This window comes from Miniopterus natalensis, chromosome 7 (genome assembly GCF_054644295.1).
Source record: "Miniopterus natalensis isolate mMinNat1 chromosome 7, mMinNat1.hap1, whole genome shotgun sequence".
Taxonomy (NCBI): Eukaryota; Metazoa; Chordata; class Mammalia; order Chiroptera; family Miniopteridae; genus Miniopterus; species Miniopterus natalensis.
In genome coordinates, this window is record NC_142087.1 from 72,958,030 (window position 1) to 73,028,626 (window position 70,597).

Sequence of the window (70,597 nt, forward strand, 5' to 3'; positions counted from 1 at the left end):
CTTCCCCTCCAAGTTTTCTAGTCTTGCCTGGCTGGAAATAAAGTCACCCGTAGTAAAGCCTTAGACAGTTCCTGTTACTCCTCTTGGACTGTTTGCGCTCTTACAGAAAAGAATGGCTGCAGGAAGCAGGAGTTGAACTCCGCACACAGGCAGAGAAGAAGGGCGGGCGGTGGACTCGTGAGCTGGCGGGTGGCGCTCGGGTGAGTGGAGGCTGCGCTCTTCAGGCCGGGAGGGCTTCACTTACCCAGGACTCAGACTGGACCTGATGGTCCGTCCTGGTGAGAAGAGGGTCTCAGGTGGGTTCTGCCACTACGTTGCTTTGCTGCACATAGCAGTTCATCTCAACCACTGACATGGAGCATGAACTTCCTTTCTGTCACTTATCATCCCAGCTTGAGATCAAATCCCTTTTTGTTTGTGTGTTTCAGGCTGAACGAGCATGTTCGTTTCGTGGCACTATTGAATATGTGGCACCAGATACTGTCAGAGGGGACATTGGGGACATGACAGAGCGTGTTCTCTTTCTGACACTTCTTTATATACCTCTCTAAAATGTGTAATAACTTAGGTGTGATAACCAAAGTATAACAACTCAGGCACAGCCTTCAGCAGAGTCCCCTTTCTTGTTGTCCTTATGTTTCTCTCCTTTGCTTCGTATACATGAACACACTGTGATATCTAGTGTTTTGGTGGGAAAAGATAATAGGAAGGTGAGGACATTCTAGGTTTCCCTTTATTCAGGTTTTGTTGGTGAGGGTAACTTTTTGTTTTATAGAGTAACAGTCTTTGTTAAAGGAAACTTCAAAAGCAACTAATTCTTCAAGTCATAATTTTTATGTAATTGCCATGATAAGAGTCTATATCTTAAGCAAAGCACCAGCTGCAACTCTATGGAAAACAAAAATCATGCATTTTCTGTAGGATGGGCCCTGCTCTTTTAGGACACAGCCGAGCCAGAGTACAATACAGTACAGAGGTGTCACTGAGTGCATCATGCAGGATAATTTTAATCAGTGTGTATTGACATTACTGATTTTTGTTAGAAAAATACATGAGACGTATCGTTGGCTGTTTCACCTACAGTTGATATTTGCTTTCTAAGAGATCCTTGAAAAGGGAATCTTTCTTATTTTCTTCCTCCCAATTTCTGCTTTTAACTTTGAGATGCTGGAGGCTTTCTTGATTGTCTCTTCAACAGACATAAGCATCGTAACAATCCTCAGAGAAAAAGATAATCCAAGATAGTCTAAGTTTGTTTTCCTAAGCCCTCTAAAGAGGTCAGTTTTCCCTGCCCCCTTTCCTTTCTATGTGCAAAATTAAGGCCTTGAAGAGGCCTGATTCACATATATATGTACACACACACACAAATATATATACATATACATATATGTGTGTATATATATATTTAACTATCTCCTTGCTGATTTCAGAGAGAGAGAGAGAGGGAGAGAGAACTCATTGAACAGCTGTCTCCTGCATGCCCCCTACTGCCCTCTACTAGGGATCGAGCCCACAACCTGAGCACGTGCCCTGACAGAGAACCCAACTGAGATCTCTTGGATCATAGGTCATGGTTCCACACTGAGCCACACCGGCTGGGCTAGGTCACATACACTTATTTCCTGTATTAAAGATTGCAGGCCTGTCCAGTTCTTTCGTAACACTTTTGCTTTATTAATAACTTTCTCCAAATAAGGGATTCGGACTATTTTTTGCTTCCCCTCTCCCTCATCCCGTTTCCAAACCTCTCATGCACAGCACAGATATTTTAAGTGTGGAGAATGCTTCCTGATGGCTTATCATGTTTAAAGCCTGTCCTTCTACTTTTCATGACTAGGAATCAGATTGTAGAGCTGTGTCAATTGGTTTCCAGTCCAGCAACAGAACATTCTCAGGGTCTCACTCACATGGCAGGAAAAGTGCTCATAGAAAGAAAATAATTGAATTGTTGGTTTAGTTAGGTTGAAGGTATTCTTTGAAACTCTTGGGAAATTTGGTAAGAATTGGTAACTATTCAAATTGGAAAAATACCTTCTAAGACCTAATGGAACCAATTTTTTTCCTAATCCTAACCCAGGGCTATGCTCATTAAGTTTAGAAAGAAGGGAAGAGAGAGGGAAAGGGAGAGAAGGAATTTGGTTGCCTCCCAGACTTACCCCAACCTGTGGATTGAACCCAAAGCTAGATAGGTGCCCTGACTGGGAATTGAACCCACAACCTTTGGGTGTAGGCAATGATGTTCCAGCCAACTGAGCCACACAGGCCAAGGCATGGCACCCGTTTTTAGGAAAGAAAACCTTATATTACTCCTGGAATTTCTGCACCCTGAGGTCCAGAATACACCTAAGTTACGGGGAGCCCATGGAGCACCGCGATGGCTCTGAGCTGCTTCCGTGAGACACACAGTGTGCAGCGCGCTGGTCACCGCGCCTGCCTTGCACTCACTTCCTGTGGTTTCAGTCGGCCTGAGCCTGTTTTCTATGTCATTGATATGTTTTCTCTGTAAAATAGGTCTAGGCTCATGGGTTTTGCATCATTTCTCTGAAGCCTTGGCCCTGACATTTGGAAGCAGAGAGTTGAAGATGTTAGCATGGAGCCCGGCCGGCTGGCGTGGCTCAGCAGTGGAGCATTGACCTGTGACCCAGGAGCGGCAGGTTCGATTCCTGGTCAGGGCACATGCCTGGGTTGCAGGCTCGATCCCCAGCAGGGGCCGTGCAGGAGGCAGCTGATTAGAGACTCTGGTCATCGATGTTTCTCTCTCGCTCTCTCCCTTCCTCTCTCTCAAATCAACAAAGACATATTGAAAAATAGATAAATAAAGTTTTAGCATCCAGTTAATATCTCACTGGCATAAGCTCACATACTCAACCATTATTGAAATCTTGTTTTGCATAGTTATAAAAGAAGTATTTTTCAGTAGATCAGGATTCTTTTAATTATATGTAATTTGCTCAGTTCTCATTTCTGGTAACTACATTTATAAATTTGTTTCCCAGTTAGTTCCCATTTTATTTTCCTTTATTTTAAATGTCAGCATGCTTTCTGCAAATGAAGGCCATTCGATATATGAGATAGGCCCTATAAGAGGAACTGATTTAGGTTGGTATGAAAAAAGTAACACCTATAGGTGGGATTTTTTACATTTTCATTTGTGTTCTTTGACTTTAAGTAATTTTATAATATTTATCGGAGCTCAATAATTAATAAAAATGCTAATCGGTACTTTTTCCCTCCCTCTATCTTGAGTCCAAAGATTTCATTTACTTAAAAATTTTTTAATTTCTTTTATATGAAAAATATTTTTTTTTGTCTGACTAGAGTGGCTCAGAGGTTGATTCAGGAGATCGAGGTTCGATTTCCCATCAGGGCACATGTCCGGGTTGCAGGCTGGATCCCCAGCAGGAGGTGTGCAGGTTCACTGACTCTCTCTCATCATTGATGTTTCTGTCTCTCTGCTCTCTCCTTTCCTCTGTCTGAAATCAATTAAAAACGTTTTTAAAAATTCATTTTTAATTATCCAAAGGAGAGCCATTACTAGTTTACAAAATAATTACAACACTTTTAGCTCATTGATTGACAGACGAAATGTTTAAATTTTGTTCTGAGGATACCTGCATATTTGTTCTCTAAATGTTTTCTTGCATATGCTAATTTAATACTCCTTGTAGAGAAAGCTATGTACAAAATATTTTTGTTAAAATATCTTCTAAATATGCAGCTTTATTTTGCTCATTTTTCTTTCCTGTAAATTGCATGTTAGTTAATATTCTATAAAATTGTTTTGCAGGCAGTTGACTGGTGGAGTTTAGGTGTCCTGATGTATGAACGACTAACTGGAGCGTCCCCTTTCATAGTCGAAGGGGAGCAGCAAGCCCAAGCTGAGATACTAGGCAAGACTTAGCAAAATCAAATGAATATACTCTTGCCTTAAAGGAACTGATCACATTTCTGTAATTTGGCTGATAGAAAAAATAATTTTTAAAAATGGGGATGGACAAGATTAGGTTTAAATGGCTATTTTCCATTTATAATTCTATAATGTAGATATATAATTTTTCTATTTCTTTGTATTTTATGTGTGCATATAGATTTTAAGTTGCATGGGGAGAGCCCAATATTTTATGTACCCCACGGTGCTTAGCATGGGGCGTGAGCCCCCATGGCCCGGGCCGGGCAGCATTGAGTGCCAGGGCCAGTTGGAATGTGGGGGCAGAGGCTTATGGGATGCGGGCATGGGGACAGTGGCCATAGAAACAGTGGAAGGTGGGGCACAGAGCAGTTGGGCTCAGAGCCAGTAGGTGCAGAGCCAGTTGGTGCAGAGACGTCGGGCGCAGAGACTCTGGTACAGAGACCTTGGGCCCAACACAGTGGGCGAAGCCTGAGGATGGATGATGCGAGCAGGGAGCTCCTGGAGCTCTTTCTTCACGGCCCCCTCATCGCGTGGGTGAGTAGCCAGGCTCCCTACTACGTTGGTGCTCCGGCCCTTCTCCCGCCTGCCTGTGGTCCCTACAGACCCGACTATTGCCCCTTGGGACCCCGGGGAAGTCCCAGCACGCCGGGGTCTTAGCAGGTGTGGGGTCCAGACCAGGGCCTGGGGTCGGGAGGCGTTTCCAACTCGGGAGCATGTGCCCCCTGTAGCGTCCCGGCCCTCGGCTGGGAGTGGGTGGGCCTGTTCCCATCAGGGTGCTGGGCTGCCCTTCCAGGAGGAGACAAGGTCTGAGTGGTCACCCCAACCCCTGTGGCTTGGCCATTCAGGTAAAGGACTCCCCAGAAAATATCCTTGTGTAGTTTTTGAACTGAGTCCAGGTGGTGAATGGTGGTGACGGGCGGGCCTTGGGGCACGTCTGAGTGGGAATGTGTACAATCTGCGGTGGGCACAGTGATTTCTAATAGAACAGATGTGAGTAATTTGTTGAAAAGTTTCTTTTATTTTGTATTTCTTTCCTGTTCTGGGACACTGGGAAAAAGTGGGGAGAAAGTTTCCCTCCCGCTGTCTCGAATCTGTTGCCTGGAGTAGGGCAGGGAGAGGGGCCCTGAAGAAAGGTGGGCTTGGAGCCTACTGAAGCATGGGTGGGCCTTGGGTGACCCCTCAGCCCGCAGGCCGTGGTTGTCCTGAAGAGCTTCAGAATGTGTGTGGGGTGACTTTTCCTGCCTTTCTGCATCCTGCTCCTTCCAGGTCAAAACCTTGGGACCCTTTGAAGGCAGCAACGATGACAACCTGAGGGTTTACATGAGTCTGGTCGATGGCATCTTTCTTAACCAGATCATGGTGGAAATGTAAGTTGTCTTCAAGTTTGTTTTCAGGTTGTAAAAGGAGACCTGCAGTTGCTCTGGGAGGGTCCTTGCCCCTGGGCCAGTGATATCTCAGTATAAGGGCCTTTGCCGCCCTTCGTTGGGGTGGGAAGAACTGCAGGACAGTGTGTTAGCAGCTTGATTGATGAAGGACATTTAGAACTGTAGAGGGTGCAATTAACTTCAAAATCAGCTATTTCATGTGGTTTAAGCAATGAAATGAAAAAAAACAACAAATCACACTTTTTGGGGATCAAGGAACTATAAGGGACAGTGTCTGCTTACAAAATGTGTCAGGGGTTGGTCGGGAGCATCTGTGAGTGACTAAGGTTTCCCCCTCGGTAAGGACGCCTGTGTTTCTGAGCCACACCCCTTAGAGCCTCACACTAGCTTAGACTTGGAGAGGACTACATGCCACTGGAAGGAAGGTGTGGCCAATGTGGGGAGACGCCATTTCCATTGCCATGTTTCTTTCCCTAGCGATCCCAGGCCTGGATATCAACCCATCAACCAGCAGGTGAACAATGATATTAACCTCCGGACTGAGAACTTAAGCATCCTGGTCACAAATATCAAGACCTTCTACCAGGTGAGGGCAGCTCTTGGTGCCCCAGGCGTTCTGTGCCCCTGACACCGACTTCACTCAAACAGTTGCTCTTTGCCCCTAGCAATGCCTTCACTCAAACCTTTCCCCATGGGAATCCTGGAGGAAATGGTATTCACATTTAGGCATCTCCTTGCTGACACTTGGTGTGTTTTTGTCATTTTCATCTTTTTCTTTTTACCTTGTGAGAAGGTTCAGACATTCGATGTCTTTACTTTTCCAGCAAATGTTGTTTGAGCTGTGTGGTGTGCAAAGCACGGGTGTCTGGTGCTGTGAGAGCCCCAGAGATGAGCCTTGGGTCGCCAATGTGGCCTCCAGCACCAGTCACACTGGGAGTGGCTGGAATTCGTGAGGAACCTGGAGGATGTTCTTGGCCACAGCTCAGCGAGTCTTTGTACAGCAGCAATTCAAGGGGTTGAAGGAGATATGGGAGCACACGAGGGTTATGTTGGGCCAGGGCAGTCATCGACGAGCCTCTAGCTTGTTCACAGGAGTCAGCTGTAGGGTGTTCCATTGGCCCTGCTGTGTAATCATCCCCTTCTCCTTTATCAGTGCTTGCTGGCAGGATACTGAATGTAGACTTTCAGCGAGCTATGCAATAGAGAGACTCCTGAAAAAATTTGGAAACCTGTTTTTAAAAGGCTTAAGGTTGCTTTGTCAGTGAAGATTTCTATAACAAACAATTTCGTGAGGCCAGGAACGCTTATGGAACCTACCCCCTTCCTCGTCTTCCATAAAATTTAATTTGTATCTTCTGATTTGTAAGATCCAAGTCCCATCTGCTCAGGGAAGACGACCTGGCCTGAGGCCCTCGGGAACGCAGGGGTGGGTGCGGGTGTGAGCTGCCACACTGCCAGGAGGGCTTGTCAGAGACACCCCGGCAAGGGGCTTGGCTGATGGCTGGTGGCTGGGCCCGCTGTCAAAGGCCCTTGGTCCGAGGGCCAGAAGGCAGCTGGTCTCCCACACCAGCTCTCCGATGGGTGCAGATTAGCTGTGACTTATCCCTCTCCCAGGGAAGGGGCTGCTGTACAGGAGAGAAGCCTCCTGATTCACATCGTGTCCCGGAGACCTGCTGAGCGCCAGCGTCCTGCATGATCGGTTATAGACACCCAGCAGCACCTCTTTCATTTTCATTCTGTATTTTCAATTGCACAAGCAGACCGTAGCATATAAATAAAGACATCTTTTAAAAAGACACTCACAGCTGACCCTGCGGTCCTGGCATTAACACATCTTCTTTGACCCCAGGTCTCTGTCCATAAGCAGACATGATGCGTATTTGGCTGTGATCCAGGCAGAAGTGCAGTTAGCTTGGACTTTTCACATGGTTTCTATCCTAAGTTTTCCTTCCTCACACGTGGCTTGGTCACAGTGACCCTGTAGTGGCCGCACGCTCATCCTGTCATTTTCTTAATGCCTCTTTAGTTTTGTTTCCTGTTCTCAATGGTAACTTTTCCTCTTTGTTTCTGTAGGATGTTCTCGAGCAGCTCGTAGTCATGCGTTTGCCGAACGTCATGATGATCGGCAAAGATCCGCTATCTGGTGAGTGAAAGCTGTGCACAGAATTCTCGCTTGCCTTAAATAATACACAAACGCACAAGTAGAAAACAGATGGGCTGTGTGCACCCAGGTAGGAAGCACTGAGTAGACAAAGGATTTTTTTTTCTTACCTGATTTTACCCCCTACAACCAACCAGTGTCTCACCAGTGAGATTTTATAATCAGATGAGCCTAATTAAATATGTTGCTTTTTCAATGTAGGCCGAAGTATCGAGGAAGTCAGGAAACTGCTGGTGCTGATGCTGGGCTGCGCTGTGCAGGTAGGGCTTGGGCAAGAGGGGAGGAGGCCTGCCCTCAGCCATCTCATGTTGGGGTTTGTGGGGATTAGACTCCACCTTAGTGAGGCAGGAGGGAAGCTGCCTGAAGCGCAACGTGACACATCCCTGGCTTCCTGAGAAAAGGGAGCACTCATTAGGTGGTAGCCACTGCTTGTCCCAGGGCACCTTTGGCAAGAAGCAGGTGGGGTTTCCTCAGCCCAAGGTGCCATTAGCAGATGGTCCCTGGTGTGGGGACACCTAGAGCAAAGGTCAGAAACCACACACAGCCTGGGGGCTGAGTGTGACCCACCCCCTGTGTTTGAAATGAGCTTTTCATTGACCTATAGTCCATGAGATGGCTGTTTACTCCCAGTCAGGGCACATGCCCAGGTTGCAGGCTCAATCGCCAGTGGGGGGCATTCAGGAGGCAAGCATGAATGACTCTCTTCATTGATATATTTTTTTCTCTCTCTTCCACTCTCAGTATCAATAAGGTATTATTTTTTAAAATATTAAAAAGAAAATAGGCTTTCACAGGAACAGAGCCTCAGTTGTTTCTCTGTGTGTTACCTCTGGCTGCTCCCACACCAAAGTGGCACAGGTGAGAGCAAATGGCCGGCAGACTCTAAGATATTCTTACCATGCAGCCCTGTGAAGATATAGTTTGCCACACCCTGGCTTGAAGCAGGTGTTCTTCATTTTATTTTATTTCCTTTTTTGTGTTTTTTCCTTGATTTCAAAGAGAGGAAGGGAGAGGGAGACAGAGAGTAAAACATGGATGGGAGAGCAACACTGATTAGCAGACTCCTGCATGCCTCCTACTGGAATGGAGCCTGAAACCCAGGTGTGTGCCCTGACCAGGATTTGAACCCAAGACCTTGCGGTGCCTGGGACAACAGTCAGGCACTGAGCAACACCGTGTTGCTCAGGCACACTACGTGTTGTTGATCTTGTTTAAGATGCCCTGGAGAGCTTGTTTCAGGTGCAGATTTCTGTGTTTCACCTCCAGTGTCTTCTGCCTGATGGCTCCTCAGGTGATCCTGATGTAGGTGGTCAGAGCAAGTGCTAGAGAAACCCCCAGTATAAGGGACCGTAGGGAGGACAAGGGACAAAATGTTGGTTACAAAGGAGGAAGCCAGGGGCTGGGTGGGCAGTTCGTTTGGAAACTATTCCTGTGGGTGGGAAGGGCCCAGGCTGCCTCAGTGGCAAATGCTTCCATTAACACGTGTTCCCCTCTGCAGTGCGAGAGGAGAGTGGAGTATATAAACCGGATCCAAGAGCTGGACATGGCCACCCAGGCCGGGCTCGTGGCCCATATTATGGAGGTAGGTGTGTGGCTGGCTTTGTGGGGCTCAGCCGGAGATCCCCAATCCTATTGCAAGCAGGAGGCAGGCTGTCTCCACGAGGGAAAAGTTTAAAGCCTATGTCACCTGTTGGTGATTTTACTAATTTTAGGGTTCAGACACCACAGCAATATGGACCCTGTTTATAAAGGTAGTGTCTTGTAGGAGCTCCAACCCCAGATTGCCCCTCTGTTCTTTGCTAGTCTGAAAACAGCAGCCGGTAGAGCAGCGTGGAGAGATGTCGCCTTTATTACTTGCACTCGGCCAGGGTAGGCTAGGGCCTTACCTAGCAGAAGAGAGGGGACGGGAGGGACCCATGCTGGGAACGGCCTGCTTGCAGACCCAGGACAAGCAGAGCCTGGTGAGGCTTGTTAGCCTTCAAGGACATGGGAACCCTTGGGTATGTGGTGCCCTGGTCCTCATGGCAGCTGGCCAGGCGGACAGCTTTCCACTGCCTGGGAGGGGGATTGGGGTGTATCCTCACTTGCTTGACCCCACAGGTAGTCCTTAGCAAGCTAAAATGAAATGGGGCTAAAAATGAAAACAATTTCTTCACAACACCTTCATCAAGTCTGCCATTGCCTAGTCTTCTTGCCTAATGTGGACTCAGACTACTTTTAAGTGCTCTCAGATGACTCTGAAGTGCTTTGGGCTCAGAGTTTCCTTTACAGACTGTATTCTGGCACATGTCACCCCGCTTCAGATGGTTGATGTTCGAGAAAGATTCTTTGTTTCTGTTGGTGACATGGCAGAGAAACAAGCTGGCACCACTTAGGAAGTGAGAAAGCACCAGGTCCCTGAAGGGCTGTCACTGCAGACTCAGCCCCTGGGGTTGGGTCCGGAGGGCTCTGTACTGAGGACAGCCCCTCTGACATTGACCTTGGCAGAGGTGGTAACGTCAGGGAAGTGGTTTCCCTAGAAACCGGGCCTGTGAGGGCAATCCCCGACCTGAAAATTTATTTCCCTGACAGCCTCCCCCACCCTCCGTCCAGAAGAAGCCTTGTATGTTTTAAGTGTCTTAGGACATGTGGTTCGGCCTTTAGTCTGATGGGACAGATTAGATAAAGGCATGAGAAGGACGGGAGCCGGAGCACATAGGAGCAGGTGTGTGACTGGCAGGGTCAGGTGAACAGAGCTCCCCACGCCGATGCCGGGGACAGGCTGTGTGATGGTTCCCCGGCCTCCAGGCACCACGGGGCTGGGTTCGGAGTCAGCCCCGGAGCAGGAGCTGGCTGCGGCTTGTTGCAGTCGAGGGGAAACTCAGCATTGTCAGAAACACACTCAGCCATTCCTGTAAGTGCGTGGCCACCTCTTGGCCTGAGAATCATTCTGCCTTTTGATTTTCCTTATGTGTCCCCATGTTTTGAAAATGTATGTATCTGGGGACTAGGTCCTTGCCACTCGCTGTCTGTCCTGCTCAACCAGCAGGATATTTAAAATGAGAGGGGGTGGAATGCAGCCGAAAGACTCCTGAGCGATGGTCAGATTCAGTGCTGGCTGCGGGGACTTGAGAATTAGTTGCGTGCTTCTCAGGCAGTCAGGTGCCCGGGATCCACAAGAGACCCACTGAGTGAGAATTCGGGAGGAGCGACATGAGCCTTTAATTTGAGCTGCACGAATGAGTGATGTGCAGCTGGGGTTGTGTCCCGGGAGCCCCTTTTCAGACATGAAGGGCGTTTCCCAGACCCTGGTGTGGAGCAGGCCTAGAACCCAGCCCCTGAGTCCCAGATCCTGGCCTTTGGGGTGCCCCGTATTATTGGCTGAGATTTCTCCTAATTCCCTGAGGTCGTCTGACTCCCGTCTTTTCCTTTGTGAGGTGGAGAGAAGTAAGGAAGTGGGTGCCATTTGAGAAACCGGAAGGCCCCGTTTTCATGTGGGTTTTGTTGTTTAAGTTATTCTGTACCTCCATTTACTCCTCTCTAATAGTTAAGAACTTTTGGGTGCGTTTCCCTGAGTGTCTTCCCCTTTTGTGGCGTGAGTCCTCGAATAGTCATCTTCCCAAACTGAGATGACAAGGACATGAACGAGACCTTGTGCATCTGGCTGCTCTGGGGGGTCAGGTTGAGAAGGAGAGGCTGGCAATCGGTGGAGAGGCGGCCCGGCAAGGCCGTGGCCGTGGGCCTGCGCTCCGAGCCGGCTGAAGGGGAAAACCAGGTGGTGCGAGTGGCCAGTGGGACTGAGATACAGGCTTACCTGAAAATTATCTTAGATCGTGAAATATTTCCCCGAAAAATAACAGAAGATTGTTGTGTACCAACATTCTGACCTAAGTCTTTTAACATGGGGCCATGTTTGCCTTAGATTTTACGTACTAAGATAGTATTCCTCTTGGACTCTCCCACACCCAAGATTGACCTTCTTTGTGTGGTAAATGGATGGTGCTCCACTGAGAACACCTGAGGACTGTGGAGGGAACTACTGCATTGTAAGGAGCTTTCTGGTGTTAACATCAGTGTCCTCTCTGAGCTGGTGATGAAGGGAGAAGTGGTTTGTGAGGGTAGAGCCTGGGAAAGCACTTGTTCAGGAGCCCCCTGCCGGCCATAGGAAATTTGTGGCTGAGAGCTGTTAATGTCAGTGCCATGGGTCCGCTGTGGGAGAGTGCGCCTAGGCCCCGTGGCATGGCCATGGCGGGTGGGTGCTCTCAGGTTTCCCTGGAGCTGCTCCCTGTGCGGCCTCTGCAGCACCCTACCCGTGTGTGCCCTCAGGTGACCCACAGTCCGGAGAATGTGCTGGACTTGCAGAATTTCAGACTTCCAGACGTGATCCCAGAGGAGTTAGCGGCCTTCTCCAGGAACATGCTGCTTCTCCTGAAGAGGCTGCTACGTGAGCGAGACCAGTGCCAGGAGGTGTGTTTGCTGATGGCCAAGTGGCCTGTTGGGACAGGTTGAGGAGGGGCCTGGGCCTGGGGCCCGAGTGCTGGGCGGCTGCCGTCATCCTGACTCTCCCTCTGAATCCTGCAGACCACCCCGTCCTCCTCTCGGATGTGCCCCGGGTGTCAGGACATGGGATTTTCCCTGCACTGCACAGTCACCTCCAAGACACCTGTGTCAGGGTAGAAGTTCAGCTTGGGGACACTGCTCCATTCACACTCCCCTTTTTGTCTCACTAACTATATCCTTGGTTTTCACTAACATAGCACCATTCTCCTGGCTCCCTGCTGGTTTTACAGTCTTAGCTGACATCCTCTCTTTTACATTTTTCCATCTTTTGGTTCTTTTTCACCAAGTACTAGTGTGGGCACTGTGCTGGGCACAGGAGCCTGCTGATGAGACCCCCCTCTCTGCCCACCTGTCTCAGGAGCAGGAGCACCTCCAAGTGCAACAGCCGCCTAGTCCTTTCCAGGTCTCTAGCGCGGACTCAACATTCTGCCTGACCAGTAGCCTCTCCATGGAGGAGAAGCAGCACTTGGTCGAGGAGCTAGAGAACACCAAGGCCAGACTGTGCCTCGTGAGCCAAGAGCTGTGAGTCCTCCTGTGGCCCTTCTTTCTGTTCTTCGCCCACGTGTTACCAAGCCATTTCTAGCACATGTGGTTCATTGCCATGAGCTGCATCAGACGGGAGAGCTCTGATTTGCACCCTGGAGTCCCTGGGCTCTGCTCTGAGCTTGATCCCTGTTTGTTCCTGGACTAGTCCACTCCCAGCCTGGTCCACACGTGAGGGTTTCTTCTGGTGCTTTAGGGCTCCTATCAGTGCAGACACTATAGGCTTAGAGAGGCCTCCTGCTGTTTACCCTCAGGCGTAGTGTGAGGCTCAAGTGGTGACACACTGGGGTGGTTTTCTTGGCCAGAGGGAGGATGTGTCTCACCCCATCTGGTGAGCCTGTTCCCCTTTCCTGAAGCTGGTGATGTCACTTTGCCCATCATCTCGGCTGCTGCCCTTCTTGTCCTCCCCGCCAGGTGGCCTCACTGCCTACCTGACTCTGGAGTGGCACAGTGCCTCCTGGAGTCTCCTGACCTGTCCCACACAATCAGAGGAAAACTCAGTGTCTGGTGGGTGTAGTCTGAGAAGAGTCATTAAAAGTGGGGGATTCCAAGATGGCGATGGATTAAGTGGAAGCTACACTGACACTCTCCCAGGACATAACTGGAATTCCAAGTAAAATATGGAAAAAATTATCCTGAATAATCAACGGAAGACTAGCTAGAGAGCACCCTTATAACCAAGGACTTAAAGCAGAGAGCGCCTAGAGACTGGTAGAAAGTATGGAGGCTAGAAATGGTTTCTTGCGCACCCAGAGGCAATAGCTGGAGGTCTGGAGGGCTATCTCAGCTGTGGGGTGTTCCCAGTGTGAAGTCTGGATTCGAAACATGAAGCTGGGCTCCTCAGCCCAGAGCAGCACAAGTAAGAAAGGTGACCATATACGATGTAGCTGTGAAAAGCACCGAGATTTCTGTGTGCCAGGGAGTGATGGCTGGAAATGCTAGCAGCCTCTTCAAAGGCCAGTGCACAAAGTTTTGTGTCAGCTACTCATTTGGAGCTCTGGTGGAGGGAGGGCAGAGTAGACTAGAGCTGTGTTAGGAAACTCCTAGCTCTGGGGCTAGAGCTGGAGGGTGGCCATCTGAATTCCTGTGCTGAGTCATTCCCCCAGATGCAGAGGCTGTCTTTCTCAGGTAGACCTGTACTTCCCAGGCACCTTTTGCCTGGGGCGGGGGGGGGGGGGGGACAAATGCCCCACCCTTTGGCAATCCTCTCACCCCACCCTGTGGTCTACAGCCTGAACCTGACTAAGAGACTAAGAATAACAATCACCCTGCAGTTAGAGGTGGACTGTGGGTGATTCTGGTCTGCCTGATCTGCTTCTGGACCCAGGGTTTGGAACATCAAACCCTGGTGTGCATGTTGGTTTTTTCCCAGGGGCACCCAGCCCCAGCAGAGACAGCCAGCCGCCACAGGTTGTGGATCACGTGTAGCTCCAAACAGAGAGTACCCAAGGCCATTCACAAAGAGAGTTTGACATTGGCCTGCACCAGAGACCCTTCAAAAAGAATGGGACTCCTAGCACATCTACCTAATACATATACACAAAACCTAACAGGCGACCAAAATGGGGAGACGAACAAGCCCCCACAAGAAGAACTAAAGGAAATGGAGATACGCAATCTTATCAGATCCAGAGTTCAGAATAATGGTTGTAAGGATTGCCCTAACAGCAGAAGAAAAGATATGGAAACTATGCAGGCTATTAAGACTGACCTAGCAGAAATACAGACTACATTGGGCCCTAGCCGGTTTGACTCAGTGGTCAGAGAGTTGGCATGAGGACTGAAGGGCCTCAGGTTTGATTCTGGCCAAGGTCACATACCTCAGTGTTGGCCTGGATCCCCGGCCCCATTCTGAGCATGAGTGGGAGGCAACCAATCAGTGTGTCTCATATTGATGTCTGTCAGTCTGTCTGTCTCCCCCTCTCTCTCTTACTTCCTCTGAAAAGCAATGGAAATCATATCCTTGCAGGAGGATTTAAATCAAAAAAGAATACACTGGACGGGATAAACAGCAGAGTGTTGTAAGCTGAGGATGAGATCAGCCAATTAGAAGACAGGGTCGAAAAAATACTGAATCAGAGATCCAGAAAGAACAAAGAAGGGAATTGTTTAACAGAGCTGTGGCACAACATGAAGCATAACTGTATTCACATCCTTGGAGTCCCAGAAGGTGAAGAGAGTGAGCCAGGGATAGAGAACCTGTTTGAAGAAATAGTGGCGGAAAACTTGCCGAACCTGGTGAAGGAAAGTCACACAAATTTGGGAGGCACACAGAGTGCCAAGCACAAAAATTGCAAAGAGGCCCAGGCCTAGACACTTAATGAAAATGCCCAAAATTCAAGACAGAGAGAATGTTAAAGGCAGCAAGAGAAGAGCGTTGTGTTACCTACCTACAAAGGGGCTCCCATAAGGCTGTCTGTTGATTTCTCATCAGACACTCTACAGGCCAGAAGGGAATGGCATGAAGTATTCAAGGAAGTGAAAAGCAAGGATCTGCAACCAAGATGACTTTACCCAGCAAGGCTATCAATCAAAATAGATGGTGAAATAAAGGGTTTTCCAGACAAAAAAAAGGCTAAAAGTTTCTCACCACCAAATGTTGTTGCAAGAAATATTAAAGGGACTACTGTAATCAGAAGTAGAGTGTTTGGTAGAGTGGACTTCAGCTGTGTACGCTGTGGTGTCATTTTGAAGGGCTGGAATGACAGGGAATTGAAGGGACTGTGGAGACACATCGGATGGGGGAAGGTGGACTCGGCTCTGTGGCTGGAGGAGATCCCCCAGAGCTAGCCCCATGTCTGTGCCAACTGCCATTCTCCGATTTCTCAGCTGTCCAGCCCACTCCCTGCCCATCGCCCTCCCCTTCAGCTCTCCATAGAGCAGCCCCCCAGAGGAGGCTTTGCAGTGTTCAGGGGTGTCCCTTCCTAGCAGGTGTCTTCCCTCCCATAGGCAGGAAGACAAGATGGTGCACAGGGAGGCAGTGGAGCAGCTCGAAAAGCTCCTGAACACCCAGCGGGAGGCTCTCCAAGAACAGCAGAGGTCCAACGCCATCCTCACCAATGAGAACCAGAAGCTGAGGGAAGAGCTGGACAGGTAACCGCCACCACCCCAATGCAGCGGCATCTGCCAGGATGTCATTCAGACCAACGTACTCAGCACCCACTGAGTGAAACTCAAGGGAGTCCCCTGGCAATGATGCATTCTTACAAACCTTGTCATGTTAACTGCAGGATGGGAATAGGGTAAAAGGACCGCAGCTGGTAGCTGGGATGGAAGGACTAGGGACACCTGGGATGGTGCACGGTCTGGGTTTGGATAGCCTCACCTCCCGCACTGTCGATCGTGATGATGGCATGGGGTCCGGGCACCTTCATCCCCTAACACCAGTGGTGGAGGTAAGGTCAATTTTCATTCACGCATTCCTTGTTTGTGACTCATCTACTGGCTGAAATGTACTTGGAACCCCCATATGTGCACGTGTGGCCTGTTGTGGACTGTCCCTGAGTGCGGGATACTGATGTCATCTGATGTGCACTTTTGCATCTGCGGTCAATGAGGCGTTTGACTCCTGCCTTGTTCCAGCTCTCATGCTGTAAACGAGCACCCTTCCTGTGGCCCAGTTGGTGCCATGGTTTTCTAGTTTTGTGCTCTTTGGTGGTGATTTCTCTGTTTGAAATGGCCCCCACGTGCCGTGCTGTGTGCTCCCTAGTGTTCCCATGTGCAGGGCTGCGCTGGGCCTCACGGGGAGTATGCAAGTGGTAGATAAGGCGCCTTCTGGCAGGAGTCACGGTGCTGTTGCTCTGAGGATGTTACACAGGCATCTTTATGTCTTGATCAGTTGCCAAAAGTGTGGCCTGAGACTCACAAGAACGTTGGCATCAGGTTCAGCGTACACCGATTCCGTCTTCCCTGTGACCATAGAACATACTGCGGATCATGGGAATTGACTGACTTCTTTAACACATGAGGAATCAGGCTCAGAGAGATTTAGACCCTTGTTGAAGCTCAGTGCTCCTACTGAGTGGCATAGTCAGGATTTGAGGCCAGGGCTTGTCTCAACCTAGAGGCGTGACCATAGGAAGCCTTCCTCCCCACAGCCTTGTTTTAGCAGGTCCTGGGGGGCTGCAAAGTCAGGTGCCTGTGGTGGCCCGGCAGGCCCTGGACGTGGGGAAGGAGTGTCGGTAAAAGACCAGGCCCTGGTAAAGAACACACAGCATCTGAAGGTATGACCTGGGAGGTGGATCCAGGGGCGCCTGGTTATCTTTTGTTGCGGGTACTTTCTTCTCAGAAGCGAGACATCTGAATGTTGATGTGAAACCTAAGCATTTTGAAATGATGACATACTCATTAATTTTAGAAACAGAACTGTGTTGGCCAAGCTAGACCTATTTGTGTTCTCATTGAGTCCATGAGCCTCTGGCAATTGGAGCTTTCTGGCATAAATATTTCTTAGGAAACCCAATCAGGTAATTCTGGTGAGGACGATCATTTCAGTGGATTGACAAGAACCCCAGAATCTCATGTTATATTTCCTTCCAGAGTTGAAATTAGAAAGGGGCTTGGAATTGAGGAGGAGAGCTGGGCAGAGGCATAGAATTTTAGAGCAAAATGTTGTGATTCAATGATTTCTGAAAGTATTTTACTAGAAGAAGCCTTTTTTCCAAGGAAGCAGGGAAGCAAAGCCATAAGTATAAAGGATGTTAACAGTGATGCTCTGTTGAAGTCTTGTCCAAGGCTGCCTGTCCTGTCCCCCCAGCGCACAGTGGGGGGCCATGGGGAGCCTCATAGAACCCAACAGGCACAGTTTGAGAACTACTGATTTTGTTCAGCCTTCACTTACACATGGGAAAGCTGATGCCCCGAGAGGCGGTGATTTTGCTAAGGCTGCAGAGCCGGGACAGAGCCTGGGAGTGCTCCTGAGCCCTTGGCCCTGTGTCTGTCCACCCCTAGAGTCAGCGTCCTGCACCAGCAGGTGAAGGGGCAGCAGGAGGAGCTGCGAGCCCGCAGCACGGAGCTGGGAAGCGCCCTTGTCAAGGTGCAGGTGGAGGCGGACCACTGGCAGGCCCGGTTCTGCCAGCTGGAGGAGGAGCACCAGGCAGCCAGCGCCTCTCTGGCCCAGCTGCGCAAACAGTGCGAGGTGAGGCCTGGGGGCCCTGGACAGCGGGCGGTGCTCCCTGGGCTGAGAGCCTTGGGCTGGGCCGGGTCCGAATGGGTCCTCGTTGGCGTCCTTGCTCAGAGACTGTATGTGAATGTCACCCAGAGGCCGAGGGGAAGCCAGAGGCATTTGAAGGGGACGAACACCCTGACTGTCAGGGATGTGTCAGGAAGCACCTTTCGTCTGACCTCGGCTTTTGCAGGGTCGGGCGGTGCGTGGAAACAGCCGAGTCCTGTTCATGTCCCTCCTGCTGCTGTGCACTCTGCCCTGTGCTCCCCGGGGTCCTCTCACTCAGTTCTCACGATGACCTCGTGAGCGGGGCTCCTTTCCTTGTCCTTCTTAAGTGGTGCCTTGGGACCCAGTTTGATAGAAGCCGGAGCTTTTGACTGTCCTGCTGCACCAACCGCAATGATATTCTAGAGCAGGACTTGGTCCACCTCAGCCCCAAGTTCAGATCCATCCCCCACTCACTGCCTCTTTTTGTACGTCTGTGAACCGATAATACCTTTTACAGTTTTGAAAGGTTGGGGAAATCACGAGAAGAAGACTATTTGGTGGCAAGTGAAATAGGAAACTTAGATGTCTGTGTCCACAAGTAAACTTGTTTTTTTGTCTCTTTTTTAACACAGCCACACCCATGCATGTCCATTTTATCTCTGGCTACTTGCCTGCTGTAATAACAGAGTTGAATAGTTGCCACAGAGACCACCATCCTGCTGGAAAGCCTAAAACAGTCACCATCTCGCCCTTGACAGAAAAAGTGCCAACCCTCATGTAAAGCAGAGGTGTCCAATAGGAATATAATGCAGGCCGCCCCACGTAATACAAAATTTTCTAGTAGCCACATTCAAACAGTAAAAGGAAAGAGGTGGGATTAATTTTAATGATAGATTTTATGAGTTATTTGAAAAAAAATATTTTTATTGATTCTTTTGACAGGGAGAATAAAAGGGAGAGGGGGAGACAGACACATCACTGATGATGGAGAAACTTGGGCCGGCTGCCTCCTGCAGGCTCCCTACTGGGGATCCAGCCCGCATCTTGGGCACATGTCCTTAGCAGGAATGGAGCTAGTGACGTCCTGGTTCATGGGTCGATGCTCAGCCACAGAGCCACACCAGGAAGCAGGCTAATTAATGAGATATATCATATTTTTAAAACTGGTTATTAATTCCTCGGACTCTGTTGTCTATTTTCTACCTATGGCACGACTCAGCTCACACTGGCTAGTTATCAGTGCCCAGTGGGCACCTGTGGCCAGTGGCTGCCTGATCGGACGGAGCAGTGGCAGAAGGCTTGGCCGTCCCCATGACATTGGCAGTATTGGTCACTCCGACTGGTCTAGATAATAACGCAGTGGCCATCTGTGTGCCTGTTGCCTTTTTCTTCCTTCGGAATTAGATTCGAAGCAGTAGAATCGCAGGGCTTGGGGTGGTTGAGACCTTGTCCATCTGTGTTCTAGGTGCTGTCTCGACTCAAGGGCAACATGGAGGAAGCCAATTACCACCTTGCGGGCCGGGTTGAGATGTTGGAGCGGATCCAGAATTTGGACCATGACCAGCTGATGCTTCTAGAGCAGAACTTGTGTTACCAAGATCAGTGCTGGAACGTCAAGGAGCAGGAGGATTCCCTGTAAGGGGTGTGGGATGGCTGACGCCTGTCCACAAAGGGTCCAGGCTTCCAGCTGCAGCCTAGAGCCCAACATTCCGGGGAGAGAAGCCCTGGGGAACATTGGTGTCCCCAGGGCGAGGGGACAGGCCACCTTACCAGCATGTCCTCTCATTTTCCCTGGGGTGGTTCTAGATTTCTGCAAGCAGGGTGGTTGGCCTTTGTTTGCTTTTCAAAGACAGTGCCCACTGCCAGACACTTCTTGATCTGCCTTTGGAATGAACTTCACTGAAAAAAATATGATAGTGGTAAAGAGAAGTCCTCAGGGAAAGAATTCAGGTCAAAGGCTGAGCTTGTCTGTCTTGGAGAGTGGGTTGTTGTGCGCGTGGTTGCCCTCCCTCTGCCAATATCTACAGGGTCCGGACTTCGGCGGAGGCCCCGCGAGGTGCAGAGCACCAGTTCCCTGGTCAGCAGGGACTAGTCGGGGAGATGGGATGTGAGCGGAGCTACATGCATAGCACACGGATGTTGAGGGGCTCCCTGGAGGCATCGATGGAGGCATGGGGCTGGGAGTTGGGTTCTGCTGCTGGCATAGGACGAGGGGGCACATGCAGACAGGAAAGCACCCTAGCATAAGGCCAAGCAGCACGGCTGTGGGGGCAGAATCACAAAGTCCAGGATCAAAGATGTTGAGCTGATGGTACTGGGAATAGAGCAGGGGCAGTGGTTGGGGCCTTACTGGTTGGCAAGCTAGCACTTTGCCTGGGTCCCCACTTCACGGTGAACTCCCGCAAAAGCCCTCGGTTTAGGTGGGACCTTGGCAGTTTCATGGCCAAGGAGCCTGAGCAGCTGCCGGGATCCAGAGGACTCATTGCCAAGCAAGGAAACCAGGGATCGAGCTGTCAAGGCCACAGCCACTGTGAGAGGCAGCGACAGGACAGGAGCCAGCGGGCCCCCTGGGCAGCATTGTATAGAGAGCACCCAGCACAGCCCTAGGGGCCAGGAGAGAACAGAAGCAGGCCCCTGGCACAGGAAGGCCAGGCGCCCTTTCCTCAAGGTCGGGGTGCCCTCTGGAGGCCGAGGTTCAAGAGTTCCTCTGGGGTCCTTTTTGTGGTTTTCAAAATGTGAACTGATTTCCAACAATTAGAAATTAAGAGATTTTGCTTCACAACCTGGGTTTCTGGGTCCTTTGGGAAAACAATCAGAAGTTCCGCCCCCTGGCCAGCAGCCCTCCGTGTGCAGGGCCCGGTGCGGTTCCCCGCGGCACCATGCGCTCAGCAGCCCCAGGCCCGGCCACTCCCTCTGGTCCTTCCAGGCCAGCTTTGCTCCTGATTTTCTCTGTCTGGGCCCTGAAAGGCTTAGAGTTTGCTTCCCTGCACGTGTTATCAAAAACGAACATTGGAATGGGTGGATGTCAGAGGTCTGACTTTGCTCAAGTGACTTTGAAACCTTGCTGCCCATCTAACTCGCTGAAGGCAGATGTCTCCTCAGCACTGGGGGTCTTGTTAGTTCGCCCCCCAGGAGCCAGCCTAGCCCTGTGTCTGACCCCGAGAGCCTCCCGTCCTGAATTGGCCTGGCCGGAAATTCCTTGGGGTTTCTGGGCTTGAGTTTCAGATGGACCAGAGTTTGCTCTCCTGAGATGATGTCCAGCCTGGTCCTAGGTGCTTCCGCAGGTCTCCTTGAGGTGTTAGTGTTCCCGGACCCACATCCAATGCTTGTGTTCACACATTCCCACCTGAGCGACCGCGATGTTCGTGAGCACCGTGATGTCTGAATCCCAGAAAACCACCGACCCTTCTGGGCCGGGCTGAAGGGACAAGTTACATGTTACACTTAAAAAACGAGTTTGTTTTTCCTTTCTCCTCTGTTTTTAGAGACGACTTAAGTGACTTTCAGAGTGAAAATGACAACCTGGAAGAAAAATCCAAAGCTCCGCTCAAGCGCTCTCATCCTGCTCCAAAGAAGTGAGTTGACTTAAGCTTCAGTGTCTGAAAAAGAACAGAGAGCTTGTTCTCTCAGGAGGAGGGAAGGCTGTAGCCACCTGGAGCAGGGGCCCGTTGGTGGGCCTGTGTCTTCCACTGTTGAGCAGGTCATCTGTGTGCAGGTCCCTCCGAGCACGGACAGAATTTAGAGTTTCTTTCAGTCCTGCCCTCTGGACTCAGGGTTATCCTATGAGGGATGGCAAATGACAGCTGGCCATGAGCCTGTGTAAGGGCACAGAGAGTCTGGTTTTAGAGCCATTCAAGCAGGAGGGTCAGGTTTTACCTGACGATTTCAGGACATAGGAAGCCATGCTTCTGTCTTGGGAAGGAAGCTTGGATCAGGCACCTAGACCAGCACCCATGGTCTTCAAACACAGGCGAAATTCCTCTGGAGTCACTGGACCCCAAGGCACTTGCAGAACCACTTCCCTTCTCCATAGAGCAGCAGCTGCAGTTGTGGGCTGGCTAAGTCCCCTTCAGCAGGGCTTCCCCTAGTCCCGGGCCTGAGCCCCAGGAGCTGGCCCTTCAGGCTGTCCTGCCCCAGCCCAGCCTTGAAGTCACATCCCCATGAATCCTGCAAGGCTTCTCTGTTCAAATCACAGAACCACAAGATTTCAGAAGCTCCCTCTGACCCTTCTGTTGAGAGGAATTGAGTCACCCATGAGGAACTGGAGTGATTTGTGTGAGCACAGTGCTGTTTCAGGGCAGAGGCAAGATTAGAACCCAGATGGGGTTCTTCTGTTAGGTTAGAATGCCTCCATTTCTGCTCGGATACCACACATACTACTTACCCTTTCAATTCCCTGTTTTTATGCATTTTATTTATTTTTTTAATGCTCACCTGAGGATATTTGTCGCATTGAGATTTACAGAAAGTAGAAGGAAAGAAAGAAGGCAGGGGTGTGTGTGTGAGAGACAGAGAGAGAGAGGGAGGCAGGGAGGGAGAGATGGATATGAGAGAGACACATTGATTGGTTGCCTCCTGCATGTGCCCTAACTGGGGCTGGGGATTAAACCTGCAACAGAGGTTCGATTCCCTTCACTGGGAATCGAACGTGCAACCCTGATGCTCAGGCTGACACTCTAAGCACAGAGCCACAGTGACCAGGCCTCACTGTTTTTCATTCAAACGACCCACTCTGCCCTGCCCTCTTCCCCTCACCCAGATTCCGCAGTGCCGGGAATGGCAGAGTATCCCAGCCTATTTCACTCATTATTGACTCTAGCAGAAAATGAGAAGGTCCCTGGCTTTTCCTGAAAATGGCATTTTCATGTGAACTTTCTAGGAAACATAGGTTAGGTTCGCGCAGCACCGCTTCCTGTGCTCGGCAGACAGCCAAGGGCTGAGGGCGGTATTTCAAGTTCTGTTTCCCCGAAGGCTAGTGTGGGCTTCTGCCAAGACCGACACTTCTACCATCCCCGAGTCTGTGCACGTTAACTGCAAATTCTGTTTTACCTCCTGAACCCCAGATCCAGTGATTCTGGTGATGGCAAAAAGAAGCCGAATTCTGATCCCCAAGTTAATGGCCAACTTCACAGGCAAGTGATGGAAATCCCAGGTCACGGCAGGGCACCCGAAACCTGCTGGAGGGGGCAGTGAGTGTAACTGTGCCCTAAAAATCTCCTTCAAACTAGGAAAAAACGCTGGATTGGACCCAAATGGATCCTCAACCTTTTTAAAAAGAATAAAAGGGGATCGAGAAAAGGAGAGGTATCGATTGTAGGTGCCTGTCCACTGGATCCCCGGGAGCCCATCCCATCCTGCTCCCAATGGTGAAAGACCAGTACGCCCACAGCAGGCTCCCAGGAAAGGTAGGAGGGCGACTGGCTGCAGGTGGGTAGTAAAGGGTGGGATCTCCGGTCTCCTTCCTGGGAAGGTAGAACCAGCCAGAAGGAATGTTGGATGTGCACACGAGTGTGTAGGAGCCTGAGGGGGCATGCTCCGTGCACACACCTCTGCCTCCTTAGGTATGTTACCAATCAAGTAGAAAATACAAACCCAGGCAGTGTTGTGGTAGTTTTGTCCCAGAACAATGTAGTCACTTAAGCATGAGAAGCCTCGTAGATCGTGTGTGTGGTGAGAGGGACGCAAATCTCCAGAGCTGATGTCCACACAGCCAGCACGGAGAAGCACCATAGCCTATGTTTGGGTTTCCTTGTAGCTGTCAGGCCTAGAAGAAGCCATTTCTATAGGAGATCCCGGTGCATTAAATACCTAATGGACATACGCAGGGTCTTCAGCAAGGCTGTGAGCAAGGCCGTGGGTGGCTCTGACCTGGACGTCACTGTGGAAAGCAGGTCCTGTTTCTGTGCCTTCAGAAAAACCAAGTATTTGTGGCTCAGCCCACATGCCCTTGCCAACTGGTGTTTTCCAGCTGCTGCTGTTTGTGGCCCGCGCCAGCACTTGGGACCTGGGTGCCCTGTGGACCCGGTGAATGCGGTGCAGACTGCTTGTCGGGGCGGGAAGCAGAGCATGTCCGGGTGTGTCCCCGGTTCTCAGTGCAGCTCGGGTGCTCACCAGCTGTGAGCTGGGATCACGAAAACACGTCCCTGTCCCACAGTTGTTAGTGTGCAGCGGGATGGACACTGATGATCCCGGGAACAGGGACCGGATACTGTATGTGCTAGAGGAATGGGCCAGGAGGGGAGGTCTGCAGGCCTGGAAGGGGCAGCCTGCCCTCGGCCAGGGCAGTGTCCCCTCCCTGTAGCCGCTCTCACCCTCAGACCCGAGGGCTGTGGTGGACACTCGCATGCAGGTACACGGCAGCCGGGAGGGTGTTTCCCCCACACTCGTCACTGAGAAGGTTTTTTTTTTTGCCTTTGGGGATGAGTGTGTGTCTAGTTGTGGGTCCAGATGTCGGAATCCTGGGTCAGGCATTGTTGGCAGGTGTAGGGGTGTGTCGGGCTGCTGAGCTGTCCCGCAGACTGACGGTCCCTCACATGTCTAGCTGCCTGGGGTCTGACTCCATGTGCTGGTGACCCCTGGCTCCTCTGCATGCACTCCTTCCTCTCCTCATGGTGTCCATCCGCCTCAGGGGACACCTGCACTCGGCTCCTCCAGGCTGTGAGGTGCTGGCAGAGGGCTGCAGGTTCCAGAGCAGGGTCAGACTTCGGTCTGGGGGCCTAGGCCTGCTGCCAGCATGGTGGGAAAGGACAGTGGTTCCCTGGACAGGGGAAGGCCGGCCCAGCACAGCTGCTGTGCCAGGGCAGTGGCTTAAAGGGAACAATGGTGGGGTGGCTGTCCCCTGCACAGTCTTGAGTTACCCTTGGTGGCCCACCTCGTTGTTCCTACATCCCCCTTGTCAGATCAAAAGAAAGGTGTAGGTGTCAGTGAGGGTTTCGAGTGAGGTCAGGCTGGCATATAGGAACTGCTGGCGTCATTTCTGTTTCTTGTGGCCTAAGATGAAGCCCTCACCAGGTGTCTGAGCTGGTGGCCTGGGAAGGAAGAGAGGACAATGTGCCCAGCCGGTCTCTGCCTCCCACTGAGCCTGGTGGGAATGAGGACAGATGGAAAGCTTTGGCTGTGCCCAGGCTCCCAGCCCCGACCCTCCCATCCAGTGGATGTGTTTTTGGAAACGGCATCTCCCTCTGGGCCTGTTTTCCTGCTGGTGAAGTTAGGGAGCTGCCTGAGTGACGGACGCCTGGCTTTTCTCCCTGACCCATGTGGGGCCTCGGCCTCACCATCTCAACCACGGGCCGGGTGTGTGGTGGGGCCCAGCTAGGCTGTGAAAGGCCCAACAGGAGCGGGAAACTTCAGTCCTGGCCAAGTGGCCTGCACAGGGGACGTCCTGACCGGGAGAGGGCTCTCTGAGGACCCTCGTGGCCCTCACCCTCGCCACTCCCTTCTTCCTCTCTTCTCTGTAGGATATTCCACCTACCAGGATGACCTGCTGAATTACCTGTTGAGCAAGGGCAATGATGCCCGAACCATCATATCTTAGCCAGGACCCCCTACCAGAAAAGAAGGGACCAGGATACCCACCAGCTCTGCGGCCCCACCATGAAGATGGCTGTCAGCACCTCCGAGGGGAAGCTGCTGAAGCCAGGGCCTGTGTGAAGCCCAGCTTGAGACCTGCTGAGGCGAGGCCCCACCCAGCACCCCCTGAGGCTGACCCAGCCTCCCCAGAGCCTGTCTCTGGGCAGACCCCAGCAAGTGTACATAGCGTGTTGAGGGGAGTGTGTCTGAGATGAGGTACACGCCTGATTTGGGAGTGGGTGTAGGTCCCCAGTGTCCCCATCATGGGTGGGATGTTGACTTATGCTTTATGAATAAGTCCTGCTGATAGTAACCGCATTTTCTACAATCTATTACAGAGGTGTGTACACACTTGTTAAATGCATGTATTTTGAGGGTGATCTACAGGGTGTCTCCCAAAAATGTACGTAAATTTTCAGCTGGTAACTCCCTTAATTTTCACCCCTTTTCAGGTTTAACAAGTTTGGAACAATGGGTGAAGCCAGACTAAGCTTTGAACAATGAAAAATTATCCACTAAACTCTCTTATGGGGATTCATAAAATATCAAGCTTACGGCTCAAACCCGGCAACAGTCAATGAATCGGGGGCAGCTGTGGAAAGAAAGCGCACAAACGCCAAACAAAGTGGTTCCTGATGTTTGCGATTCCTTTGCTTCTGTCTCTGGAGCGCCCAGGCCGGAGCTGATGCGCAGCAAAGGACCCGCAAACCTCAGGGATCACCCTGTTCTGTGGGAATCTGTGCGCCTTGTCTTTCAGTAGCTGCCCTCAGTTCCCAAGTGTTGTTGCTTTTGTACCGTAAACTTTCTTTTCCGTATCCCCATAAAGAGTCCAGTGGATACATTTTCTTTGTTCAAAACTTAGTGTGGCTTCACCCATTGCTTCAAATTCCTTAAACCTGAAGAGAGTGAAAATAAGAGTTATCAGCTGTCAAAATGTGTGTAACTTTTGGGGAACACCCTGTATTTATGTTCCATCAGGAATCTCCCCTTGTGTCCCTTTTTGGGGCCACCCAATATTTACGTTCCATCAGAATTCTCACCTGTGTGTACCTTTTTGGGGACCCCTGTATAAATGTTCCATCAGGAGTCTTCCCTTGTGTACCTTTCAGTTGACACCTTCTTATATTTATGTTCTGTTGGGCATCTCCCCTATTGGTACCTGTTTGGGGACACCTAAATTTATGTTCCATTGGAAGTCTACCCTGTGTGTACCTGTGTGGTGACACCCAAAACATACGTTCCATCGATAATCTCCCCTGTGTGTACGTTTTTGGGGACACGTATATTTATGTTCTATCACAAATGTCCCATGTGTGTACCTTTTTGGAAAAACCCTATATTTGTGTTCCATCAGGAGTCTCCCCTCTGTGTGGCTTTTTGGGGAAGCCCAGTATTTGTTAGAACAAGAATCTCACCTCTGTGTACCTTTTTGGGGACCCCCTGTATTTGTGTTCCATCTGGAATCTCCCCTTGTGTCCCTTTTTGGGGCCACCCAATATATATGTACCACCAGAAGTCTCACCTGTGTGTACCTCTTTGGGGACCCCTGTATTGATGTTCCATCAGGAGTCTTCCCTGGTGTACCTTTCGGTTGACACCTTCTTATATTTATTTTCTATCGGGTATCTCCCCTATTGGTACCTTTTTGGGGACACCTAAATTTATGTTCCATTGGAAGTCTAGCCTGTGTGTACGTTTGTGGTGACACCCAATACATATGTTCTACCGTGAATCTCCCCTGTGTGTATGGTTTTGGGAACACCTATATTTAAGTTCTATCATGAATCTCCCGTGTGTGTACCATTTTGGGGACACCTATATTTGTGTTCTATCAATAATCTGCCATGGGTATATCATTTTGGAAATACCCTATATTTATGTTCCATCAGGAGTCTCACGTCTGTCTACCTTTTTGGGGTCACCCTATATTGATGTTCCCTTGGGAGTCGTCGTGGCCAATGGGAGTCTCACGTCCTGTTCTGTGTATTTGGCCTGGTTCCTGACACATTTTCTTTCCTGTTGTTTACTAAAGATGCTCTTCCTGGATGTACTAAACCTGTTGATTTTGGTCTTATAAAGATTTTTCCCTTTTGAGTTCATAAACTGGTAAAGAAATGGGCATGCTCACGTGGTCGACTTTAGGAGTGCTTTGCATGTGTATTAAATAGCCATTGATTCTGGACACGGGGATGGGGTTGCAATAAAATGAGCTGAAGTAGAATTGAGTCCTAGTTTTCTTCACCGGTCCTCCCTGGCAGCCTCGAAGAGCGCCGGGCCCTCGGGGTTCCCTGCATTAGCCCCCCAGTCCCCCCCCCTGGAATCCACAGCTCCCTTTGCCACGAGGTCAGAGACTGGGAAAGCCTGGTTCCTCTTCACCATGCAGCAGCTTTTTCCAGACCTGTATTTATGTTAAGTTTGTATAAGTTGAATCCCGTTTTGATGTGGGATTTAGATCACAAAGGAGCTCAGCCTACAGCGATCCTTTGGATTTTTCCAAGGCTACTGCACTAGGAAGAGCCCGATCTGGAGTTTAGATCTTGGAGGCCTCAGACTAGAGGCTGGAAGGTGAGAGAGGGAGGCAGGAAGGAGGCATGGAAGTGTCCCCACCTGACCCAGTCTTCTAATGGTTTTCTGTGCAGCTGCTGCCTCCATGGCCCTGCCTTCCCACCAAACCTCTTCTGTACAAGTGTGTCCTCGAGCCTCCTGTCCCCTGCTCCCCAGGCTCTGCAGCCTGTCCTAGCCGACCACTCAGTGGGAGCTGCCACCCGCAATGCTTAGAGCCAAACTGAGCAGCGGCACCTGCAGGCCGTGTGTCCTGGGCCCTTGGCTTTTGCAGGATCTGACCCTGGCCAGTCACTCCTTGGAGCTCTCAGCCTCTGGCTCGTGGTTCTCTCCCCGTGGGACAGCTCTCCAGTGCTCACACTTGCCAGTCCCTCAGTCAGTCATTCCTCCCACAAACCTTCATGGAAGCTCCTGTGCTCACTCCTGAGTTCCCCTTTGAGGCACCTCCCTCCACGCCCCCCTCAGGGCTGACCCCACCCTCCTCCCCAGCACTGACCTCTCCTGAGCTGCAGGCCTGAGGTGCGCTGCCTGTTACGCCCCCTGTCTGGACTGCAGGCTTCCTCCCCTCCCCCTGGCTCCTCAGGGCTCCCTCCTTAATCCAAGGACAACAGCTGTCAAGCACAGGAGCCTGTGGTAGAAGCTTGACCCCTCCTATTTCCACTTCCCACGTTTTATATGTCACCTGATCCTGAGAATGGGCTGGAACCTGCCACGTCATCTTAACTAACTGCTCTTGTCCTAGGTGACATCCCCCCCTGGACTGACTCGCGTCTTGGCAGGGGCTTGTCAACTGCTCTGCCTGCCTCACACAACCTCTCAGCCCCATGACGCCTGTCAGGCGTTCACCCCGGGTGACCTTCCTTTCTGAACATTCCCCTCCCTCAGCCTCCACACGAGCTACACCCATCCCTTTGTGGTCTAGGGTCCCTACATGGCTCACGTCGGGGTGCACCCTGCACTCTCTCACCCCCTCCAACCCCAGACAAGCTCAAATAAGCCCACCGCTTTTAAACAATCGATGTTTTTTATTGATTTCAGAGAGAGGAAGAGCGAGGGAGAGACATAGATCCATCATTGACGAGAGAGTCATTGATCAGCTGCCTGCTGCACGCCCCCTTCTGGGATTGAGCCCACAACCGGGGCGTGTGCCCTGATGGGAATTGAACCCTGAACTCCTGGTTGATAGGTCAAAGCTCAAGCACTGACCGTGCCAGCCGGGCTCACACCCAGAGCTTTAATTGCAGTCTTCCCAGAAGATTCCAACACCTCTAGCTAGCCCCAGCCTCTCCTCGGGAATCTCCAGATCTGTTTCCAGCTTGGATGTCCCAAAGACACCTCCAACTCAAAATCGAGGTTCACCATCCTCCCTCCACCCAAGCCCCTGTGTCCCTCATCTCATCACATCTGTCCCCTTCCATTCAGACCATGTTTGGCATCGCTCTCTCCCACTGTGTCCTATCCATTACTGCATCAGCTGGTTCCAACCCTGACATCTTGCTCACACACCCAGCCAAGCCCAGGTGATGGTCCCCTGGGCAGTATCACGGGTCCTGTTGCTGAGGGGGCCCCCAAATCATGACTCTGCTGAGCTCCAGGGCCCCCCCTCTCTGCACTGGCCTGGGAGGTGTGCGACCTGCTGGGTGGGAAATATCCAAGCGACAGCTGGGTATTCATGCCCACAGCTCAGGGCTGAGGTTTGCCTGGAGGGAGATTTGGGGTCAGCTGTGGGACAGGAGGGGCTCACCCTGGGCAGAACAGTCACGTGAGAATATTAGAAAAGGTCGGACGGACCCTGGGAAGCACCCAGCCAAATGTTTCTCAACCAGCCAGCGGCACAGGAGGGAATGTATTTACATGTATGCATACGTACGTACACAGGTACACATGCATACATATTCACATGCACCTACACATGCACATATACATGTCTATGCACAGCAATGGATCCTCAGGAAGCGCTCCTTGCATTTGGCCAAACTGGTGTATTTATAGCCGCCTATGCTTGCCCTCAGCTGACGGATGAGTGTAGCTCCAACGGGAATGTCGGGTGATGTTCTCCTTGTGTTATCAAGGAAAACAAGCTGAAGATGTTTGTGAGAACGTCAGTCCCTCGTTAACGATGCGAGTGGCTCCTTATCAGGTGCTCGTTTTCTGAATGCCAGATGGCATTCCTCAGTTTCCTGTAATGTGTTCACATTGTAATGGCTGCAGGCAGTTTTTTAAAAACAGAGACACAATTTACATGCCATAATATTCACCCAAGACACACTCTTAAGTTTAATCTCTGCTATAAACATCTTCCCCATCACTGTCTTAAGTCTGGAGACAGCAGGCGCTGCGGAAAACAAATCAAGCCCTGATTTGGAACATTTGCCAGTTCCTGTGCTGTCAATATTCTCACCACGGCCCATTTCAAGCTGCCAACATGGTGTCACTCCCCACAGCCATGGGAAGAGCAGTGTGGCGTCACCTGCTCTATAATATCCCCTCCCTGCAGATGCAATGGGTAGAAACAGCCCCAAGAGCATAGGTAAGGAGAATAATTCCAGGCGGCAGCTGTTTGCTGTCAATTATGTGATCGCGGGGCTGCACAGTTCACTGTTGACGGCGGCTGCGTTTAACGCCTGGCCTGCCAAGTCCCTGGAAACTCAGGGATGTGCCCTCACAGGGGCCCCGGCTCAGCAAGGGGAGCCCGCCTTTGAGGGGGGCTAAAGGGAAGGACAAGAAGGAAGAAGGGGCCAAAGAGGAAGGTGACGCCAAGAGCAGCGCAGCTGGGCCCTGGGAGCTTTAGGGAGCTGCCCCCCTGGTCCAGGCTGGAATGTGTCCCCCCAGTGCTGTCCCCACACAGGGCACAGAGAGGCCAGGGGCTGTCTGGAGGCTGGAGACTGCCCGGGCTTCTCTCTCTCTCCCTCCTTGACCTTTTCCAGGGGGTAGAGCGGAAAGAGTGGGCCCTGGAAGCCCCGGCCTCCCCATCTGTAAGGGGGGCACAGTGGACCCCAGGGGGTCGTGCAGGAGCCTGCAGGGGTGCAGGGTCCCCGCAGGGCCGGCAGGGCCTGGGGAGGGCTGGGGCTCTAGCACGGCTCAGAAACCCCCTTCCCTCTCCAAGTGGGGCTCAGGGCCCAGCCCCCTGAGGTTGGGTTGCCTGTGCTCCTGCTGCAGGCTGAGAGCGGGGGTGGGGGGGGAGGGGTAACCAGCACTGACCCCCTCCCCGCCCCCTCCCCCCCTCCCCGCCGCCCAAACTCCCCGTAAACAGGGCGCCATAAACCCCAGGTCCCTCTGGCCCCGGGGGAGCAATGGCCCTCAGGAGCCTTCTGGAAGCCGCGCCTCCCAAGGCCTCTGGGGCAGCTGCTCTGAGCCCGGGAACAAGCTGGAGGACGGAGCCTGCGCCTCTGCCCCCGGGGGCGGGGAGACGGAGCCCCCGCACAGCCCTGCGGGCCTGGGCATGTCGCGGGCGGGGCTGGGCCTGCTGCCTGGGTCTCGGCCCCCCCTCCCCTGGGTCCAGTCCCTGCGCCCCCAGCCCGCGGCTCCCGTGTCCCCACCGCCCGGGCGTCCCCGCTCAGGAACCGCGGCGGGAGCTGGGCTGGCGGGGGGCAGGGCTAGACCGCCCCGGGGGCCCCGCCAGCTCAGCCCCGTCCGCAGCCTGGATCCCGCCTGCCCTGTGCCAGTCACTGTGCCAGGTGCTGGTGGCCCAGGGAGAGGTCAGTGCCCCTCTCACCCCCCGCAGGCTGGCAGCTCAGGAAACCAGCCCTTGAGGAAACAGAGCGGGAAAGGCAGGGGTTCTGGGCGCAGCCCCATCCTGTGTGTGCGGGGCCGGGAAGCTTCACTGAAGACCTGACATGTCAGCAGAGACCCAGAGGAGAAGAAGGGGCGGCCTTGGCAGAGCCTGGGCAGGGGGCCCGGGAGCAGGAGCAGAAGCCCCAGGCGGGGCAGGGCCCGCACAGGCGGAAAGACGCGGCCAGCACAGCGCCCCGCAGGGTTTTCCTCCGTGTCCTGTGTGTGGCGCGTCAGTGCCCGGTGATTGCTGCCGAGCCCGCGGGGCCTCTGGAAGCGCCGTGAGCACCAGAGTATATGCCGCCCGGGGTCTGAATGACAAGAGTGGTTCCCACAACGTGACGTCTTCACTGTTGGCACCACCACGCGTGCTGTCTGGGCAGCCCCAGAGCTGTCCACCCAGCGGGGCGAGAAGAGCTCAGGCTCCCCCACGGGTTTCCTGGGTGGCTGCTCTGACGGCGGGACAGACACTGCGGCCAGGCCGGTGCCCCAACTGGAGCTGCCTGCAGGCCTTGAACAGGTGAGGCCAGAACCATGGTTGTTATTGTTGCTCGGGGTAGGGTTCGGGTTAGGCTTAGAGTTAGGTGTAGGTTTTAGGGTTAAAGCTTGGTTTAGGGTTATGGTTAGGGTTTGGGTTAGAGAAAAGGCTAGGGTTGGGGTTAGGGTTAAGTTTAGGTTATGGTTATGGTTATGCGTAAATTACGGTTAGGGTTAGCTATGGGATAACCTAAGGCTAAGTTTTTGGTTGGTTCGGTTGGTAGGTTTGTTGTTGCCTTTTGTATTAGGACTCGGGCCCGGGTTAGGATTAGGGTTAGGGAGAGGGCTGGGACAAGGTTTAGGGTTAAGTTTAAGGCTAAACTTATCGCTATGGTTAGTGTTAGGGTGAGGGTTAGGGTGAATTTTACAGTTAAGTTTACGGTAAGGATTGGGTTAAAGTTAATATTAGCACTAGGAAAAAGGGTAGGGCTAGGGCTAGTGTTAGGGTTAAGGTTAGGGCTATGCTGAGAGTTAGGGCTAGTGTTATAGTTAGGGTTCGAGCTAGGTTTCGTTCTAGGGCTAAGTTTAAAGTTAGAGTTAGGGCTAGGGGTAGAGTTAGAATTAGAGCTAGGTTTAGTGTTAGCCTTAGGACTAGGCCTATGGCTAATGTCAATTTTACCATTGGTGGAAGGGTATATTTTCAATCAAAGCTATGGTTAAGTTCATGGTTAGGCTTAGGGTTTGAATCAGGGTTAGGGCTGACTCTAGGGCTAAGGTTAGTGTTAAATTAAGGCTAGAGCTGAGGCTAGTTTTAAAAGTATGGTTAGGTTTAGGATTAGGGTAAATCTAGGGTAGGATTAGGTTTCGTTTTAGTGTTAAGGATATAGTTAGAGCTAAAATTATGTTTCAGTTTAGGGTTAGATTTGGAGGTAAGGTTAAAGTTTACCATGACATTGTGGGATTGGGTTAGGTTGGGTTTAGTTATAAGAAGAAGGCTAAGATACAAAGTAATTCCTCCAAGCTCCTACGAATGCTTTTTCAGAGTAAACACCCTGCCTCCTGCAGGAGCTCAGACCTTGGAAACTATCTTTCTCTCTGCTTCTAATGGGAACTTTTGGGGAGGATTGAGTCCTTGGCTTGGTATGTGGCTTAACTATCCCTTAACCCTTCAGGCCAGGGCCAGCTTCCTAATTAGCCTTTCTAGAATTTATGGCCGCAAGCTAAATTAGTATTGCTTTGGTGCCTCAAGGACTGGGTCAGGGAGCATGAGAGCACCTCTGCAGCTCACCCAGGCAGCTCCTCCGTGCCTGGGGCCACAGCGGTTCCCCACATTTGGGATTGGGTTAGGTTAGTTTAGTTTTAAGAAGAAGGCTAGGTTTGGGGTTCAATTTAGTGTTAAAGTTAGAGATAGGTCTATTGCTAGAATTAGGGTTCCATTTAGGGTTAGGTTTGAGTGTTTCGCTAGGGCTAGATTTGGTGTTATTAGCATTAGGGTAACTTTTGTTTAGGTTTAGGGCTAGTGCTAAGGCTAATGTTGTGGTTAGGTTTCCCTTTCGAGCTGGGGCATGTGCCAGAACTAGTTTTAGAATTAGTTTTGGGGTTTAGTACTAGCATTGGGGTTAGAATTAGGGTTAGGGTCAGGCTTAGGATTCGATGTAGGCCTAGATTTAGGGTTAGGGTTAGGTATTAAGATAGGGCTAGAGCTAGTGTTAGGGTTAGGATTGAAGCTAGGTTTAGGATTAGGGTTTTGGTTAGAATTAGGACTAGGCCTAAGTCTAGGTCTAGGGTTATGGTTAATTTATGATGAGTTTTAGATGCAGGGATCAATTTAGAGTTAGGTTTGGGATTTGGTTTAGGGTCCGGGCTAGGGTTAGCCTTAGAATTAGGTTTAATATTCAGGTTAGGCTTAGGAAGAGTGTTAGGATTAGGCCCAAGGCCACAGTTAGGTCTAGAATCAGTTTTCAGCTAGGACTGGTGCCGAATGTAGGACAAGAATTGGATACAAGGTTAGGGTTAGGGTTAACTTTAGGGCTATGGTTAAAGTTTGGTTTGGTTTGGTTTAGTGTTAGGAGCATGGGTAGGGTTAAGGTTGGGTCATGCTTAGGAGTAGCTCTAGGGTTAGGTTTAGAGTTACCATCAGGGTTATGGTTTGGGCTAGGGTTATGGCTATGCATGTGGTTAGGGTTATTGATAAGGCTGCAATTAGCATTAGGGTTATGGTTAAATGTAGGTTTAGGACTCCTTGCAGGGGAAGCTTTAGGATTAGGGTTAGGTCTAGAGGTAGGGCTTGTTCTAGGGCTAAGTTTAGAATTAGGGTTAGGGCTAGGGCTAGGGCTTTTGTTAGGGTTAGTGTTAAGGTTAGGGCTAAGTTTACAGTTAGAGTTATGGCAAAAACGAGGGCTAGGTTTAGGTTTAGGTCTTGGTCTAAAGGTTAGGTTAGGATTAGGGCTCAAGATAGGACTAGGGCTAGAACTGGGCTTAGGTTTAGGATTAGGGTTAGTGTTCGGTTTGGGACTATGTTTAGGGTTAGGGCTAAAGTTAGGGCTAGTGTTAAAGCTAGGTTATGGTTAGGTTTAGGGTTAAAGTTAGTTGTAGGCCTAGGGCTAGGTCTAAGTTTCGGGTTAAGTTTACGGGTAAGGCTAGAGTTAGGGTTAAAATGAGAACTAGCTATAGTGTTATGGTTAGGGCTAGAGCCAGGATTTCAGAGAGAGGAAGAGAGAAAAAGATAGAGGAAGAAAAATCAGTGATGACAGAGTCATTGGTTGTCCGCCTGCTGCACGTCCCCTGCTTGGGATCAAGCCCACGACCCGGGCATGTGCCCTGAGCGGGAATCGAACAGCGAGCTCCTGGACCATAGGCTGATGCTGAACCACTGAGCCAAGCCGGTGAGTATGTGTCCATTTTTTAAATTGGGTTGTTTGTCTTCCTGGTGTTCAGTAGTGTACATTTTAAATATATTTTATAAATTAACCTTTTATCAAAAGTATCATTGGTGCAATGGGTTGCCTTTTCAATTTTTGATTTCTTTTTAAAAAAAATATATCTTTATTGACTTCAGAGAGAGAGGAAAGCACAGGGAAAGAGAGAAACATCAATGATGGGAGAGTCGTTGTTGATCAGCTGCCTCCTGCACGCTCCCCACTGCGGGTCGAGCCCGCAACCCCCGCATTTGCCATGATTGGGAATCGAACAGCGAGCTCCTGGACCACAGGTTGATGCTCACCCTTGAACCAGGCCGTCTGAACATGTGTCCATTTTTTAAATTGGGTTAGTTGTCTTTTTGTTATTGAGTAGTATACATTTTTAATATATTTTAGAAATTAACCTTTTATCACAAGTATCATTGGTGAGTATATTCTCCTGTGCAATGTGTTGCCTTTTCATTTTGTTGATGGTTTCTTTTGCTCTGTAAAAGCTTTTTATTTTGATGTGGTCCCATTGGTTTATTTTTTCCTGTGTTTCTTTTGCTCAAGAAGATATACCTACAAAAATATTCTTACGAGAGATGTCTCCGTTTTTACTGCCTATGTTTTCTTCTAGGAATTTTATGGTTCATCAACTGACATTTACATTTTTATGCATTTTGAGTTTATTCCAATGTAAGGCGTAAATGGATGGTCTAGTATCTTTTTTTTTAAATATATATAACTCTCCAATTTTCCAACACCATTTTTTGAAGAGACTGTCCTGACTCTTTTGTATGTTATTGCCCATTTTGTGAAAGAGTAATTGGCTATAAAGGTGTGGGTTTGTTTCTGGGCTCTCGTCTGTTTGATTGATCTATATGCCTGTTCTAATGCCAGGGCCAGGCTGTTTTCACTATAGTGGCCGTGTAGTATAGTTTGGTATCAGGTAGTGTGATACTTCCAAATTGTTTTACTTTCTCAAGATTGCTCAGGCTATTCGGGGTATTTTTTGGTTCCATATAAGTGTTTGAAATATTTGTTCTAGATCTGTGAAATATGCCACTGCTATTTTCATAGGGATTGAGTTGACTCTACAGGTTGCTTTGGGTAGTGTGGAGATTTTAATGATGTTAATTCTTCCAGTCCGTGATCACGGAACTTGCTCCCACGTGTTTCTGTCTCCCTTTTCCTCTCATCACTGTCCTATAGTGTTCTGAGTACAGGTGTTTTACTGCCTTGGGTAAGTTTATTCCTAGGCACCTTGTTGTTATTATTGTTGTTGCAGTGGTAAAAGAGATTTCTTTTTTGGTTTCTCTTTCAGAGAGATTGTTATTGGTGTATAAAAACGCTACCGATTTCTGGATGTTGCTTTTGTATTCTCCTACTTTCCCAAATTCATTCATTTACTCTGTTACTTTTCAGGTGGATTCTGTATGTTTTTATGTACAATATCATGTAATCTGCAAATAGTGACAGTTTCACTTCCTCCTTTCCAGTTTGGATGCGTTTATTGTTTTTTCTTGTCTGATGGCTGTGGCTAGCACTTCCAGTGCCATGGTGAATAAGTGTTGAAAGCGGACACCCCTGTCTTGTTCCTGTTCTTAGGGGAAATGCTTTTCGTTTTTGCTCATTGATTATGATGTTGGCTGTGGGTTTGCCATATATGGCCTTTATTATGCTGCGGTCTGATCCCTCTATTCCCAGATTACTAAACATTTATATAAAAAATGGGTGCTGGGTTTTATCGAATGCTCTTTCTGCATCTATTGATATGAACGTGTGATTTCTACCCTTCATTTTCTTAACGTGATGCATCACGTTTGCTGACTTGTTAATATCGTACTATTCGTGCATCCCCGGAATAAATCCCTCTTGGCCATGTTGTATGATCTTATTAATTTCTTTCTGGATATTATTTGCTAATGTTTTGTTGAGATTTTAGCATCTTTATTCATCAGGGAGACTGGCCTATAATTTTCCTACTAAAAAAAGTTATGCAGAGGTAAAAGGAAGAGAGAGAAAGCAAAAGTGAGAGAAAGAATGGAAAAGGGAAAGGAAGGAAAGGATGGAGTAAGATGAGGACGGGGCGGCAGGAGACGGGAAAGGAACAGGGAGAAAAGAGCAAAAGCAGGACCAGTGAGAAGGCTGCCGGCGCGATACAGAGGAAAGTACTGGAACAGAACAGCAGCAAAACAGCCCAGGAAAGGTCATCTGGGCAGATCCTGCTGCGCGAGGCTCCTTGCTTTGTGCGCTGATTTCAGGCTTCGTGCCGGGGTGCTGTTCTCAGCTAATGTCCCCAGCTGTGTAGGCTGACTCGGGGTGTCCCACAGTAGCTGAGGCGGGTCTGAGGCTCTCTGAGGTCGCCTCCCCCCTCAGCCGCCTGCCCTGGAGGTGGCCTGGGCCTGCAGTGCCTTCTGATGAGCCTTCTGGATGGAGCCAGGCAGCCCAGCTGGGGCCAGAGGGCCCCAGGGGTAATTAATCTGCACTTCGAAGAGCAACTGCTCAGTGTCCAGTTTATGGTCCAATCCAGTTCCCCTGAGGCGGCCTGGTGCGGGGGCGGCTTGCATCCAGCCTCCTGCCTTTTCTGGAAAAGCTTCAGTTGCCCTGGGCTTGGTGGGACTGATCCAAAGAGATTCTGGTTGAGAACAGTGCCTGCCCAGCCCGCAGGAGGTTCTGCGGCCCTTCTGGTCCCAGACAACAGCCTGTGAGGGTCTTACTCTTGAAATTCCCTGCTCTGAGCTGTTCTCCTGACCCCCACAGTCTGTGCCCCTCGCGGTGTCTGGGGCTTCAGAGAGCTGATCCAAACTCTTTCCTATTGGGGGTGGTGTCCCAGCCTGCAGGAGGTGGAGACATGCTCCACCCCTCCTTCCTGGCACTGGCTGGCTGAACTCACAGGACACAAGGATCTGGCCCCCAAGAATCAGGCCCAAAGCCCACTCTCACTCATCTGTCTCTCCAATATAAGCCTTCCTGAGGGATGCTGGGGGGTGCCTGAAACAACACAAAATAAAAAACACACCCTTGCTCTCTGAGGATCCAGCACCCTTGAGCCACAGATGCAAGCAGAAGGGGTTATAAAATCATCCCAGGCAGGACTCTGATCTCTCTGCTGGCTGGTGACAGTGAAGCTGGGACCCAGAGTCTCTGCTCTGCTCTCACTTCCAACTCTCTTCAGTGAGAGTCAAAAATCCCCCACCTTCCCTGCACCCCCTCCACAGGCAGGATCAGTCCCTGTGCTCCAGAGGTGGGGCAAGGGGCTTCAATCCTGCACTAGAGGTGGGATAATCCCTCCACCTTCCTCAGGTAACACGGTTTAGTCGGTGTCTGGGGCTCTGCACATTGCCTTTCGGGAACGCAGAGGGTCTCATAGAGTTCCTCTGGGTGCAGCCGTCAGCCCCCCTCTTTCTTCAGACCCCAAGACGGCAGCGCAGCTTTTCTAGCAGCCAGCACCCAGGGCGAGACTCTCCCCGGGGACAGCCTTCAGTCCGCGCACTCCCTCCCGGGAAGGAAAGGACCAGGCCGCCCAGACAGACAGGTCCCCAGGTCACTCTCTCAATGCCTCGGGGCCCTCCTTCTAGTCTCTGCTGCTCTGGGTTTGGGAGCCCTGCGTGGGGATGTGACCCCACACTTCCAAGGGGAGGGAGCTTTGCACCCCATATCACTGGGGCCTCTCAGCCAAGCATCAACGGCAGGGCGGCTCCCCCTCTCCAAGACTCCCCTTCTCTTTCCACTTTCTCCGTTCTTTCTTCAGTGCTCCTTAGACGAAATATGTCCAATGAGTTACACTTCTCTTTTTCAAGCTGACCGCACAGATTTTAGCTGGAAATCCAGTCCGTGGCTGGGAGAAGGGCACACAGCCTCCTTTTATGCCATAGTCACCTTGCTCCCGGTCCTATGAGTATAGTTTTAACCTTTAGACCCCGAAACAGTTTCAGGGACCCTGGGGGTTCCTGGAACCAACTTTGAGAACTAGTGGTGTAGCAAAATATTCACACAGGTGCACAGGTTGTTCCCTTCAGTACTGTTGGTAATGGAGAGCATCGGAGCAATTACATCTTTGTCAACAAAGGATAAATAAACTGCAGGACATGATGCTGTGAAATACTGTGCTGATCCTGTGGTAGAAAGAGGGAGGGCGGGAGGTTGAGAGGTGGCTCAGAGAGACAGATGGATCTCTAAATTACATGGCCATGGGAAAGAAAGCCAGCTACAGAATATTACATAAATGTGTGATTTCTGTAGAAAACTGCCATAAGATGACCATATTTTTGGTGGTACATACACATATTTATAACTGCATGAAAATGTCCAGAAGAGTCCACATCAAAGTGATAGCAGTGGCCACTGGAATCAGTAGAGGGTGTACCGTTTTAAAATTTGTAATTAAAAAGTACTATAGTTTAGCTCTGTCTCTTTATTTTGCCCACTTTATTAGACACCTACCTAAAAAATAAAACTTTCCCAAGGTTGTGAGATATTTCCCGAAGCCTGAAGTGGTGTCATCACTGCTTATTATGGAGAGTGGTTTAAAATGAGGATGCCAGCTCCAGAGCCATTTAGGAAAGTGACAGTCAGAGGCTGGGGTGTCTGTCAAGTTAGACTCTGTTCTTAGGAGGTTCCCAGGCCCCAGACTGGTCCCCAAGTTGGGCGGAGCTGAGCCAGGACAGAGCCGCCTGCCTCCTGCTCTTTGCCCTCAGGCACACACAGGGGCTGCCCTGCATGTTTGCCCCAAAACAGAATTTGCTCTCATCTAGTTTAATGAGACATTGCCAGTGTTGGGACCTGTGGGGACCCTGTCTGGGTCAGCATGGAGTCCTTGGAAACCTGTGTGTGTGTGCGTGTCTGTGTGTGCACTCATTTTTGCTCACAGGAGGTGTGGGTAAGTGTGTGTGCAAAACACACGAGATGGACAGTGTTAGGAACTGGGTCTGCTATGTCTCAGGGACATGACTCAGCATGTGACCCCTAAGAGTGCCCATTTCTTCACAAATGCCCTTGCTATGGCATGTCCTGTTTCTGACGAGGCACATATTACCTTAGCAGAGACCCCCGGGGGCCGACCATTGCTACATGCCCCCCTGCTGCCTGTTACTGGGCGCACTGGAAGACCATGTTTCCCGGCCCCCCCTGCAGCTGTGGCGCCCGAGACTGGGTTTGAGACAATGATTGCTTGTGAGGGTCATCTGTACATTTCTAGTCCTAGCCCTGAGCATGTGGACATTTGTCTGTGCTGTCCCTGCTTACCCAGTGGCCAGAAGAAGTCAGGAGCCCAGCAGAAGGCTCTAGAGAGAGCAGGCCTGAGAGAATGGGCTGAGTAGGAGGCAGGAGTCCTGTGGAAGGCCTCCTTGTGAACCGCTGATCACACCAAGGTGTCAGGGGGACCAAACCTCCCTTTGGGCAAGCAGGGTGTATTGGTTGTCAGAGCAGCTAGAAAAAATTACCTCGATAAACTTTTCACTTGCAGCTGGGTTTTGAAAATACTCTTGAAGGTGGTAGTCAGGAGGACCATGTCATGGTGACTGTTTGCATAGATTGATGGCAATGACAGAGCTGGCATTTGGCTTATAATGGGAATAAGGTCCATGGCTGTTTGGTGCTAGTGGTAACAGCAGTAATGGGGGAATGGTGGTGGGGAACAGTGTCAGCTCATGGGGCTAATGTCTGTAGCTGTGATGGAGAGAACGGGGAGGTGGCAGATGTGATGCTAGTGTGCAGGCCGTGATGGGTACCAAGGGTGGTGTTGATGGCTGTGTGGGGAGGAGAGACTTGTCAGTGGCCATGGAGAGCCGGCTCTGTGGCTGAGTGTGGTTCTAAAGGGGACAATGGTGGCTGGTAGGGGATGGTTGCTGGTGGCGGTGGGAGGCATTGATGATGGAGTTGGTGACTGTGGAGTGGGTGGTTCTGTGGTGAAAGCCTTGCTGGCCTGAAATGGAGCATGAGGGATGATGGAAAAGGGAAATCCATGCTCCCAGTGGCCCTGTTTTCCTAAGGCTTTTGTGGAAATTCTCTGTCCACCTTGGGAAAGCCCTGCATGGCCACTGAAGTTCCCTTCATTCCTTGCACTCTCAGGGGAATCATCAGCTGCACTGGTGCCACTGGGCTTCCCAGGCTGCTAACAGGTTCTCACTGGACCAAGCCATTCAGTCCCTAGGATCAAGGCCTATAACCATCACTGCACCAGGCCTGTGGCTGCACACGTCGGGCTCAGGAAGGAAAAGGGGCAGAATTTATGGACATCTCATGTGGGGACTTGGAGGTAGAAGAGCCTGAGTTCTAGGGGGCCTAGGAAGTTTTCAAGGGAGCACTTTTCAGATGTGGAAGGGGACCTGTCTGGGATCATGCCTATGAAGTGACTGTGGGGGCCTGGACCTGTGTTCGCCTCCGTGCCCTGCAGGGAGAGCAGTATTTTCCTCTCTGGGTTCGACAGGGTGCAGGAAGATGACCACTGTGAGGTGCTTCATATAGGGCCTTGCACATGCCATGTGCCCAGGAAGCAGATGCCAGCTTTGACCATTGTTGTCATTAGGGAGCAGTGTTACAGCTGATTCCTAAGGCACAAATTACAGACTCTCAGTCTATGGACGCCAGCTAGTTGATAATATATGTTCTATTTGCCCTATTGATATATCAGTTACAGTTTTTATTTAATTGCCGACAGTTGAATAATTCAGAGATTTCACATAAAAATCTAGAGTTCCTCTTTCTCTAGCAGAATTGAACACGGGGCCCCTGGGTCCACAACTCCAGATGGCAGCATTTGGCTGGACCTCTTTGGATGGAACACGGGCTCTCTGATTTGCCACAGTCTCCACCAGTCTCAAGTGTCCATCCCTCATCCTGAGTTTGGGGGTCCTGGTCCTGCCTCTCTTTTGTGGACCAGTGCCCTTCAGGGGCACACTGTGCCCACTTGGCTTTCCTCGTGGCACCTCCTGAGCCATAGGACCACCACAGGGAACTCCCCGAGGCAAGGACCTTGGTGTAATTATATTTGGATTTGGCTTGGCCAGTAACAGACCTAAATGTTAGCTCGTACAGTTGAGAAAAGTTTAACTTAACTGTTGGCACCAGAATTCCTCTGAGAAGAGACGTGTCTTCTTTGAAGAATCTGGTGAATGCGGTAGAAGTGGAACCCTAGAGTTTGCAGATGTCTGATGTCAGCACTTGGAGGGGAGTTGTTTCCATAAGAAATGGAGTAATTTAATGTGCTGTTTCTGAAGAAGAGGGGTAGAGGGGAAGTAAAGGAGAGAGAAACTAGTCCAAGAGAAGAGAAACAAAGGGGCGGGTGAGCCCAGATGGCCTCAGGGCCAGACATTTTGACCAAGGGCCATTTGGGAATGGTGAAGTGCCTTTTTGTGTATGTCTGTTGCAGAGATAACCATGCCCTCTTCAAAAACTTGAGAGAAAGTTTTTGTTTTTTCTTGTTTTTGGAATTTGATGTGCAGTTGGCCTGGGCTCCCTAGGATGGTCCCTGTGGGAAGCTGGTACTATAGACAGGGGAGGGTAGGAGAACTGATGACCTGGGACCTGGCAGGCACTGGGGAAGGGCTCTGGATTTCCAAATTGTGAAACTGGGGGTGGCTGGTTGGAAGGAAGTGGGACAGCCCCTTTTACTAGGAACTTGGGGGACAGAAAAGCACCAGTTAATATAAAAAAGAACCCAGGTTTCCAGAATGTACTGAGAGGGAAAAAGAAAATCTCTGAGTTTGGATGAAATGGCTGAGCAGCCAGTTTATTTTGAGTTACTGGTGGTTCTGGCTGATCAGGGCTGATGGAGTCTGGGGAGGAGCTCAGGTGGGCCTGAGGGTGACCCTGGGAGCACGGGCTCTCTGGCAGTACACAGCAGAATTGCCAGGAGAGCCAGGCCTGTTGTGGCCACAACAAGCAGTGCCACATCCCACCAGACCCCTGGGTAGTCCCAGGATGTCTGTAGCTGCCAGCCACAGTTGCCTAGCTCATAGCCTGTGAGATGGCCCAGTGGGTGGATGGTGGCAAGGCTGGGGCTGGCACAGTGGACATCCAGCAGGGCCTCAGGTGTGTGGTCCTCCAGCCAGAGGTGCAGGTAAGTGAGACTGCAGTCACAGTGCCAGGGGTTCTGTGTCACATCAAGCGTCTGCAGCTGGACCAGGTGATCGAGGGTGCCGGGAGGCATGGAACGAAGGCTGTTATTGGCCAGCAGGAGGTGGCGGGTGTGGGCTGGCAGGGCAGGCAGGGATGTGAGCCCTCGGCCCCTGCAGTCCACCCACAGCCCCATGGTTTCCAGGGCCTGGCAGGTGCAAGGTTCAGGGCAGTCCTTGGTGGCCTCTGCTGTAGCCCAGAGCAGGAGCAGGGTCCCCCAGGCAGGCATTGTGCAGGCTGGCTGTGGGGAGAGTGAGTGTGGGGTGAGGGAGGGACTAGTAGCCTGCACCCCATCCCAAGAACCAGTGGGTACCATGGGAACAATGGTTTCTGACCTTGATCAGGGGACAATTACCTTCTAGGGCCTCAGCTTTCCTTTTTAAAAAAATATACCTTTATTGATTTCAGAGAGGTAAGGAGAGGAATAGTCATTGATCTGCTGCCTCCTGCAACACCCCCGACTGGGGATCGAGCCCGCAACCTGGGCATGTGTCCTGACCGGGAATCAAACCCGATTGCCTGGATCCTAGGTCAATGCTCAACCGCTGAGCCACACCTTGGCAGGACTCAGCTTTCTTGTCTATGAAATTGCAGCGGTGAAGACTGAAGGAAGTGAACTGTGCCCAACTTGGGCCTGGCAGACCCTCGCTGAACACTCAGGAGGCAAGACAGTGAGGGTGGCTGAGGTGGGGATGAAGCAGGGGACCTTCAGAAGAGGATATGGCTTCAGAAGGTGGGGACAGCAGGTCTCTGCTCCATGGTTTACAGTCCTGGCACTTGGCCTCAGAGCCAGGAAAGGGTGCTCCCAGTCTCCCTGCCTAAGGCTGGGGTTAGGCTGATGGCGTGGCTTTCACAGACCACCTCTCATCCCACCAATTTCAAACACTTGCTATGGCAAAGTCAACTCTTATTTGATGCTTGATATAGAAAACAACACAAGCAGCTGGGGGCAAGAAAGGGAACCCAAAGGGGGCCCCCTCTGGAAAGCCACTCATCCAGGTTTTGGGAAATTAAGGCTCAGAGACAGAGTGTTTTGTGCGGGGTTACCCAGTAGTCTGTGTCAGAAAACAGACTCAAACTCAGGTCTCATGAGCCGCAGTTTTCTGCCTGATTCCCTGCCTTCCCTCCACAACTGTTTTCCCCCTTTCTAAGACAAGCTCTTCCCAAGTCCCCACCCCTCCACACCCCAGGGCCTGGCTCATAGCAGGCTCCCAAAGACTATTTGTTGAATAAACCAATGAATTTTGATTGAGCCTAGGAGCAGGTGTCTCTGAGTGAATGGCCCCACCCAACCCCATCTTCTGGAAGGGAGAGCAAAAGGAGGCATAGAGGTGAGACTTGACAGCCCACCTCCCCACCGCCTGGGAGGAGCCCTGGTGTAGGAGGCAGTACTGGTAATAAGGAGGGCTACTTACCTTCCAGGCCTGCAGAGCAGTTCCCTTTCTGTGACCTGAACTGTCCTGGTTGAGGCTGGAGTGGCAGTCCTATGTAAAGCGGCTGAAGGTAGCCACAGCTTGAGAGGGAGGAAGGAAGTGATCAAAATAGCCTGGCTTATCCCCTGCATGCAGCCCTGGAGGGCCTGTCTCCTGAGGTAGGGAGCCCTGGGTCCTAGTGCCTTGGGCACAGAAGCCTAGGTCAACTTGAGTTTACCGAAGGGGTCCCATAGTACGTGCCCCTTTCACCACTTTTAATCAAAATAGTCCCAGCCCCAGCCATCAAACAAGAAGAAAACAAAAAGGCATTCAAATTGGAAACAAAGAAGTAAAATGGTCATTATTTGCAGATGACATGATAGTGTACATAGAAAATCATAAGGACTCCACCAAACAACTACTAGATTTAATAAATGAATTTGGCAATGTGGCAAGATACAAGTTAACATTCCAAAATCTATTGTGTTTTTATGCACCAATATTGAACTCTCATAAAGAGAAACATAAAAAAGAATCCCATTTACTATTGCAACAAAAAAATGAAGATACTTAGGAATGAGTTTAAGCAAGGAGGTAAAAGACTTGTACGCAGAAAACTACAGGATGTTTAAAACAGAGCTACAAGAAGATATAAACAAGTGGAAGAATATACCGTGTTCATGGATTGGTAGAATTAACATCATTAAAATGTCTATCCTACCAAAAGCAATGTATAGGTTCAATGCAAATATACCCATGGCACATTTCACAGATCTAGAACAAACACTCCAAAAATTTATATGGAACCAAAAAAGACCCCAAAGGGGACCTTCCTTCTCTTTCCCATCTTGCAAGCTGGTGGGTGCCAAGAAAGCCGAGGAGCCATCCGGATACTAAGGAGAAAGCTGGCGCTAAGGAGGGAACCCTGAGGCCAAGGAGGCTGGGCGGCGGCCAGGTTGAGAGGGGCGACCGCAGGCCGGGCGCCCGAGGGGAAGCCCCGCTGCCCGCAGCCCGGCCTGGCCCAGGACCCGGCATGTGGCCCGCGGCTGTGACTCCCGAGAGCCCTGCACCAGGGGCGGCGCTCAGCTGCTAAACCCCGGACTGAAAAGAAGAAGGAGACCGTCCCCGCTACTGTCACAGAACCAGTCAGTGGTGACAAGAATGGCGGTACCGAGTGGCAAACTGCGCCACATGCCTCGGTGTTTCCTCCTGAGACGCGCCTCGGAAGCTGCTGAGCCAGAGCAGGTCACCCTCCGCCCAGCACGTGAGGACATCGCGGGCCAGCGGCACCCGGGGCGCTCTGTCACCCTCAGGGCGCCACAGAGGCCAGAGGGAGGTTTCCCTGAAGCAGCTGAGCAGTGGTTGGCTGCTTGGGCCTGGACCCCTGTCCCTTAATCGAGTCCCTCTGCGGAGAACACACCAGAAATTTGCCATCACCATCCCCGCCAAAAGTGACAGCCGTGGCGTGAGGATCCCCCAGCATCTCCCCGAGGCTTCCTTCCAGCAGAAGCGGCTCCGCAGGCCCAGCCCCAGGAGGGTGGCACCTTCCGCACAGACAGAGAGACAGGAGCTGGCAGAGCAGGGCGAGGCCGAGACAGAGCCGGACTCGCAGGTTCTGCCTGAAACCAAAGCTGCCCTCAGCCCCAGGGCTGCCTCTGCTCGGCCTGCTCTGGCCAGAGGGCTTGACCCTCGCAAACTGGTGTTCTCAGTTTCTTACGAAGAACCTGATTAAACAACAGACCTGTTAAAAAAAAAAAAAAAAAAAAAGACTCAAATAGCCTCAGCAATCCTGAGAAAGAACAAAGTTGGAGGGATCACAATACCACATACCGAGTGATACTACAAAGCCTCTGCAATCAGAACAGCCTGGTGCTGGCTCAAGAGCAGGCATAGAGATCAGTGGAACAGAACAGAGAACCCAGAAATCTACCCAAGCCATATGCTCAACAAATGTTCGACAAAGGAGACAAGACTATACAATGGAGCAAAGACAGTCTCTTCCATACATGGTGATGGGAAAACTGGACAGGTACATGCAAAAAACTGAAACTAGACCACCAACTTACACCATACACAAGAATAAACTCGAAATGCATGAAGGACTTAAATGTGACTTGTGAAACCATAAAAATCCTAGAAGAAAATGTAGGCAGCAAAATATTAGACATATCTCGTAGAGATGTTTGTGGATACATCTCCTAGTGTAAGGGAAACAATGGAGAAAGTAAACAGATGGGACCACATCAAACTAAGTAGCTTCTGCACAATACAGGATATGTTCATAGCGGCGCTATTTACAATAGCTAAGATCTGGAAAGAACCCAAGTTCCCATCAGTAGATGAGTGGAAAAAAGAGCTTTGGAACATTTACACAACAGAATACTATGCAGCGGTGAAAAAGAAGGATCTCCTACCCTTTGAGACAGCGTGGATGGTCCTGGAGATGATTATGCTAAGGGAAATGGCCAGTCAGAGAAAGACAAATATCACATGAGCTCACTTATAGGTGGAATCTAATGAACAAAATAAACTGATGAAGAAAATAGATCCAGAAACACTCAAAAGAGAACACACACAAAGAAGCTGTCGCCTGACGGAGGAAATGCAGGGAAGAGCTCACCCGTCTTAGACTTAGTCGGTAAGGTTACCTGTCTCTAGATTATTGTGCGGTCACATACACTGGTCACATGTGACTATTTAAATGTAAATGAAGACAACAGACTAGAATGGAGTGAACAGAACGGAACAGGATATTCAGTTCCTCCAGGGCAGGGGCCACAGCTCAGTGCTCAGGAGCCACCCGTGGTCAGCAGCTACCATATTGGACACGTGGATGGGAACATCGCAGTCATCACACAGGGTCTGGAGGGCTGACCTGGAGCACAGATGACAATGAGGACACCGAGAGATCTCTAGGCAGCTGACTGGGCGTCACAGATGCAAACGGGGCACCAACTTGCCCGGGAGACCGCCCATATGCCCACGTGGCCTTTACACTGGCTGTGGCTGGATGAGGTTGGCCGTGTCCTTCACTAGACAGGGACAGAAGGATACCTTGAGCTGGTGCCGTGAGACGTGAGATGTGAGAGGCTGGTTTCACTCCCACGAAGCCTGAACCCACTGCTGCCTCCAAAGCAGGAGCTGTGAATGGCTGTTCCCAGGGACGGTGTTAGTTCTTGTGCCTGGAGATTGGGAAGGGAAGCTGGGGGGTTCCCAGGTGCCCACCTGAGGTAGTCTGAAAGCACAGAAAGGCAACTACTGGGAAGGACACACTCGTGCACCTCTGGGTGCTGTGGGAAGTCACAGCAGGAATGATTTTTACTGAAAAAGTCTGTATCTACACCCTGCTAGATGGGGCATTGCAAGAGGCTTACAGATAGACTGTTAACAGGTTAGGTTGTCCTTACCACCCCGCCCTGGTAAAGCCGTCCTGATTTATTTGGGGGACCATCCTGTCCCCTACTTTTTTAGGTACCCACCCTGGCTGCTGGGTGGTTTGGGATGGATATCCCCAAAACCACGGTCCCTGGCCTAAGTGACAAGTTCATGCCTGGACGTGCAACGTAATCAGTCCCGTTAGGAGGCAGACACAGGGACACCATTGGCAAAGGGGCTGTTCCCCATGTACCCACAAGACAAGACAGGACACAGAGATGAGCGAATGTAGCCTTTAGTCACCACAGAGAAAGGCATGCCTGGGAACAGGGCAGGAGAGAAGACATGAAGCCCAGGGGAGATGCATGGAGGCCTGGCCAAGCTGTACCAGGCCCGCCCGAGCCCAGACTCCACTTCCTGCTTTGGCTTTTCTGTCTTAACCGAAACACCCTGACCAAGACCCAAGTCAGTGCGACTGAGGAGCAGAGAGAAGAGCAGGCAGCTCCAGAAAAGCAGGGAACGTATTGACCGAATTCAGAGACAGCTAATGTGAACATTACGTACATCTCAGGACACCATGAGATGACATTCAGAATAACCCCTAAGTCCCCAAGGCAAACTGAGTCCATACTCAGAGAAGGAATGGGCAGTGCCTTTTAAGAAAAATTGTCTTTTAAAGTGGCTAAAAGAATCCACAAAGCTTGTTATGCTCAAAGGGAAAATTCAGCTTTCAACATGATTTATTCCCAAAGGGAAATATGTTCATATGAAATAGAAAAATGGAAAAAAGAAATCATGGCTAACGTTTGTGATGTGTAGAACATTAAAAGTAAATCACGAGCAGAGCCATTGTGGCTCAACAGGGGAGCATCGACCTATGACCCAGGAGATGGCGGTTCGATTCCTGGTCAGGGCACCTGCCCGGGTGGCGGGCTCGATCCCCAGGGCAGGAGGCAGCCCGTCAGCGACTCTGCCATCATAGATGATTCTCTCTCTCTCTCCCCCTCTCCCTTCCTCTCTCTGAAACCAATAAAGGTATACTATAAAAAATAATAAATATAGAAAATACATCATGAGGTAATTCAGGCTCACACCATCCCTGGTTCACACACCACAGCTGCATTTCTGGTGAAGAAAATAGAGTGAGTTCTCCCATTTCCTCAGCGTGACTGAGGGGTGCAGATTGGGCTGTGGGATTGTTGGCGTCGGTAGCTGGACATTAATGAGGAGAGCAGAGGGACTCAGACGTGAGCATAATAAAGTAGGAGCTCAATCAAATATTGGCCTGTATTGCAAGGAAGCCCCAGCATTCATAGGCACCCCTGGGGATCACAGTGTCGCCTGGGCATTTAACACCCCTCCCTGCCTGTGTAGGGAGAAAGGATCAGCCTTCCAGTCTCCCCAGGGCACAACCGGTCGGTGTGTCCAAACTATAGGGGGAAGAATATACACTAAGGGGGACATTTCTCTGTCGGGTGCATGCCCTAAGCCTCGATGGTGTGGGGACGTGGTTTTTCTATAGGGCATGCACGCTAGGAACTAAGGTGCTGACCATAAAGGGGGGGGCCTAGGCTGGGGAAAGGATCAGATGGGGTGGGGACACAGCCCCAGGAGATCCAGGGAATGGATTGGTTGGGAAGGGCCCAGTGCAATCCTGCGAAAGGATTGGGAAAGTGAGTGGTTAGTTTGAAAAAGCACCTGGTCCTGTCCAAGGGGAGACAGTACAATCCAAGCTCAACAGAGCTCGCTCCCGCTTGTCCTCCCACAACGGGTAACGCTCCTTCACCGGGTTGGCCACGCCATCTCCCTCAGCAGCAGTCAGCAGGCCCAGCAGCACCTGGGGTCCAACAGCCGCACCGCCTCCGAGTGTGGGCTCCAAGCCCGAGCCTGGGCCCTGTGCTACCCAGAGCACAGTGGGGACAGACTAAGCCAGCCAGATGGGGACAGAGACCACACTGGACTAAGTCTTGGCATGACTCAGAATTTCTAGACACTGGCCCCATTTCTGGGCCAGATGAAGGAAAGGCTGGACTTTTTCCACAGTGGGACAGAGCAGAACCCAGGACAGTCCTTTGTGCTTGTTCCAGCTTCAATAGACTTAACCACACCTCACCTCCCGTGAATGTTTCCTCATGACTTCATGAAAGGAGCCCATTTCCAGCAGCAACGGAGTCACCCTAAGCTGTGCTAGACCCGCAGAGCTGACTTGCACCACTACCCTCAAGACACCCAACACTGGGAATGAGCCCTGACTTCCTTTCATTACTGTCATGTGCAAGGAGGCTTTGGGCAGGTTCTCAAAGCCATCACCCAGTTCCTCTGACACCTTCACAGGCAGGGTGGGCGAAAAAGGGGCAACACACTAAAGCTGACAAGCTCAATGGAGGCCAGCACGGGGGGCCTCACAAACTCAGAGTCAGAGCCTGGCTGGTAGCTCAGCCGGTTAGAGCATCATCGAGATGCGACAAAGAGGCAGGTTCCATCCCCAGTCAGGGCACATAGGAGAATCAACTAGTGAATGCACAAATCAGTGGGACAAATCAGTGTTTCTCTCTCTCCCACTCTCTATCCCTTCCTCTCTCTCTAAAATCAGTAATATTTTTTTAAAAAATAAAAAAACACAAAAACTCAGAGACCTGAAGTAACCACATAGGACGGTCTGAAATTAAACTTTCTAACTGAAAGCGAGTCATGGCTGGTGGTCACGGCCTAGACTGGTATCTTTCCTGAGAAAGGTCAGTCTACACCTCAACTGAGCCTGTCCTTTTTCCATGTACAATAACATAGCTTTGGAACATCAGGGTAATTTCCTTTCCCCAGACCCTCAGGGTACAACCTCCCAGCAGAGCAGGAGTCCACAGAGCCCGCGTTGCTGTGGTTGTCGTGTTCATTGTCCCCTGCAAACTCTCCTCTACCCACCTGTGTAAAAGAATATGTGTCTGTTTTTTTACTTTTTATCCAACTCCAGAGAGGTCCCCACTTTGCCTTCTTCTGCCTCCCTAAACTGGCGCCAGTGGATTTCATGTGACCCCTTCTGCCCCCTCCTTTGAATGTAATGTATAAAATAAGGTGCCAAACTGCAATTCTCAGGAGCATTTTCTCATTCCACTGAGATTTTGCTTCCTGGCAATTGTCATCAGTTTGGCTCAAATAAACTCATAAAAATTCTCTACAGCTTTAAACATTTCTTACATGGACACTTCCTTGGCATAGGGCAAAGAATTCCAGAGAAGCCCACGCGGGACCAGCTTGAAGACCTGGGCTCATGCTAGTTATCAACAGGGGCCCACTGGGCCCCACCGGTTTCTTGCTTTGCATCAAGTGAACTTGCATGAGATTTTCTCAAAATTCTGGAACCCCCGTTTTAGAGTAAGAGGTCTGACTTTATTTGAGCTGTTTTTAAAAAAAAATCCTCAATGTGGAGCTGAAGGTTAAGGGTTGAGAGGACCAAGCTAGAGATGACTTGAAACCTCAGGATAGGAGTTGAGATGGGAGACTCCTTTTAATTTTGGCTTTTCGATTGAAATCATTGTGAGTCTGAAGAAAAGCTTTTGCTGGGTAGAGGAGAGTCTGAACTCTTTGGGCTCCAGCTCTAATCTTGGGTATTCTTAGGTGACTAAGAATCTCTGTGGAGGTGTCAGAGGGCATCCTCATGACATGCAGGAGTCCCATAGGAAAACTAAGTCCGGGGATGTACACATAAATGTTGGTTACCTAGTGCTCTGAGTCCTCAAGGCTGTGTTAGACAGCTGGGGGAGAAACTGAGACACATAAGAGGGGTTGGTGCTACTTGGGAGGTAATAGCCTCTTGCAGTTCAACCCATAAGCAGCATACTTCAACCCATCACACGATATCCCTAGAAATTTGCTCAGACTCTGCAAATATCCAAAGGAAACTAAAATTAACATGGGAAATTGTGCCTCCAAGGCTGAAAAGTTCCAGCCCCAGCCCCTATTAGTACTTCTTCTACACATATACAATAAATAGAAAGGCTTTACTTGCAAGTACTTACAGAAATGAGAAGATTTAACTAGAAGTGATATCAACTTAAGATGGCCAAAACGGAACTCTGTGGATGACTAAATTAATTTTTTTTTGCATGCAAAATTAGAAAAGTGAAACTGAATGAATTGGAAGCATATCTTGATTGGAAATTAGAAGAATTTAGGAGGAGCAAAGATAAAATCTCTTCTTCACAAGAAGTTAATAAGAAATTTTAGAGACTGTGTCTGAACTCAGGAAGGCTTCTGAAGCTAATAAGTGCCAACAACCCATTCTTCCCCTTTCTGCAGCTCCTGCCCTATATCCTTTGCTTTCTGAGCTTTCTTGTTTGGACTTGCCCTCCCCTCCCTTCTTTCTTGCTCTCTAACTTCTCTACTGCCAATGCCTACTGGCCTAAGGAAAAATGAGAATAGAAATTCAGACAAGGATAATCCAGGAATTCTATGAGCGCCTTTCATGGAAAAGCCAACCTCAAGCAGAGGGAACCAATGATTATATATATTCCTTGGACTAGAACAGGATTAAGGAATGTCCCTAAAGACCGACCCAATTTTCTCTGGGTCTCTGAGGGGTTCACAAAACTATTTAACTGTTAGAACATGTGATTCTGGCTATTCTGACCTATTCTAATTAATGTACCTACTGGTTTCTGGGAGCAAAGCAACAGAATTACTAAATGAGCTTTGCTGGGAACTCCGGCAGAGGAGTCTGTTCAACTTGAGAGGGGCTACAGAAAACTGACGCGGGATTTAGAAAGAGAAAAGAAACAGAGGCAAGCACATGGCTGCTCTGAGGACTATGAGGACACATTCCCTTCTGCTTACTAATAGTTTAGAAGAAACTGAAATTACCCCAAAGGGGACATTACTAAGGCCCTTGTAGCTGCTGGGCTACTTTCTCTCTCCTTCACCATCCCCAACTCCCTGCCTCCTCCCTCAGCGTTAAGCTTCTGTGAGAATGAAAGGGAGAGCTACTCAACACTGGGTGTTTTTAAATGAGAAGCTGTGTCCTTCCGCCTAGGGAAGGTTATAGGGCAACCTGTGTTTTTACTGGTCAAAGTGGCCCCAGTTCCTCCGATATGGAGACTTTCTTGAAACCCATGAGACGCATGCTTTTCCAAGACCGGTGAAAAGTACTTAAAATGAAGGAAATCAGACACTGACCCAATTGGGAAAATGATTTTAAAAGAGCCTCCATCGTCAGTCCCAGGCACCTCCCTGGCCTTTGGCAACCTGTCTGAAGCTTCCCAGGGGGAACCCCAAGCATTGTGGTGGGCAGGGCCTCTGGAGCCCCAGGGCTGAGTCTGCCTTGGGTCTTGCCTTTGGGTGTCTCTGCTCTGAGCTGCTCTCCCTTCCCCCTGGAGCTGCACTCTGCAGAGGTGGTTTACTCAGCCCCAAGTTGGGCATAGTGCCCTTACCCTGTAGAAGGGGTGGTGGGTGCTTCCTCTCCTTCCCAGGGCTGAGCTGACTCAACTCACTGGGGAGTTCACATGGACCTGCTTCCCCACAATGCAGCTGTAGCACCCACACATGCCTGCCTGTCTCCCGGATAGATGCTCACCCAAAGACACAATCCTAATACCTCAGCTCTGTCTGGCTCCCTGTCACCCCCTGGCTGCCACACCAAGTAGTTGGGGATCAAAAATACATCTACATATCAGCTCTCCTTGGCAGTCCAATCTCTTCACACAGCTGGCCAGGGGCTGTGCAGGGCCATGGCCCAGGCTCCAACAGGGCCGAATATCTAAGACCTCTGCACTGTCATTCTGAGCAGTCGGGCTCTGATTTCCAACCCAGCACTGATCCCCTTTTCCTGGGATCACAGGCTGGGGCAGCCTCAGGAGCTCTGTCCCTGGTGGGAGGAGAGTTGTCCAGGCCAGACCCCTTCTCACAGCTCTGTGGGAATAAATGGAGTTAATTCATTTGGTTCCTGTTAAATGGGGTGGTGGAAAGGGTGACTGACTCCCTCTTCCCAATTTGCACCAGAGAAATCATTGAATGAGAGAAAGGCATGGGCTCCAGGGGGAACAAGAGAAGCCAGACCCTGCAGACACTAGGGTGGGGGGTGGGGGAGGGGTGCTGAGTATATGCAGCCGTGGAGGAGGTGGGGACAGACAGAAGACGAACTCTGTCATGCCTGCTCTTGCCTCTCCTTTGCACAGTGCTGCACACTGGACCCCCAGGGCCCCAGGCCCGAAATCAGCCCTGGCCAGGGAGGCAGGGATGGGCCAGTGCCCCAGGCACCCCCTCCTCCTGCTGCTCACCCCAAGACTGGGGGCTGCAGCTGGGGGTCCCTTCCTCTCCTGTTGCTTCTCTCCAGGGGCTTAGGAGACCTTGGCCAGGCAGGTGGGCAGTGATCAGAGCTCTCCACACTGAAGCTTGGTCAGCCTACAGGGCTCCCACCTCAGCCTGTGAAATACTCATTCCCAGAAATCAAGCTGCGGGCAGGGTGGCTTCCTTCTGGGCTGCAGGAGAAAATCGGTCCAGGTGTCTCCCAGGCTGAGCAGAAACACGAGTCTCAGACCAGCAAGCTGAGTATGAAATTCCCCAGAAATACACCCAGAAACACCACCGCACATTTTCTCGTGGGTAGGTTCCCACCCAGGTAAATGCACCCACTGGTGAAAGATTCACGCCCTGCCCACAAATGTCAGGAAGCAGCCTGAAGGCTGAACAAACCTGAGTTTGGGGGGGGGGTGAATTAAAGAGACAAACAAAGTTATGGGATCAGGAGGACTGCCCTGAATGAGGTGCAGCCCCAAATGGCTCCAGGGCCTTTATTACTAGTGAGTAAGAAACAACTGGTAAGGAGGTGAGGCCGATACAAAGTAGTTCCTTCAAGCTGCACAAACACACTTTCAGAGTAAACATCCTGCCTCCTGCATGGGCCCAGACCTTGGGAATTACCTTTATTTCGGCTCCTCACAGGAACTTGTGGGGAGGGCTGAGTCTTGGCTCCAGGCCCTCAGGCTACGTGCCCCATGTCCAGACAGGTAGCCGGCTCCCAGCATCCAGGGTAATTGGGGGGAGGGTCAGTCCCCGACCGCAGACCCTCAGGTGGGTGGACCATGTCCAGACAGGTCACGGGCTCCCAGCACACAAGCGGCTTCCTCCTGTGGCGGGTGGTGAAGAGGCCCCTTGACCATAAATGGGGGTGTCATGGGCTCAGTGAGCAGGTGTCTGGGCTCAGCTCCCAGGGAGGGGACCGAGCTCTGGGAGGGACGTGGTGGGGCTGCCTGGTTCCCTGGCTCCCGCCGTCCTGCCTGCAGGGGCTGCAGGAAGCTCCAGGGCAGGCGCGGGCCTGCAGGGGCCAGTGGAGCCAGAAGCAGCTGAAGCTGGAGCCGGGGGAGCTCTGCAGGCGACCCCCCAGGGCCAGTCCCCCTGCCTCCGAGGTCATGAGCGGACCTGGGGAGCAGACCCATGCCGATGGGAGGAAGCGTCCCGGGTCCTAGGAAGGAGAAGCTCCTGCTGAGGAAGGCCCGCGGGCCCAGGCACAGCGGACCCCTTCAGGGCCCCGAGGGTCGCGCCCCGAGGCCACCCCAGGCCCCACCGCCTCTGAGGGCCCAGCTCTGCCCCATCCAGGGCCACCCCCAAAAGGCCCCCGGCCCCCCGCCGCCCCAAACGGGCGCTCCCGGGGAGTGCGGGGGGGCGACAGGTCCAGGGGCTGGATCCCGCCTGGGCGCGAACAGCCTGGAGGAAGGTGAGCCAGTTCCAGAGGCTCCGGTCCCCCGCGGGATGCCCACGGTGTCCTGGGAGCCCTGTGGGGGCGCGGGAGTGGCTGGTGGGACAGCAGCGGGGAGGCGGAGGGAGGACAGGCCGCCCATGAAAGGGACGAGGGGAGTGGGGCGCCCAGGAGGCCCCGGGAGGGCGAGCGGAGGCTGCACCCAGCGCAGAGCAAGGGGAGCAGGAGGCCCAGGAAGGGAGGAAAGTGGGAAGAACAAGGGGGGCGGGGGGGGGGGAGCTAGAGAGAGTCTCTGCGGAGGGTGCGGGAAGGAGTGAAACTCCCTGAGGATGCTGCCCAGAGATCAGGAATCCTGTGCAGGGCCTCAGTCCCCAGGGGCTCCCGCAAAATGATGAGGACATAGGGCTGGAAACTGGGCACAGTGGTGGGTTCCTGTTGGAGCTGCGTGTGGTGAATCGGTTATTCTCCTACTTTCATGTCTTGAAATTCCCATGATGAAGAGTAGGGGGAAAGCTCTGGAGGCTTTTCATCCCGGGGACTGAGTGGCCATTCCCACCGCTGTCCTCAGGGGACACCTGCATTCGGCATTTACTGCCTCAGGCTCCAAACCTGACTGCCACTCCCCTCGCCCTTGCTTTGTCCTGGACCCCTTCCCCTTACCTTGGCCTTTTCTGTGCACCTGCTCCTGGAGCCAGTCTTTCTGAAGCACTGAGCTAGTCTGCAACACTGGCTTGAAGAGCCTCACATGGAAGGTCAAGGTCATAAGCCAGGACACAGCAGTGCAGGCCTGCAGGGCCTTCCCCTGCCCCTGAATCCACCTTCACCCCAACAGGCACCTTGAAGGCAGCCAATGGAATTGCTAGTTAACTTCCCACCACCATGGTCCCCTTTATCCCCACTTTGCTCTCTGTGGATTGTCACCTGCTGTCAGCCATGGTGCAAAGATAATTAAATGAAAAGTTACAGAAAGAAACAATTGAGAAGTTTTAAATGGTGCGATGTTCTGAGAAGCCTGGTGAAATCTCGGGCTGTCCTGCTCCATCCAGGATGCTTTACTTGCCACCTGCCCTTGACGTCTGTTTTCAGACCAGTTGTCATAGCATTGCACTGCTGGTGTTGAAATAGCCCTTACTTCACTTCTAATGGCCCGAAAACGTAAGCTGGCCATTTGGATCTGCCGAAAGGAAGCTGTCAGGTGCTTCCTTTAAGTGAAATGGTCTGTGTGTAAATCTCAGTACTATCTACAGTTTCAGGCATCTATGGGGGCTTGGAATGGACCCCTGCAGATAAAGGGGGGCTGCTGTATTTTATCTTCTGCCTCTAGATCTATTACTTCTGCTTCCAAGGCTTCTTTTCCTTTGCTCGCTGTGGTGTTTGTCTGTCCGTGTCAGTCAGCTCAGGGACTCTTCCCATCTTAGGTAAAGGAGCCGCCTTCACTTCTCTGCCTGGTGCCGTTGCACCCGGCACTGTGTGAGCAATTCCTGAGTGCTCTAGTTTTTCTTAGAACATTCTTTTTGACTCTTCCGTGTTTCCTTTCACAGCCTGTTGAGGTAACTGACATGCAGTGTGAACTAAGGGTGTCTCAAGAGTAGCTGTTTCCATGTCCACTGGTGTGCTTTCTCCAACCAGGTTTAAAGTCCCTGACAGCAAGGATGGCGCTTACCAATGTTCCCTAAAGGCCTGTCGTCACTCAGGTGTCCAGGGAGTGTTGGTCAGTGATGACAATTTGTGATCCTTGCAGTTGATAATCTAGGAGATAGTGAGCAGTGGATTGATTTTGATGTTAGCATGTAAATTTAGATACTAGTTTTCAACAAGTTTGAAATTATTTTAGGACACTTTCCCTCCAAAAACTGGTGGTACATTTGGTGTTTGTGCCACTGTACTCCAGGAAAGCAAAGCTGGGCAACGTGTAGAATATGGGGCTCTGTCAGCAGATCCAGGAGGGACACAGCCCAGTCGCAGAACTACAGAGGGGAAAACGGGATGTGGAGGTGTATTGACATCAACGCAAATGGTGAGCCCACAGATCCTGAGGGGAGCGTGTATGCAGGCTGTTGTGGGCACTCAGCAAGTGCCCCATGTCTATTAAGCCGCCACAATCGGTGGTTTCAGCTCTGCCAGTTCCTGAGGATTGAACGTCTAATGGTGCACAAAGCAAGAGGAAAGTGGGATTTGTTCAGTGTCGATTTTTGTGATTTATATCTATCCTTTCCAGCAGAGTCTTGGTGAACAGCCTCTCGTGCAGCAAGCTGAGGAGACAGTGGATGCCAGAAAATGGAAGAGAGACAGGCTAAAGGAGCATATCCAAGGCCTAACGAACAGGTAACGTGGCAGCGCTGTTACATTGTCACTTAAGGAAATGGTCTGTTTTGTAAAAATATAGAAACTATCCCCGGAATTAAAGCCCAGTAAGGGGGCCGAGCTGTGGCTGCTGATTGGCCCCTTTCTGTTCCCATCTTGATGCAGCCAGACCCAGACGCTGATGAGCAGGGTGCCTACCTTTTCTCTTTGGTATATTGAGCCCTTCAGAGCTTGAAAGCAATGCAGGTGCCCACGTGGTTAATCTGCGAAGTCCCAGGAGCAGGGTGAGCAGAACTGGCTCTCTTCCCTGCAGAGGCCCAAGGTGGCCCTCGGGTCAGGAGCATGGTCCTCCATCCCCAGGCTCATTCCCCTCTCTGCCTGTGTGCAGCTCTGCATGGTCCCCCACAGTCAGGACAGAACAGGCCAGTGCCACAAGGCTCTTCCACTACCCCTTGTAGTCACCCCCCCACGCACTGCTTTAAAAAAATTTTTTAAAAATGAAAACAGAACACTATCGCCTCTTCTGTAGTCTGTCCTTGCTTGGTGACCCTCTCTCTGGTCAGCGTCAGGGAGGCCGCTGTGATGAGATCATGACCTTCCCAGTCGGTATCTGCTCCCTCCTTGTAGCTGATGCCAGGGTTGTTGGAGGAACAGGTCTAATTCGGGGAGTGTAGACGAAGGGAGGTGCATGGTCAGCATGTGAGCCAGTGACGCTTACATAGCGGATGGTATTGCTGTTTGAGGAAGAACTTGGGGATGCCTTTGGATCTTTACATGGTCCAGAACCTTAATGGTGAGGTTTTGTTTCTTGCCTTCTGATAGCCCCACTCCCGAGAACTGGCCGGGCCACAAAGCTGTGCGGCAGGTCCCCCGCCCTTGTGGTCCGCAGGCTCCACGTCGTCACCATGGCGGTCCTCGCGGTCTCCCAGCCCGGTAAGTAGGACAGATGTTGATTGAATGCCACCTTGCAAGTTCAGCAAAGCCTGAGGAGCTGTGTGAGGGTCCCCAGACCATGGGCGGTGGAAGGGCTCTGGGACGTGTTTTCGTCCCCTGGGCCGGTGCTCATTCCACTGGCCTGGCCTTCCAGCATGTCCTTGCTCCAGCGCCTGCTCCCGTCAGCCTGGCGCCTCACTGGGGCTTTTACACGTGGGACTCGTGCTTTCCGATGCACGCACTTGCCCAAATGAGTCCTCCTTTGTGGTGTGAGGGTCCCCCAGCGACAGCAGTGTGGGGTAGACGCTGTGTGTCTGCAGCTCGGCTCCACTTTCCAGCTGCCACCGGGTGGCCTCTGCCTCTGCAGCTGCTCTAGTGAGTTTTGCAAGTAGCCAGTGTCCTCAGGAGCTCATTACAGGTTAGTTAGTTACCTTCTGCCCGGCAAGTGGAAAGTGCAGGTCATACTGGGCACTGGGGGCAGGGACAGAGGACAGGCTCAGGCCCTGGGTCCTCTGTTCCTCGGGTCTCCCGGCCCTGCACGCACCCGCTGCTTAGGGAGTCAGCCTTCGCAGTAAGGGTTTTATTTCTGAGAGGCACGCTCACCCTCACACAGAGCCGAGTCCCACTCTTCCCTGCAGTGTGATGGAGCTGTGGGCACTGTTCCTCGTTCCTTGTGTTGCCACAACTCGGCGCTGTTACAGGGCTTTCCCAGCCCCCCGCCCAGTCCTCCTGTGCCACACCAGGATCCTCTATAACCACATGGTTTGGCTCCGACAGAATATCACAGAGTTGTAGCAAAAGCCATAGACCCCAAGCACCTACAGCATGTCAGGAATGTACTGGACTTGGAGGTATGAGGTTATTGGTGCACTTCTCACTTAAATCTTCACTAATGGCATGAAGGAGGCCAGAAATGACTTGTTCCAGGGAAGTCGTTATGGTGCTTCAGCTGATGGCATCCCCTGAGACTTCTGCCAGAGCAAGCAGCCTTCTGGATGCTTTGTCCATTAAACTCCAGTTTTATGAAGTTTGGGGTTTTTTTGTTTTTTAATTTTTAATTTTGCCTTTAAATTTCAGAGAGGTAGGGAGATGGAGAGAGAGAGAGAGAAACATCAATGATGAGAGTCACTGATGGGCTGCCTCCTGAACGCCCCCTGCTGGGGATCGAGCCTGCAACCCAGCCATGTGCCCTGACTGGGTATCAAACCCCAGTCCCCTGGGTCATGGGTTTGATGCTCAACCGCTCAGCCACGCCTGGTGACCAGTTTGGTGGTTTTTTCAAAAGTAATTTTGTAGTATATCTTTTTAAATAGTTCAGTGAACAGATTAATGCTTTCTGATACACTCATTTTTTGTGTCTAAACATGTCCAACCATGTTCAAATTATTCACTTTTTATATACAAATTTGTATGAAGTAAATTTTATTTAACTTTCATTATTTCAGTAGTTTGATGCAAAATTAGCATTTAGTATGGAAATGAGGAAGCAGAGAAATTATGACATCTGTTATATGATTTTTATTAGCTATGCAATAATGCTCTGCCAGGAAAGAGCAATTTTTTGCAGGTCTACACATACTTGAATTGCTACTTTCAGTTTCTAGGTGGATAGTAATCTAAGTTTACATGATACTTAAGAAGAAATAAGTGAATTATAGATATACCACCTTTTATTTTTATTTAAATATATGTACACATTATAATAAAGTAGATATTTTGATTTTTTTTTTAAATTTTGTTTTGTTTTTTGTTAATTCTCACCCAAGGATATGTTTTCCATTACTTTTCAAAGAGAGTGGCAGGGAAGGAGGGAGTGGGAGAGACAGAGAGAGAGAGAGAGAGAGAGCAACATGGATGTGAGAGACATACATGGACTTGTTGCCTCCCACACGAGCCCTGACTGGGGGTAGGGAGGGATCCCCAACTCAGGTACGTGCCCTTGACCAGAAATTGAACCTGAGACCCTTCATTGCATGGGCCGATGCTTGAACTGCTGAACCACACCAGCCAAGGCTAATTAAGTAGTTTTAATACAATTATGATCACAGTGTTTAAGTAAATTTATTACATTCATTGTTTCTGGGCTTAGCTTTGAGCTAACAGAGTGGGGTGCTTCTACCACTTCTATAACATTGTTAGAATACTATTCTTACATTAAAAAGCGGTAAGTAGGCCCAGGCAGTGTTGCTCAGTGGTTGAGCATCGCTATGGCAACCTGGAGATGATGGCTGGATACATGGTCAGGGCACATCCCCGGGTTTGAGGCTCGATGCCGAGTAGCGGGCTTGCAGGAGGCAGCCCAATGGTGAGTCTCTGTCATCATTGATTTTTCTATCTCTCCCTCTCCCTTCCTTTCTGAAATCAATAAAACCATTTAAACAATGGTAAATCAGAGGAATGCTTATGTTTCTTAACCCTCGCTAATGGAAAATTGAAGAGCTTCCCCTAAAATAATTCTGATCCCCAAGTTAATGGGCAACTTCACAGGCAAGTGATGGAAATCCCAGGTCACGGTAGGGCACCCGAAACCTGCTGGAGGGGGCAGTGAGTGTAACTGTGCCCTAAAAATCTCCTTCAAACTAGGAAAAAATGCTGGATTGGACCCAAATGGATCAACCTTTTTAAAACGAATAAAAGGGGATTGAGAAAAGGAGAGGTATCGATTGTAGGTGCCTGTCCACTGGATCCCCGGGAGCCCATCCCATCCTGCTCCCAATGGTGAAAGACCAGTACGCCCACAGCAGGCTCCCAGGAAAGGTAGGAGGGCGACTGGCTGCAGGAGGGTAGTAAAGGGTGGGATCTCCGGTCTCCCTCCTGGGAAGGTAGAACCAGCCAGAAGGAGTGTTGGATGTGCACACGTGTGTGTAGGAGCCTGAGGGGCATGCTCCATGCACACACGTCTGCCTCCTTAGGTATGTTACCAATCAAGTAGAAAATGCAAACCCAGGCAGTGTTGTGGTAGTTTTGTCCCAGAACAATGTAGTCACTTTAGCATGAGAAGCCTCGCAGATCGTGTCTGTGGTGAGAGGGATGCAAATCTCCAGAGCTGATGTCCACACAGCTCCTTTGCAGAGCACAGCCTGCGAGACGCGAGCTCAGCTTTTGTTCCTGTGGTGCGTGCGCCTCGCTGCCCATGCTGCTAGGCCTCAGTGTGACAGCCTCGCCATGGCATGGCATCCTGCAGCTCCATTTCTCACTGTCCTCCTCTGCCTCAGGCCCTCGGGACCAAATACCAAAGCGAGGCTCCTGCGTGGAGGCAGCCTTGACCACATGGAGGCGGCCACTGCCCAGCCATGAAGTCCTGGTCATCAGAGCTGGGCTTCCAGACCTGTTTGTCTACAGCCATCACTACACCCTATCTCCTGGCACCAGGCCTCACCCCAGGTGAGTGATGGGTCCGTCCAAACCCGAAGGGATGAGCGTCTGGAGCCCAGGGTCCTTGGGGATCCCTAGTCTTGGAAGCAGGAGGGGCCTCTGAAACTAAGGTGTGGTCAGCAGATAGGCTCAGCTGTGGAAAGGCCCTGGCATCACACAGACACAGGTTCCGACTCAGCTCTGCCTGCAACTGTTTTTGGACACATGACGTCACTGTCTAGAGTCTGGTCCTGAGCAGCTTAAGGGAAGGCCCTAGAGTCATTTTGAAAGGGATCTGGGGCTGCTGTCAGAGAGAAAAGAGCACGTTTGAGGCCCAGGGAATTGTAGCCCTTCTCGGGGAAAGAGTAGTGACTGGTGGCCCAGGGGTTGTGCGCTGTTCCTGGTAGGAGCTGCTGGTGCAGGGCTCAGTCTCTAGGGAGTCAGCTTCCTCTCGCAGGTGCTGGATTCTTTCCTTGTCCTTCCTCCGGCCCCTGAGAGAACAAGGCCCCGGGGAGCACCTCTGCTTTTGGTGCATTGCCCTCAGGTTGGACTCTGCCTCCGTTTGGAGTCCCAGTCATTGCACAGGCAGAAGCCTGGTTTAAAGTTAAGTCAAATAGAAGTCTGGAGACTGAGGCTGTCCCAGCAGGAGAAATGGGGGGATGGAGAGTACAGGCAGGTCCTAAGGGACGGTCCACACGTCCCCCCTCCTCCAGGTGCTGGACCCCACCACCACTCAGGCGCTGGGCCGAGTCAGAGGTGGCCGTTTGGCAAAAGGCCTGTTTCGCCATGGGTATCCCCGGTCCCCTGTCTCACAGCCGTATTTTCACCATAGGCTAGACTTCAGATGACAGCTTTGTGAGCGCTTCCTGGAGCTCGACTTCACCAACTGCAGGCAGCATGGTGAGTGGGTGGTGTGCTGTGCCCTTCAGCCTCGGTTCTCATGCCTGTTTTCATTCACAGGACTTGTCCTTCCTGTTAATTCCTGTGTGGAAGTTCCACTGACACAATGGGTACAAGTAGAGTTGTAATGCTAGAGTGGGAACGGGGGACCCACAGTTCCTCCACACTCCTTCCCTGCCCTCTGAGGGGCCTAAACATGCAGCTTCTGCTTACATACCTCCAGTGATGGGGAAGTCACTACCTATGGAGTGCCCTCCTTCTGGAGGCTCTGGCTGTCCTTGCTTGAAGGAAGGCCTGGCGACCCATGCAGAGAGCACTGATTGCAGGAAGGTCTCGCTGTCCTCACCTGGAGGTTACTTGCCCAGAGCAGCTCCAAGATGTAAATTTCATCTCAGAGATTGTTAGAAACACTTGCATCTGATTTAGGCCTATTACAAATGTCTACAGAAGGGAAACCGTGAATTATGCCACCCCTCTCAAAAATTAAAAGTTGCTCTGGGTTTTTGTAATTTCTGAAACACAAGCTCCTAGAATGGTGGGAAACTCAATTTTTAATTAAAACAAAGACTGAGGGAGTTCAAATGGGACCCAGTCTCTGAACTGATCAGCAGTAAGTGTAGGAGTGAGGGTGGTCTCCTGCCCGCTCCACTGCGTAAAATATTGAATGGTGCTGGCACTGATCCCCACAGACATAGAAGCTTCCAGCTGACGGGTGGAGACAGGGCTGGAGTGAAACAGCTGGACCCGCGGCGCCCTCTCTCCTCGCCCTGGGGGAGGATGACGACAGGAGGGGTCGGCCACCGCTCTTGGAAGTTTCACTGGCAGCCCGACTTAGGCTCACCCTCGGACGAGAGGGTTTCCTTCCTGAGGGCTCTGGCTCCTCGAGCTCCTCTTCCCAAGGAGGAGGCGAGGAGTGTGCAGCGAGGGCTCCAGGATACAGGGGTGGTGTGGAGGCCGTTGATTTGTATCGCAGTTGCCTCTTAGGGACACATCCTTTTCAAAGGCAGAGGTGGCTTTTTAGTTCAAGTTTTCCCTTCTCAAAGAGGGGACTCGTTCTGCTTTTGTGCCTTCAGGAAAACCGAGTATTTGTGGCTCACCCCACATGCCCTTGCTAACTGGTGTTTTCCAGCTGCTGCTGTTTGTGGCCCCCGCCAGCACTTGGGACCTGGGTGCCCTGTGGACCCGGTGAACCCGGAGCAGACTGCTTGGCGGGGCGGGAAGCAGAGCATCTCCGGGTGTGTCCCCGGTTCTCAGTGCAGCTCAGCTGCTCACCAGCTATGAGCAGGGACCGTGGAAACTAGTCCCTGTCCTGCAGTTGTTAGTGTGCAGCTGGATAGACACTGATGATCCCGGGGACGGGGACCTGATACTGAACGTGCTGGAAGAATGGGCCAGGAGGGGAGGTCTGCAGGCCTGGAAGGGGCAGCCTGCCCTCGGCCAGGGCAGTGTCCCCTCCCTGTAGCCGCTCTCACCCTCAGACCCGAGGGCTGTGGTGTACACTTATGCAGGTACAGGGCAGCCGGGAGGGTGTTTCCCCCACACTCGTCACGGAGAAGGTTGATTTTTTTTCCCCGTTTAGGGCAGACTGTGTGTGTGTCAATTGTGGGTCCAGATGTCTTCCTGGGTCAGGAGTTGTTGGCAGGTGCAGGTGGTTCCTGGGCTGCTGAGCTGTCCCACAGACTGACTTTCCCTGACATGTCTAGCTGCCTGGGGTCTGACTCCACTTGCTGGTGACCCCTGCCTCCTCCGCATGCACTCCTTCCTTTCCTCTCCTCATGGTGTCCATCCACCTCAGGGGACACCTGCACTCGGCTCCTCCAGGCTGTGAGGTGCTGGCAGAGGGCTGCAGGTACCGGAGCAGGGTCAGACTTTGGTCTGGGGGCCTTGGCATGCTGCTAACCTGGTGGGAAAGGACACTGGTTCCCTGGACACTGGAAGCCTGGCCCACATACAGCTGCTCAGCCAGGATAGCAGCTTAAAGGGAACAATTGTAGGGTGGCCGTCCCCTACACAGTCTAGAGTTACCCTTGGTGGCCCACCTCGCCGTTCCTACATCCCCCTTGTCAGATCAAGAGAAAGGTGTAGGTGGCAGTGAGGGTTTCGAGTGAGGTCAGTCTGGCATTTAGGAGCTGCTGGCATCCTTTCTGTTTCTTGTGGCCTAAGATGAAGCCCTCACCAGGTGTCTGAGCTGGTGGCCTGAGAAGAAAGAGAGGACAATGTGCCCAGCAGCTCTCTGCCTCCCGCTGAGCTTGGTCGGAATGAGGAGCAGTTGGAAACCGTTGGCTGTGTCCAGGCTCCCAGCCCCGACCCTCCCATCCAGTGGATGTGTTTTTGGAAACGGCTTCCCTCTCTAGGTCTGTTTTTCTGCTGGTGAAGTTTGGGGGCTGCTGGAGTGACACATGGCTTTTCTCCCTGAGCCATGTGTGGCCCCGGCCTCAGCATCTCAACCAAGGGCTTTGTGTGTGGTGGGGCCCAGCTAGGCTGTGAAAGGCCCAACAGGAGCGGGAAAGTTCTGTTCTGGCCAAGTGGCCTGCATCAGGGACATACTGGGTGAAAGAGGGCTGTTTAAGGACCCTCGTGGCCCTCTTTCGGGCCTTTCACTTCTTGCTCTCTTCTCTGTAGGACATTCCCAGCTGCCAGGATGACCTGCTCAGTGACCTCTTGAGGAAGGCCAATAATCTTCCAACCATTAGAGTTTAGCCAAGACCCCCTACCAGGAGAGAAGGGGCCGGGATGCCCACCAGCTCTGCGGCCCCACCATGAAGATGGCTGTCAGCACCTCCGAGGGGAAGCTGCTGAAGCCAGGGCTGTGTGAGCTCACCGTGAGACCTGCTGAGGCCAAAGCCCCCCCAGCACCCCCTGAGGAAGACCCAGCCTCCCCAGAGCCTGTCTCTGGGCAGACCCCAGCAAGTGTACATAGTGTGTTGAGGGGAGTGTGTCCGAGATGAGGTACACGCCTGATTTGGGAGTGGGTGTAGGTCCCCAGTGTCCCCATCGTGGGTGAGATCTTGACTTCTTATTTCTGAATAACTCCTTGGGATAGTAACCGCATTTCTTATATTACAGAGGTTTGTACACACTTGTGAAATGCAGGTATTTTGAGGGTGATCCAGAGGGTGTCTCTCCCAAAAAGGTACATAAACTTTCACAGCTGATAACTCCCTTAATTTTCACTCCTTTTCAGGCGGGCCCAGCACACCCTGAGGTGCGAGTGTGGACCGTGGCTGCCTGTGCCTGGTCTCCTGGACCAGCAGCTGCGGAGCCCTAAACGCACCGCTGCCTCCTGACGCCGCCGGCCTTCTCTCTGTCCTCCCGTGGTGGCAGGAATGGGGTTCCCCTGCGTTTTTCCCGCTTGTTCTGTCAGTGAAGACACTGTGCCAAGCCCTAAAGGGTGACACTCCCAGGTGTGGGACATGTATCTACAGCCTCCAGGCACTGCTTTCTATTGAACAAATCTACTCTGACCTGGGTATGTTCGTAATGCAGGGACAAAACTGGGCCCCCAAAGCAGACGCTATTTCAGCACGCCCCTGCGGAGCACTTGTTTACAACTTGTTGACCTCGTTTAAGGCATGTGTGCCTGTGCAGATACTAGTGCACACAGGCTCACAGGGCGGAAACTCTACGTTTCCTAGAAGCCATATCATCCTAGTTGAAGACCAGACCCGCCAGACTACACACATCTTGAGGCCTTGGCAGACGTTAGATTCAGGCTCACTGTAAACCAAGAGTGTTGCTGAGACACTCCTGGGCTCCCATGTACTTCCCTTCACCCAGGGCCAAGGTGGCCATTTAGGCAGGTGGTCTCAGGCCTTTTCCTCTCTCTAGCTAGCTCCTGGGCCCACACAGGGACCTACCTGCCCTGGCCCGCGCCACCACTTGGGACCTGGGTGCCCTGTGGACCCACTCAATCCGGAGCAGACTGCTTGGCGGGGAGGGAAGCAGAGCACCTCCCGGTGTGTCCCCGGTTCTCAGTGTAGCTCAGCTGCTCACCAGCTATGAGCAGGAACCACGAAAACCCGTCCCTGTCCCACAGTTGTTAGTGTGCAGCTGGATAGACACTGATGATCCCCGGGAAAAGGCCCCAGTACTGCGTGTGCTGGAGGAATGGGCCAAGAGGGGAGGTTTGCAGGCCTGGAAGGGGCAGCCTGCCCTCGGCCAGGGAAGTGTCCCCTCCCTGTAGCCGCTCTCATCCTCAGACCCGAGGGCTGTGGTGGACACTCGCATGCAGGTACACAGCAGCCTGGAGGGTGGTTGCCCCACACTTGTCACTGATAAGGTTGATTTTTTTCCTCCTTTGGTGCAGACTGTGTGTGTGTGTCAATTGTGGGTCCAGATGTCTTCCTGGGTCAGGAGTTGTTTGCACGTGCAGGTGGTTCCTGGGCTGCTTAGCTGTCCACAGACTTACGCTTCTGGACATGTCTAGCTGCCTGGGGTCTGACTCCACTTGCTGGTGACCCCTGCCTCCTCTGCATGCACTCCTTCCTTTCTTCTCCTCATGGTGTCCATCCACCTCAGGGGACACCTCCACTCGGCTCCTCCAGGCTGTGAGGTGCTGGCAGAGGGCTGCAGGTACCAGAGCAGGGTCCGACCTCGGACTGGGGGCCTTGGCATGCTGCCCACAGAGTGGGAAAGGACACTGGTTCCTGGACACTGAAAGCCTGGCCCGGGTACAGCTGCTCAGCCAGGATAGCAGCTTAAAGGGAACAAACGTGGGTTGGCCGCCCCCTGCACAGTCCAGAGTTACCCTTGGTGGCTCCGTTCCTACATCCCCCTTGTCAGATCAAGAGAAAGGTGTAGGTGGCAATGAGGCCTTCGAGTGAGGCCACTGTGGCATTTAGGAGCTGGGGCGTCATTTCTATTTCTTGTGGCCTAAGATGAAGCCCTCACAAGGTGTCTGAGCTGGTGGCTTGAGAAGGAACACAGGTCAGTCTACCCAGCAGCTCTCTGACTCCCACTGAGCTTGGTCGGAATGAGGAGCAGTTGGAAACCGTTGGCTGTGTCCATGCTCCGAGCCCTCACCCTCCCATCCAGTGGATGTGTTTTTGGAAATGTCTTCCTTCTCTCAGTCTGTTTTTCTGCTGGTGAAGTTAGGGGGCTGCCTGAGTGACACCAGATTTTCTCCCTGAGCCATGTGTGGCCCCGGCCTCAGCATCTCAACCAAGGGCTTTGTGTGTGGTGGGGCCCAGCTAGGCTGTGAAAGGCCCAACAGGAGTGGGAAACTTTAGTCCTCGCCAAGTGGCCTGCACAGGGGACGTCCTGGGCAAAAGAGGGCTCTCTGGTGACCCTGGTGGCCCTCACTCCGGCTGCTCACTTCTTCCTCTGTTCTCTGTAGGACATTCTCAGCTGCCAGGATGACCTGGTTAGTGACCTCTTGAGGAAGGCCAACGATCTCCCAACCATTAGAGTCCAGCCAGGACCCCTGACCAGGAGAGAAGGGGCCGGGATGCCCACCAGCTCTGCGGCCCCACCATGACGATGGCTGTCAGCACCTCCGAGGGGAAGCTGCTGAAGCCAGGGCTGTGCGAGCCCACCTTGAGACCTGCTGAGGCGGACCCAGCCTCCCCAGAGCCTGTCTCTGGGCAGACCCCAGCAAGCCACGATGCCCCCAGCCTCCCGCACACCTGCCAGCTGGAGCTCCTCCTTGAGCCGGGCGGGCCCAGCACACCCTGTGGTGCGAGTGTGGACCGTGGCTGCCTGTGCCTGGTCTCCTGGACCAGCAGCTGCAGAGCCCTAAACGCACCGCTGCCTCCTGACGCCGCCGCCCTTCTCTCTGTCCTCCCGTGGTGGCAGGAATGGGGTTCCCCTGCGTTTCTCCTGCTTTTGTCAGTGAAGACACTGTGCCAAGCCCTAAAGGGTGACACTCCCAGGTGTGGGACATGTATCTACAGCCTCCAGGCACTGCTTTCTATTGAACAAATCTACTCTGACCTGGGGATGTTCGTAATGCAGGGACAAAACTGGGCCCCCAAAGCGGACGCTGTTTCAGCACGCCCCTGCGGAGCACTTGTTTACAACTTGTTGACCACCTTTAAAGCATGTGTGCGTGTGCAGATACTCAAGGGCACACAGGCTCACAGGGCGGAAACTCTACCATGTTTCCTAGAAGCCATATCATCCTAGTTGAAGACCAGATCCGCCAGAATACGGAGATCTTGAGGCCTTGGCAGAACCTGGAGTCAGGCTCACTGTAAACCAAGAGTGTTGCTGAGACACTCCTGGGCTCCCATGTACTTCCCTTCACCCAGGGCCAAGGTGGCCTTCCTGGTAGGTGGCCTCAGGCCTTTTTCTCTCTCTAGCTGGCTCCTGGGCCCACACAGGGACCTACCTGCCCTGGCTCACTTTTCTACAAATACTAGATATGCCAGGCCTGGGGTGTGGGGCACTGAGAAGGCAACCCGCCCACAGTAAGTATCCATATTTTTTGAGGGGAGTGTGTCCGAGATGAGGTGCACGCCAGATTTGGGAGTGGGTGTAGTGCCCTAGTGTCCCTATGGTGGGTGAGATGTTGACATGATTTCTGAATAACTCCATGGGATAGTAATCAAATTTCTGGCAATATATTAAATATATTTGTACACACTTGTGAAATGCATGTACTTTGATGGTGATCTACAGTGTGTCTCCCAAAAATGTACATAAACTTTCACAGCTGATAACTCCCTTAATTTTCACTCCTTTTCAGGTTGAACAGGTTTGAAATAATGGGTGAAGCCAGACTAAGCTTTGAACAATGAAAATTATCCACTAAACTTTCATATGGGGATACATAAAATATCAAGCTTACGGCTCAAACCCGGCAACAGTCAATGAATCGGGGGCAGCTGTGGAAAGACAAAGCGCACAAACGCCAAACAAAGTGGGTCCTGATGTTTGCGATTCCTTTGCTTCTGTCTCTGGAGCGCCCAGGCCCAGAGCTGATGCGCAGCAAAGGAACCGCAAACCTCAGGGATCACCCTGTTCTGTGGGAATCTGTGCGCCTTGTCTTTCAGTAACTGCCCTCAGTTCCCAAGTGTTGTTGGTTTTGTACCGTAAACTTTCTTTTACGTATCCCCATAAAGAGTCTAGTGGACATGGTTTCTTTGTTCAAAACTTAGTGTGGCTTCACCCATTGCTTCAAATCCCTTAAACTTGAAGGGAGTGAAAATAATATTATCAGCTGTCAAAATGTGTGTAACTTTCGGGGAACACCCTATATTTATGTTCCATCAAAAATCTCCCCTGTGTGTACCTTTTTGGGGAGAAAAAGTGCTCATATAAAGAAAATAATTCAATTGTTGGTTTAGTTCGCTTCAAGGGATTCTTTGAAACTCTTGGGAAATTTGGTAAGAATTGATAACTATTCAATTTGGAAAATTACCCTCTAAGACCTAATGGAACCAATTTTTTTCCTAATCCTAACCCGGGGATATGCTCGTTAAGTTTAGAAAGAAGGGAAGAGAGAGGGAAAGGGAGAGAAGGAAACATTCATGCGAGAGAGAAACATCCTTGGGTTGCCTCCCGGACTTACCCCAACCTGGGAATTGAACCCAAACCTAGATAGGT

The 70,597-nt window shown here is 51.4% G+C and overlaps 1 long non-coding RNA gene and 2 pseudogenes across 1 annotated transcript; 2 read left to right on the forward strand and 1 right to left on the reverse strand.

Annotated features, from left to right (window-relative positions):
* The first annotated feature begins 19,160 nt into the window (after positions 1 to 19,160).
* On the forward strand, positions 19,161 to 25,193 carry LOC148092801 (uncharacterized). Its single transcript, XR_015714778.1, has 3 exons — positions 19,161 to 19,325; positions 21,176 to 21,265; positions 25,148 to 25,193. It is a non-coding gene; the product is annotated as an uncharacterized LOC148092801 (long non-coding RNA).
* Positions 25,194 to 42,706: 17,513 nt separating this feature from the next.
* Positions 42,707 to 43,334, reverse strand: LOC107543949 (platelet glycoprotein IX pseudogene; annotated as a pseudogene).
* Positions 43,335 to 43,782: 448 nt separating this feature from the next.
* LOC148092802 (large ribosomal subunit protein eL6 pseudogene) lies at positions 43,783 to 46,234 on the forward strand (annotated as a pseudogene).
* The last annotated feature ends 24,363 nt before the right edge of the window (positions 46,235 to 70,597 follow it).